Here is a 72089-nt window from a genome sequence, read left to right on the forward strand (position 1 = left end):
TCCAACATTAATGAATATCTCACCTACGATAACGTCAAAAGAACTCCATCATAAACCACTTCATCTCCATGTCTTCCATGTCGTCCGGCAAGCCATCTGCCACCATCGTGGAATTGTCCACATCGATATTCATCTGCATCACGGAATTGTCGCTAACCTTCATAGACGCGAGAGGGTACGCATGTTTCCTTACCTCGTCCAGAGACGGCATGCCGCCGCCGGTGCCAAAGAGGACCGGACAATTACTCCGTCGGCGAACCATTGGAGCCTCCGGGACTTCATCATTCAATTCATCCGCCATTGGTTCACCGGGGATGGAGGCATCACAAACTGCCTAGTGGTACCGTAGATGAGCGGAGGGAGGCGGCTAGGTTTGGGAAGGCGAGGGGTGGGACTCAGGTGCGGTTGTGCGTAGGGTTAATAGTGCGTTCGTGGCAGGTGGGGTTATAGAGTAGGAGTACTTACGGGAGTTGCTTAGTGGGCTGGGCTCTCAATTTTTACTTTTCCATACGTTATATGTAATGAAGGACAACGAATTAGACTGCAACACATATATGCGTATCTATGATAAAATTTTGCAACGAATATTTGAAGGGTTGCCAAGTATGTGTTGTTGTAGAGGGGTTGTTCTTGTAGTGTTATGTCTATGCTTGTGAGTGGTAGGACTAATGTTGATCCTAATAATGTTCCGTTAGCCTCATTGGTTGCCCAAGAAGAACATGTTGATGTGAACTTCATTAAAAATAATAATTTCAACAACAATGCTTATCGGAACAATTCTAGTAACAACTATAGGCCATATCCTTATAATAATGGTAACGGTTATGGTAATTCTTATGGGAATTCTTACAACAATAATAGGAATACACCCCCTGGACTTGAAGCCATGCTTAAGGAATTTATTAGTACACAAACTACTTTTAACAAATCTGCTGAAGAAAAGCTTGGAAAAATTGATATACTTGCTTCTAAAGTTGATAGTCTTGCTGCTGATGTTGATCTTTTAAAATTGAAAGTTATGCCTAATATGGATATTGAAAATAAAATTGTTACTACAGCAAATGCCATTCAAGTTAGAATTAATGAGAATATAAGATTAATGGCTGAATTGCATGCTAGGTGGGAAAAAGAAGAAAATGAAAAATTAGCTAAAGAGAATAATGTAGCTAAAGTTTGGACTATTACCACCACTAGTAATGCTAATGCTCCACATGTTGCTGCACCTCCTACTATTAATGGTAAAATAATTGGTGTTGGCAATGTTTCTACTCCTAATGCAAAGCGAGCAAAACTTTCTGAAATTGCTAAAACTGCTGAAACTGCCTGTGATAAAACTGCTGAAATTTTTTCCAACATTGGGGACAATGATCCCATTGCTTTAGATCCTAATGGTTTAGATTTTGATGATTGCCACATCTCTGAAGTTATAAAGTTCTTACAAAAACTTGCTAAGAGTCCTAATGCTAGTGCTATAAATTTGGCCTTTACAAAACATATTACAAATGCTCTCATAAAAGCTAGAGAAGAGAAACTAAAACTTGAAACTTCTATTCCTAGGAAGTTAGAAGATGGTTGGGAGCCCATCATTAAGATAAGGGTCAATGATTTTAATTGTAATGTTTTGTGTGATCTTGGTGCAAGTATTTCTGTTATGCCTAAGAAAATTTATGATATGCTTGACTTGCCACCATTGAAAAATTGTTATTTGGATGTTAATCTTGCTGATAATGCTATAAAGAAACCTTTGGGGAGGATTGATAATGTTCGTATTATGGTTAACAATAACCTTGTCCCCGTTGATTTTGTTGTCTTGGATATTGAATGCAATGCATCTTGTCCCATTATATTGGGAAGACCTTTTCTTCGAACTGTTGGTGCTACCATTGATATGAAGGAAGGTAATATAAACTATCAATTTCCTCTCAAGAAAGGTATGGAACACTTCCCTAGAGAGAGAATGAAGTTACCTTTTGATTCTATCATTAGAACAAATTATGATGTTGATGCTTCATCTCTTGATAACACTTGATACACACTTTCTGCGCCTAGCTGAAAGGCGTTAAAGAAAAGCGCTTATGGAAGACAACCAATCATTTTACTACAGTATTTTTGTTTTATATTTGAGTCTTGGAAGTTTTTACTACTGTAGCAACCTCTCCTTATCTTAGTTTTATTGCATTGTTGTGCCAAGTAAAGTCTCTAATTGAAGGATGATACTAGATTTGGATTACTGCGCAGAAACAGATTTCTTTGCTGTCACGAATCTGGGTAAAATTCTCTGTAGGTAACTCAGAAAATTATGCCAATTTACGTGCGTGATCCTCAGATATGTACGCAACTTTCATTAGTTTTGAGTTTTCTGATCTGAGCAAGTCTGGTGCCTCTTAAAAATACGTCTTTACGTACTATTCTGTTTTGACAGATTCTGCCTTTTATTTCGCATTGCCTGTTTTGCTATGTTAGATGGATTTCTTTGTTCCATTAACTTTCAGTAGCTTTGTGCAATATCCAGAAGTGTTAAGAATGATTGTGTCACCTCTGAACATGTGAAATTTTTGGTTATGCACTAACCCTCTAATGAGTTTGTTTTAAGTTTGGTGTGGAGGAAATTTTCAAGAGTCAAGAGAGGAGGATGATACAATATGATCAAGGAGATTGAAAGCTCTAAGCTTGGGGATGCCCCGGTGGTTCACCCCTGCATATTTCAAGAAGACTCAAGCGTCTAAGCTTGGGGCTGCCCAAGGCATCCCCTTCTTCATCGACAACATTATCAGGTTCCTCTACTGAAACTATATTTTTATTCCGGCACATCTTATGTACTTTACTTGGAGCGTCTGTTTGTTTTTGTTTCTGTTTTGCTTGAATAAAGTTGGATCCTAGCATTTATTGTGTGGGAGAGAGACACGCTCCGCTGTTGCATATGGACAAATATGTCCTTAGCTTTACTCATAATATTCATGGCGAAGGTTGAACTGCTTCGTTAAATTGTTATATGGTTGGAAACAAAAAATGCTATATGTGGTAATTGGTATAATATCTTGAATAATGTGATACTTGGCAATTGTTGTGCTCATGTTTAAGCTCTTGCATCATATACTTTGCACCTATTAATGAAGAAATAAATAGAGCTTGCTAAAATCTGGTTTGCATGTTTGGTTTCTCTAAGTCTAGATATTTTCTGGTGAGAGTTTGAACAACAAGGAAGACGGTATAGAGTCTTATAATGCTTTCAATATGTCTTTTATGTGAGTTTTGCTGTACCGGTTCATACTTGAGTTTGCTTCAAACAACTTTGCTAGCCTAAACCTTGTATCGAGAGGGAATACTTCTCATGCATCCAAAATCCTTGAGCCAAACACTATGCCATTTGTGTTCACCATACCTACCTACCACATGGTATTTCTCCGCCATTCCAAAGTAAATTGCTTGAGTGCTACCTTTAAAACTTCCATTCTTTATCTTTGCAATATATAGCTCATGGGACAAATAGCCTAAAAACTATTGTGGTATTGAATATGTACTTATGCACTTTATCTCTTATAAGTTGCTTGTTGAGCGATAACCATGTTCCTGGGGACGCCATCAACTATGTCTTTGTTGAATATCATGTGAGTTGCTATGCATGTTCGTCTTGTCTGAAGTAAGGGTGATTTATCATGATCAAATGGTTTGAGTATGCATATTGTTAGAGAAGAACATTGGGCCGCTAACTAAAGCCATGATCCATGGTGGAAGTTTCAGTTTGGACAACAAACCTCAATCTCTTATGAGAATATTATCTGTTGTTGAATGCTTATGCATTAAAGAGAAGTCCATTATCTGTTGTCTATGTTGTCCCGGTATGGATGTCTAAGTTGAGAATAATCAAAAGCGAGAAATCCAATGCGAACTTTCTCCTTAGACCTTTGTACAGGCGGCATAGAGGTACCCCTTTGTGACACTTGGTTGAAACATGTGCTATGCTATGATAATCCATGTAAATCCAAGCTAATTAGGACGAGGTGCGGGCACTATTGGTATACTATGCATGAGGCTTGCAACTTGTAGGATATAATTTACATAACTCATATGCTTTATTACTACCGTTGACAAAATTGTTTCTTGTTTTCAAAATAAAAGCTCTAGCACAAATATAGCAATCAATGCTTCCCTCTGCGAAGGGCCTTTCTTTTACTTTTATTGTTGAGTCAGTTTACCCATTTCTTTCTATCTTAAGAAGCAAACACTTGTGTTAACTGTGCATTGATTCCTACATACTTGCATATTGCACTTGTTATATTACTTTATGTTGACAATATCCATGAGATATACATGTTATAAGTTGAAAGCAACCGCTGAAACTTAATCTTCCTTTGTGTTGCTTCAATGCCTTTACTATGAAACTATTGCTTTATGAGTTAACTCTTACGCAAGACTTATTGATGCTTGTCTTGAAAGTACTATTCATGAAAAGTCTTTTCTATATGATTCATTTGTTTACTCATGTCATTTACCATTGTTTCAAATCGCTGCATTCATTACATGTGCTTACAATAATATTGATCAAGATTATGTTGGTAGCATTGTCACTAAGAAATTATCTTTGTTATCGTTTGCCTACTCGGGACGAGTAGAACTAAGCTTGGGGATGCTTGATACGTCTCAAACGTATCTATAATTTCTTATGTTCCATGCTACTTTTATGATGATACTCACATGTTTTATACACATTATATGTCATATTTATGCATTTTCCGGCACTAACCTATTAACGAGATGCCGAAGAGCCAGTTGCTGTTTTCTGCTGTTTTTGGTTTCAGAAATCCTAGTAAGAAAATATTCTCGGAATTGGACGAAATCAACGCCCAGGGGACTATTTTGCCACGAAGCTTCCAGAAGACCGAAGAGAAGACGAAGTGGGGCCACGGGGCGCCGCCACACTAGGGCGGCGCGGCCCAGGGGGGCCCGCGCGGCCCTAGCGTGTGGGGCCCCCGTGAGCCCCCCGACTCTGCCCTTCCTCCAACTTATAGCCTTCGTCGCGAAACCCCCAGTACCGAGAGTCACGATACGAGAAAACATACTGAGACGCCGCCGCCAATCCCATCCCGGGGGATTCAGGAGATCGCCTCCGGCACCCTGCCGGAGAGGGGAATCATCTCCCGGAGGACTCTACACCGCCATGGTCGCCTCCGGATTGATGTGTGAGTAGTTCACCCCTGGACAATGGGTCCATAGTAGTAGCTAGATGGTCGTCTTCTCCTTATTGTGCTATCATTGTTGGATCTTGTGAGCTGCCTATCATGATCAAGATCATCTATCTGTAAAGCTACATGTGCGTTTTTTGGGATCCGATGGATAATGAATACTATGTTATGTTGATTATCAATTTATCTATGTGTTGTTTATGATCTTGCATGCTCTCCGTTGCTACTAGAGGCTCTGGCCAAGTCATTGCTTGTAACTCCAAGAGGGAGTACTTATGCTCGATAGTGGGTTCATGCCTCCATTAAATCTGGGACAGTGACAGAAAATTCTAAGGTTGTGGATGTGCTGTTGCTACTAGGGATAAAACATCAATTCTATATCTAAGGATGTATTTGTTGATTACATTACACACCATACTTAACGCAATTGTCTGTTGTTTGCAACTTAATACTGGAAGGGGTTCGGATGATAACCTGAAGGTGGACTTTTTAGGCATAGATGCATGCTGGATAGCGGTCTATGTACTTTGTCGTAATGCCCAATTAAATCTCACACTATTCATCATATCATGTATGTGCATTGTTATGCTCTCGTTATTTGTCAATTGCCCAACTGTAATTTGTTTACCCAATATGCTATTTCTTATGGGAGAGACACCTCTAGTGAACTGTGGACCCCGGTCCATTCTTTTACATCGAATACAATCTACTGCAATACTTGTTCTACTGTTTTCTGCAAACAATCATCTTCCACACTATACATCTAATCCTTTGTTACAGCAAGCCGGTGAGATTGACAACCTCACTGTCACGTTGGGGCAAAGTAATTTGGTTGTGTTGTGCAGGTTCCACGTTGGCGCCGGAATCCCTGGTGTTGCGCCGCACTACATCTCGCCGCCATCAACCTTCAACGTGCTTCTTGGCTCCTACTGGTTCGATAAACCTTGGTTTCTTACTGAGGGAAACTTGCTGCTGTATGCATCACACCTTCCACTTGGGGTTCCCAACGGACGCGTGTTGTACGCGTATCAGTTAGGTACAAAATCTATAACAAAATTGTCAACTTGCCTTTCAATGATTTTTGTGCAGCCATTAGAGTGCCGCAATGGGGATCGTGCGAGAAGATGAGGGGATCGCCACAAGAGCTCTTGAATCTCTACAAGATGATTTGTCATGAAAGAAGCTTCTCAGAGGATAGTGGTAAAATTAGTAGCATTCAACTCCCAGCTATACGCTACTTTGCCTACTTCATTACCAAGTGCGTTCTTGCTAGAAAGAATGGAAGTAAGCTATCTATTCAGGATTTAGCCTTTCTAGCTGCTGCATTACAAGGTGATAGGACATATAATTTAGGAGCTTTGATAGCATATAGACTTGCTACTAACCGTGAGAAGGGAGTAATTTGTGGAGGTCTCATCGCCTCCCGTTTATTAGCTATGCATGGAGTAGAACCTCACCATCATGATATTCCGCTCTCCAGAGAGAAACTTGACATAGTCTCCATGATTAAACATGAATTTGTTTCTGATTCATCTAACTTGAGTAACCTTTCTTACAAGATAACATTTTACAAGAAAACTTGGAGAATGACTAAGAAAACTGAAAAACTAGTAGGATTACCTGCACCTGTTCTGTTTAACTTTGATTCCAAGAAGGATTGGTCAGACACAGAAGGTGAACTGAATGCATACTTGGAGAGAGATGGCCAGCATGCAAGAGGCGGCGCGGAGGAGGCCGAGGAACCCCTCGACTCATCCGATGCAGCAAGTTCTTCGCATCAACATTTTGGGCAGGTTGAGCCTTTACCCTCTTCTTCTGCACCGGGATCTTATTATGACTACGCTATGTACGATCCACCGGCGTGGAACCCTGATCCTCGCTGGGGTTGATCTCCACTTAGGCCAAAAGCCTAAGCTTGGGGGGAGGTATACCGGCATCACTCATTCTTTGCATATTATGATTGCTGGATACTTGTATATACTTGTTTTGCTCCTTTGAGTGGTTTTCTAATGAGAGGGAGATGATATTTGGGGAAGTGCTGCCTGAAAACAGATTCTGGACTATCACCATAAAAAATTTCAAAAACAGCCAGAACGTTATTTTGCGAAGCCAATTTTTGTGCATGCTCCCCAGGTTGTTATCTAACTTTCATTAGTTGAACACTTTTCGATTTGATCAGTGGAAGAATTTCTTAAAAATCGATTACTGTACTGCTGTCAAGTTTGACGAATTCCTGCTGCTTTGTGTTTATGTGACTTTTCTAGTGTTCATTTTCTTGTTTTTGTTTTGTTTCTTTCCTAAAACACAAAAATACCAAAAAAAATTCTGTTGTTTCTCTTCACCATTTGCTTATTTTGGTTTCTTGCTTTTATTTTGCTTTATTTGCTATCGTTGGTTTGCTATAAGAAAATCCAAAAAGATTTTGCTTTGTTTGCTTGTTTCCTTTTATTCTTGTTTCCAATTCGAAAACACCAAAAATATTTGCTGTTCTTCTTTGGTTTTGTAAAGTTCATTATGAGTTCAATGGTCTTTGGTGGCTGGAGCGTGGTTTTCATTTCATATTATCCAAGCTACACAAGTGAAAGGCAATAATGACGATCTACGACAATTCGACTGTGGTGAGAGGCTGGTATGAACTCTATTTGTTTTCATTTTTGTACATATACTCATCCATGTGAGCATGCTTAGTTGGTTCATGTGAGGTATATGTCATTTAAAGAAAGTCTAGTAGTTCATGATCTCTCATGATTAGCACCAATTTATTAATATGAGTATCATGTCATAGATGTTTGCTTGCATTGTTTTTTTCATAAATAGATATGACATTGTGGTATCCTCCTCTGAATAATTCATTTGAATCGACTTGGCACATGCTCACGCATGCATATGACTGAACAAAAGTCAACTAAGCCTTGATGACTTAATTTGCTTCAGAGTTCTTGTATCACTTTTATGCCTCAGTTAATTTATTTTGCCGCAAGCATGATTATGACAGTTACTGCTCTCTTGATTGTCGCTCCCCAGTCTATTGCTAGCCTTCACTTGTACTGAGCGGGAACACTGCTCGTGCTTCCAAACCCCTGAAAACCAAGTTGTTCCAAAGTGTCCACCATAAATACCTATGCATGGCATTTCAAACCATTCCAAGTAAATTCTCATGCGCTACCTTTAAAACCTTCAAAATGCTTCTCAATTTGTGTTAATGTTTTATAGCTCATGAGGAAGTATGTGGTGTTATCTTTCAACCTTGTCATTTACTCTTGACGGACTTTCATAATGGACTAGTGGCACATCCGCTTATCCAATAATTTTGCAAAAAGAGCTGGCAACGGGGTTCCCAGCCCCGATTAATCAAACTTTATTAATAATTCTCTTCACATGTTTTGCTCTGATTCATCAGTAAGCAACTTAATTTTGCAAATAGACACTCCTCCATGGTATGAGATTGATGGAAGGCACCCGAGGATTCGGTTAGCCATGGCTTGTGTAAGCAAAGGTTGGGGGGAGTGTCACCCATAATAAAACTAAAATACGTGTGTAAACAAAAGAGAAGAGGGATGATCTACCTTGCTGGTAGAAATAACGTCCTTCATGGGAGCCGCTCTTGAAAGTCTGATTGGCGAGGTAGTTGGTGTACCCATTACCATTCGTTGACAACAACAAACACCTCTCAAAATAATCTTACTCCTGTTTAAAAAATGAAAAGCTCTAGCGCATGTTAATTCCTGCTTCCCTCTGCGAAGGGTCAATCTTTTACTTTTATGTTGTGTCTCCATCCTTTCTTTGAGCACTTTCTTGAGAGCACAACTGTCATTCTTAGTATAATATGCTTGTCTCAAAATATGATTGATTGTGGTATAACTTTGATGCTTTTATCTTTGACAATCTCTATTTCTAGTCTTTCTATGAACTTCAGAGGTGCCTAAGAATTTATGTTTTGCTATTCAAATACAGGCAAGCGAGATACCACTTTATCATACCCTTTTATGAACATTGCAATCCTGCTTATAGACATGATTCATGATGCTTATTATTAATTGTTGGTACTTTTCCATGATTGACATAGCTGTTAGATGATCTTATTTGCATGTATCTTATTATGAACTGCCTAAGTGTTAGCCATATCATGAGAATATATACATCATATGAACAAATGTGTTCGTGAAAGTTCTTTTATCGCATCAGTTGTTAACTGAATTGCTTGAGGACAAGCAATAAGCTAAGCTTGGGGGGAGTTGATACGTCCAAAACGTATCTACTTTCCCGAACACTTTTGCTATTGTTTTGCCTCTAATTTGTGTATTTTGGATGCAACTAACCCGGACTAACGATGTTTTCAGCAGAACTTTTCTGGTGTCTCGTTTTTGTGCAGAAATCCAACTTTCAGGAAAATCCTCGGAATTTATGCGAAAGGTCCTATTTTACCAGAAGACTGACGGAGCCAGAAGGGCAAGTCAGGAGGAGGCCCGAGGGCCCCACACCCTAGGGCGGCGCGGCCCAGGAGGGGGGCACGCGGCCCTAGTGTGTTGCCCCCTCGGTCGGCCTCCGACGCCCTCCTTTGGACTACTTAACGCCTTCGACCTAAAAACGCACGAGGAGAAGTCGAAGTCGCCAGAAACCCTCCAGAATGCCGCCACATCGCGAAACTCCGTCTCGGGGACCAGAAGTCTCTGTTCTGGCACTCCGCCGGGACGGGGAATTGGAGGAGATCATCGCCGCCATCACCACCGACGCCTCTCCATCGACCAGCAATGTTTCCCCCATCCATGTGTGAGTAATTCCCCCGCTGTAGGCTGAAGGGGATGGTAGGGATTGGATGAGATTGGTCATGTAATAGCATAAGATTGTTAGGGCATAGTGCGTAGTGTCCGCAATTGTTACTTTGATGATATTGTTGCAACTTGTTATGCTTAATGCTTGCCACTAGGGCCCGAGTGCCATGATCTCAGATCTGAACATGTTATTATTTCATCATGATATGCATTGTTTTATGATCTTACCTGCAAGTTGTATACACATGTCGCTGTCCGGAACCAAAGGCCCCGAAGTGACAGAAATCGGGACAACCGGAGGGAATGGCGGTGACGTGAGGATCACATGTGTTCACGGAGCGTTAATGCTTTGCTCCGGTACTCTATTAAAAGGAGTACCTTAATATCCAGTAGATTCCCTAGAGGCCCGGCTGCCATCGGCTGGTAGGACAATAGATGTTGTGCAAGTTTCTCATTGCGAGCACGTACGACTAAATATGGAACACATGCCTATGGATTGCTTTGTACTTGGACACCATTTTATTATTATCTGCAAATGCCCTGCTTTGATTGTTACATGAGTTTCTCTCATCCATGCAACGCCCGTCATCCATCCATGTGCCTACAGTATTTTAATCCTGATGTTACTAAAATCACTACTGTTGTCTCTGTTACTCTGTTGCTGTTATTTCACTACTGCTACTGCTATAAACTGTTACTACTGATAAAATCTTGCGAGCAAGTCTGTTTCCAGGTGCAGCTGAATTGACAACTCCGCTGTTAAGGCTTTCAAGTATTCTTTGTCTCCCCTTGTGTCGAATCAATAAATTGAGTTTTACTTCCCGCGAAGACTGTTGCGATCCCCTATACTTGTGGGTCATCAGTCTCCGATAGTGAATCGGAATACCCAAATAACGAATCGGAAATTGGCCTTGCCCACAACCAAATAACTCTGTATACAGAGCTACATCGTCTTGGGCATCACCGAAGCAGAACAATTCACTTTTATGGAAGTTAATTTTCAATCCTGATAATTGCTCAAAAGCTGCTAAAATTAATTTCAGATTTTGAGCTTTTTCAAGATCGTGATCCATAAAAAGGGTTGTGTCATCAGCGTATTGAAGGATAGATAAGCCACCATCAACTAGATGTGGAATCACACCTTCAATTTGACCATCAGACTTGACCCGCTCTATGAGTACCGCCAACATATCCGCTACGATGTTAAACAACATCGGAGATAATGGATCCCCTTGGCGTAACCCTTTTCGCGTTTGGAAGTAGTGTCCGGTGTCATCATTGACCCGGATTGCCACACTACCTCCATACACGAAATCATTAATTAGAGCTCGCCACTCAGGCGAAAAGCCTTTCATCCTGAGTGTCTGTTGAAGGAAAGACCATTTAACTTTATCATACGCCTTCTCAAAATCAAGCTTTAATATAACCCCATTTAATTTCTTAGAATGCATCTCACGTACCGTCTCATGCAAAACCGCCACTCCATCAAGGATATTACGTCCTTGCATAAAGGCTGTTTGCGATGGTAAAACCACATGATCCGCAACCGTATTAAGTCTAATGGTGGCCACTTTCGTGAAAATCTTGAAACTTACATTTAATAGGCAAATGGGTCTATATTGTTGGATCCTTTCTGCCTCATTAATTTTCGGTAACAAGATAACTTCACCAAAATTTAGACGAAATAATTCTAGTTGTCCAACGTGTAAATCACTGAACAAATCTAGAAGGTCCGATTTAATAGTATCCCAGAAGGTTTGATAAAACTCTGCTGGAAAACCATCTGGACCCGGTGCTTTGTTGCATTCCATTTGGAAAGCTGCCTTCTTAACCTCTTCCTCAGTATAAGGTGCGGTTAGCAAGCCGTTTTCTTCCAAAGACACTTGGGGTATATCATCTGTTAAGTCCTCATTAAGAGAGAAAGTATTTTCCTCCGGAGGACCAAACAGACCCTTATAATAATTAGTAATGTAAGACTTGAGTTGCTCATGGCCTTCAATCAACCCTTCATCTTGGATAAGAGAGTGAATACGTTTTTTCCGGTGTCTCCCATTGGCTAAGCCATGGAAATACCGCGTAATTGAGTCTCCTTCCAAGATGAATTGAGCCTTGGATCGTTTTTTCCGGTGTCTCCCATTGGCTAAGCCATGGAAATACCGCGCATTTGAGTCTCCTTCAATCATCTATTTTTTAATGTGTGTTTTGTTATGATAATTTTCTTTAATGGGTTGCAACGGCACGTCCACCTGTAGAGACCACCCTTCCTCATTCTTTGAATTCTTTGAATGATTTTGTCTAGGAAGCTCAATTGGGGCACCAAGGAGCATGGGCACCATGCATTCTGACCAACCGATCGATGTGGTATCTTGATTGGGGCACGGATTTGTTAAATCGGGTTTGACCCGTCAGCGTAGGTATATTTGGTAGTAATATTTTCTTTGATGCTGCATGAGAAAAAGTAAATGATTTTTTTGTTGCCATATTAATTAGTTCAGTTCTAGATAATTTCGTGCATGAATTCCCTAGTGTACTCCGGCCAAGTTTGCTGGGCTTTCCTTGTATGCACATGTATATTTTTGTGATGGTCTGTGTTTCGAGAAAAGAACTGGCAGTAGACGAACGCCGTCGCGCTAGCTAAGGATGTTTTTTTTTTTTTTGAAAGTCGCTAGCTAAGGACGTTGCGCCTTACACGTACAGCCGACGACGGCCGGACGCGCTCCCGCCGTGAGCTACTTGTATTGTACTCCCAACCCGATCCAATCATACCACGCAACACAGAACGGCGGCCCGGAAATAGCAAGTGGGCACTATCAGGATAGCCGAAATGCAACGTGTCCCATAGTCGATCGGCGGCTAGGCGTCTACTGAAAGAAAGATAGGCCACCACGAACAGCGTCGCACACTGCCATGGAAAGCACGGCAGGCGCGAGACCGACCACGACGGTGCAGGACCTCGCAGCAGGCGCACCAGACGTTCCGGCCAGGTTCGTCGCGCGTGAGCACCACAACCACGACCAGCAGACGGCCACGGCGCCGGTCCCTGTCATCCATGTCGGCCGGCTTTTCCAGCAGGACGGTTCTGGCGCCGCTGTCGACGAGGCGGCAAAGCTCCGGTCGGCGCTCGAGTCTTGGGGCCTCTTCCTGGTAACGTTCTCGCCCCGCACTCCAGGCCACCATTTTGGTGCAAGATCGATCAGGCCATGTCGAGCCGTATCATGCCCTGCCCTGCAGGTCAGTAACCATGGCGTAGGTGCCGACGTGATGGACGGCATGATGGCCGCGTCGAGAGACTTCTTCCGGCGACCGGCCGAAGAGAAGCAGATATACACCAACCTGATCGGTGGCGAGCGGTTCCAGCTCCAGGGGTACGGGACCGACCGGGTGAGCTCGCCGGACCAGGTCCTCGACTGGTCCGACCGCCTGTACCTCAAGGTGGAGCCGGAGGACGAGCGGAGCCTCACACTCTGGCCAGCGCATCCCCAAAACTTCAGGTAAGCACATCCACCACACAGCTTGGTTCGTGCATGTGCCTTCCAAAACAACTTATTAGCAACCCCAACTAGAAATCCAAAAAAGAACTTCAGGCAATACAGCAATGACTGAAGTGTTTTTCGATATTGGAATGACTGAAGTTGGTTTTCAATTTTCTCAAACATCTCGGCCACAACTGAAATCACTGGATTTCAGCAAATTCAGGTTGCATTGCGGCGGGACAGCAAACATATATAACTAGACAATACCCCGCGCGTTGTAGCGACATATTTGTTTATCTTTTTTAGGTTGCATGCACAATAAAAGGATTAGAAAAAACATTGAACCAAGTGCAGTATTTACACGTGTTTATCATGAGAACAGTAACACTCTTTGTTCTTATCAATTCTTACTAAACATCAGTTTACAGAAAATGAATCACATTTTCTAATGGCAGAAATAGATAAACAATCACTAGTGGAAAACAGGCCTTTTGATCCGGGTGGTAAGGGCCTTTTGTCGCGGGCGGCCATCCGCGACAAGCAAGGCGCGATAAAAGGTAGGCCTTTTGTCGCGGGTCGCTTACGACCCGCGACATAAGGTCCACCACGTGGCAGCCGCGGGGCGCGCAGGGCACAGGCCCTTTTGTCGCGGGCGGTATTACCACCCGCGACAAAAGGCCCTCTACGTGGCGCGCGCACAACGCTGCTGCTTTAGGGTTTGAGGGGTGCAGCACCCCTCCCCCCGCCACCGACCGCCTGTTATTTCATTTTTTTCGTTCGAAAATAAAAGTTGCATATATTTGTACGCTACTAGAAGTTGTACACGTTCATTCATTATATATATATATATAGATCGATCAAACAAATATTGGAAGCAAAAGTCGATTCCCCTTACACATATTCGTAGATTTCCTACATATATACATGGAGCTCACGATCGACAAGCGGTACTAACGACCGTCTATTTGGAGGTAGAGCATCTATTTGGACTAAACAAGCCTTTGTTGTTTATTACTTCTCTAACTAAAATTCCCGCCAGTTCCTCCGCGATTCCTAGTGCGTGTTCCTTTGGTTGGAGTCTGTCCCGCATGAAGTCGACCTATATACGAAAATGAGATGAGTATGACTATATCAGTCTTGATAACGAAATATTGATGATAATAAATAAAGTTGTGAATGTTATTGCTTACGTCGAATTTATTTTTGTTCTGCTTCTCAGTGGTTAACATGCGAATGGACTCGCAAACGTAGTATCCACATAGATTCGTCCCTTGTGGCTGCTGGGGGCACGGTACAGGAGTAAATGTTAGCTTCTTTGCAAAGGTAATCTCCTTATGATGATTCTTCAAAGCTTGCCAAGCTCTGCCAGGCAAAAGAATGATTGAATGAGTAGATAATTAATTGATATCTCACGAAAGATAAAGCGCGGCGATGAAGGAAATTACACTTGGAGCAACTTCTGCAAGTCCTGGAACCCGTCCACGCCTCTACTCAGTGGGTCTTTACTTCAACTATTCCCTTATCAGGTTGAATGTCTAGTAGAATCCAGTGGAAGCTGCACATGTTATGCATATACGTCAGGAATTACACTTAACATCGAGTAAGAAAAATTGAATGTGCATAAAAGATCATTAAGACTCTCACTCGTAGTTGTAAGGAAACAATATTGAATCACAGAAATATTGCTCCCCCAAAAACCTTAGTAGGTTTCCCCCCGTTTCTTCGCGTTTATGCTTCACCGTTTCAACATGTATTTTATCTGGGTCAATAAACCCAACATTGATAATATTATTACTTTTGCATTCACTGATCTTCAGTCTGCATAAGAGAACCCATAAGATATAATGAGTATATATATGCAATGAAAACGAACATGAACTGAATGAAAATGAACTTATATGTAGTTAACAACTTACAAGCAATAGCAACTCATGAGAGATTTGTCGAGGGCATCTAGATTGAATAACTGCCAGAGTTCATTCATCTCAATATGGATCTCCTCCTTTCGGTAGTAATATTCCCATGGTATACTCGCCACGATGTACATTATGTTCTCCTTGCATGCATCAAGGTACCACTGATGCAAATTCCGCATATGTATTGGCAGTTTATGCAGCTGCTCTCTGCTGACCAAGTCGGCCCCGTAGACAAATTTAGGAGCTATATCAGCAATGGGTAGTGCAGCATCTGCTGCAAATAGCAATTCCTCCACGGTAACTGAACATGAAGCCGCTAGCCTTGCAGCTTCTTCCATATCGATACCACCATGTTCCTGGTACATCTTGGGAACATTAAGCAGGCGGGAATGCGGGAAGAAAATAGGCGGGAACGAAGTGGCGCGCGAAACTTTCATCCCGGGTGGAGGCTCAAACCGCGACAAAAGACTGGGGGAGGCTTATCTAGGAGGGCCTTTTGTCACGGTTGGTGGCTGCAACCGCGACTAAAGCTGTCGGCAGGATAAGGATGTGTCGGTAACCTTTTGTCACGGTTGGTGGCTGCAACCGCGACTAAAGCTGTTGGCAGGATAACGATGTGTCGGTAACCTTTTGTCACGGTTGGTGGCTGCGACCGCGACTAAAGGTGTCGGCAGGATAAGGACGCGTGGGTGGACGCACTGCTCGATGAGATAAAGCATGTAGTGCACGACGGCCTGTCGAAGGAATAAGACAAAGTAGAAGCGGTGCCGTGCCTATAAAAGGAGCATCGATACGCCTTGCCAAGCAGATCAACGAGCCAAGCACAGTTTCATTCCCATGGATGAAGGAAAGGGTTGGGAAATCTCCCGTGGCGCAGCTTCTCGAAGATGTCGTTGGTGCACACGCCCTACGGCATCTTCGGAAGCTGCTCCTCGGAAAAATTTCCATGCAAGCCCGTGAAAGACTCCGTCTCCTCTAACAGTGTTGGGGAAAGGGTTCTCATTATTACATAAATGTAGAGATTGTCTTGGGAACTATATATGAAGAATACATTATTACATCGCCATCTAGTGTTGTGATCTTCTACGCCGTAGCCATGGAGAATCTTCATCATTTAGCAAGATGCTTGGGTCAATTTTCACCGTGAAGGGCGGAATTTCTTTAAACTTATTATAATCTTCTGACATGTTTGTCTTGTCATCCACTCCCACGATGTTTCTTTTCCCCGAAAGAACTATGTGGCGCTTTGGCTCCTCGGTTGATGTATTCTTTTGTTGATTTCTTTTTCTTGATTTGCTAGACATGTCCTTCACGTAGAAAACTTGACCCACCTCGCTGGCTAGGACAAAAGGCTCGTCCAGGTACGCAAGATTGTTGGGATCCACTGTTATCATACCGTACTTATCGTCAATATGTATAGCGCTGAGCTTCACCCATTTGCACCGAAACAAAGGGACCTTAAAAGTGGGACCATAGTCAAGTTCCCATATCTCCTCTATGTATCCATAATATGCGGTGGTCTGCCCATTCTCGTCTTTTGCATCGAAGCGGACACCGCTGTTTTGGTTGGTGCTCTTTTTATCTTGGTCGATCGTGTAAAATGTATTCCCATTTATCTCGTACCCTTGGAATGTACATATGTTTGAAGATGGTAACCTGGCCAACAAGTACAGCTGCTCCACCGCAGATGGGTCATTAATGAGATATCTTTGCAACCAACTGCCGAAGGTATTCATGTGTTGACGTGTAATCAAGGACTCGGGCTGGCCCGGGTTTATTTCTCGTAAAACATTCTTATGTTTCTCGATGTACGGAGCCACCAAGCTGGAATTGTATAGAACTGTGTAGTGTGCTTGATTGAAAGAAATCTTGTCCCTCCACACCGTTGCTTTCCTTCCTAGTGTGCCTTTTCCAGTCAGCCTCCCCTCATACCGAGATTCAGAACACCAATCGGCTTAAGGTCGTGAAGAAAGTCAACACAAAACTCAATGACCTCCTCAGTTCCGTAGCCCTTTGAGATACTTCCTTCCGGCCTAGCTCGGTTATGAACATATTTCTTTAAGACTCCCATGAACCTCTCGAAGGGGAACATATTGTGTAGAAATACAGGACCGAGAATTCTAATCTCTTCAACTAGGTGAACGAGGAGGTGCGTCATAATATTGAAGAAGGATGGTGGGAACAACAACTCGAAGCTGACAAGACATTGGACCACATCTTCCTGTAATCCTGACAAAGTTTCTGGATCCATTACCTTCTGAGAAATTGCGTTCAGGAATGCACATATCTTCACAATGGCTAGTCGAACATTTTCTGGTAGAAGTCCCCTCAATGCAATCGGAAGCAATTGTGTCATAAGCACGTGACAGTCATGGGACTTCAGGTTCTGGAATTTTTTCTCCTTCATATTTACTATCCCCTTTATATTCGACGAGAAACCAGACGGAACCTTGATACTGAATAGGGCTTTAAAAAAGATCTCCTTCTCTTGTTTGGTAAGAGCGTAGCTGGCAGGCCATACAAACTGCCCTGGATGATTGCCGTTTCGTCCTTTATGAAGTTCCTGGTCCTCCCGTGCTTCTGGTGTATCTTTTGTCTTTCCATACACGCCCAGAAAACCTAGAATATTCACACAAAGATTCTTGGTCAGGTGCATCACGTCGATTGCAGAGCGGACTTCCAGGACTTTCCAATATTCTAGCTCCCAGAAAATAGATTTCTTCTTCCACATGGGCGCGTGTCCGTCATCGTCTTTCGGAACAGGTCGACTGCCTGGATCCTTTCCAAAGATAACATTTAAATCCTTGACCATGTCAAATATATCAGCACCACTACGGGGGACAGGCTTCGGACGGCGGTCTGCCTCGCCATCGAAATGCTTGCCTTTTTTCCTTAAGGGATGCTTGCGCGGAAGGAAACGACGATTGAACGGGTACACAACTTTTCTGCTTTTTCCCAAATATTTACTTTCAGTCTCATCTAAACAGTGTGTGCATGCATTGTATCCTTTGTTCGTCTGTCCTGAAATGTTACTGAGAGCAGGCCAATCATTGATGGTTACGAATAGCAACACTCGTAGGTCAAATTCTTGCTCCGTGTGCTCATCCCACACACGTACACCTGGTTTGGCCCACAACTCCAAAAGTTCATCGACTAATGGCCTTAGGTACACATCAATGTCGTTGCCCGGTTGCTTTGGGCCTTGGATCATAATGAACTTCCGTTTCATGCACAACCAAGGAGGAAGGTTGTAGATACATAGAGTCACGGGCCAGGTGCTGTGACTGCAGCTCTGCTCCCCAAAAGGATTCATGCCATCTGTACTTAGACCAAAGTATAAGTTCCTTGCCTCACCTGCAAAATCCGGAAACTCTCTCCCGATGTTTCTCCACTGCCGACCATCAGCGGGGTGCCTCAACATCGCGTCTTTCTTACGTTCTTCCATGTGCCATCGCAACAACTTGGCATGCTCTTTGTTTCTGAACAAACGTTTCAACCGTGGTATTATTGGAGCATACCACATCACCTTCGCAGGAACCCTCTTCCTGGGTGGCTCGCCCTCAACATCACCAGGATCATCTTTTCTGATCTTATACCGCAATGCACCACATATCGGACATTTATTCAAATTCTCGTACTTCTCACCGCGGTAGAGGATACAGTCATTAATGCATGCATGTATCTTCTGCACATCTAATCCTAGAGGGCAGACAAGCTTCTTTGCTTCATATGTACTGACGGGCAATTCATTATTTCTTGGAAACAGCTTCTTTAATATTATCATCAATTTCTCAAATCCCGAGTCAGTCACACCGACCTCTGCCTTCCATTTCAGCAATTCCAATATGCTACCCAGCTTTCTATGCCCATCTTCACAACCTGGGTACAACAATTTGTGGTGGTCCTCTAACATCTTGTCGAACTGCAACCTCTCCTTATCCGTGCCACAGTCTCTTCTTGCATCAGAAATGGCCCGACGAAGATCATCATCAACAGGATCATCTGATGCCTGTTCTTCACCTCCTTCTTCTTCATTGTCGTCCATTGCGGTATCAAAGCATTCAGAGAACATAGATCGGTACTGGTCATCATTATCTTCTTCCTCATCGTCGTCTTCCATCATAGCCCCTTCTTCTCCGTGCTTGGTCCAAACATTATAGCTGGACATGAACCCAAACCGAAGCAGGTGGCTCTTAATATCTCTTGAGCAAGAGTAATCCTTCTCGTTCTTACATTTTAGACATGGACAACACATAAAACCTTGCTTCGACTTGTTGGCCTCGGCCACAAGCAGGAAAGAATTCACGCCCTCTCTGAAAGCGGGAGCACATCGGTTACCGTACATCCATGGATGACTCATCTGCATCGTAAGTACAATTATATATGTATCAGATGCAATCACCTTGCTAAAATTAGTATTGTACGGACTATGCATATATATATAGTCGAGAAAATAGTTGCTAACCTTTTAGGATCAAAAAGAGGAGAAATCTTATCAAATAAAACCAAGTGGCATCCCTCTCACAAGCATTCCATCAAACACCTCTTGTGCACATGTAGAAAAAATGAGCTAGCATACACCTCCACCTTCACCACCAAGGAAAAAATGAGGTGGGGGGTGGCTGGCTGCTTCTATATATATAGGCATGGCCCTTTTGTCGCGGGCCGTATTACGACCCGCGACAAAAGGGGTGCCGACAGGAGGCGCCAGCCCTCAGACCCCTTTTGTCGCGGGTCGTAATACGGCCCGCGACAAACGGGCGCGACAAAAGGCCCTGCGCGCTCCACATGGTTTCGGGGCGACGTGGCCAGGCCATTTGTCGCGGGTGCAGGCGCGCCCGCGACAAAAGGCTCCCACGGAAGCCCTGTTTTCCACTAGTGAATGACTCACTGGTCTGAATAAATTTTCATAAAATAAATTGTAAGTACTTAGATGCCTTTACTCAATACTGTCAGAGTGCAGATCTATGTGGACTCACATAGTACAGTTACCAAATTATTGGAGTGACTTTTTTCTTGCCAATATGGGCACAAAAAATCTACAAATCGATTGGTAAGCTGGGTGTAGAGAGTTAAGGTGCATACATACAACGGAGAGATGTAAACCCACAACTAACTGAAAATAAGTGATGGGATATTGGAAGTTGTAATGTGAACAACAATTTCTGAGATATACTCCATTCTGTCATCTGTAAGGATCTAGCGATGGTACAAAGCTATGTATTGCCGTGAATTGTCCAATATCCAATAGTAAATTAATTCATATCTACACTGGTGGAAAAAGGGCCTTTGGTCGCGGTTCGCAACTGCCATTAGTCGCGGTTGCGCAACCGCGGCCAAAGTAGCGCGACTAAAGGCCCCCCCCCCCTTAGTCGCGGTTCTTCCTTACGAACCGCGACTAAAGGCCCGTCCACGTGGGCCGCAGGCGAGCGCCAGGGCGGAGGACCTTTAGTCGCGGTTCTTCTGGCCAACCGCGACTAAAGGCCTTCGCAGGGTTTAGGGTTTAGCCCCCCTCCCCCTAAATCTGGTTTCTTTTTAATTTGTATTGTTTTATTTCTTTTGGGTTTTAATTTTGAAGGAGTTTCACATATTCTACGGTACTACATACATGCATATGAATGTACAATTTCAAACAAATTTGAAATTAGAACCAAAAAGAATTCAAGAGGAATATACAATATATATTCAATATCGGATGACCATATACAATTTTGAACAAGTTTCCATCCATAATTTAGTGCATATGAAGTTCTACGTCCTCGTAATAGTGTTCTCCTCTAGGATCGATGACTTCCCTCGCCAACCATCCAGCTAGTTCCTCTTGAAGTGGTCGGAAGCGAGCTTCTGGACTAAGCGTCTTCCGGAGGTTATTCCTCATGATGTTGTTCTCACACTGCTGGTCCCGCTCATTGCAGTATCTCCGGATCCTCTCACAAACATAGTATCCACATAGATTGGTCCCCGATGGCTGAATATCCCCAGTCGTCCGCACTGCCATTTTAAAATGTAGCTCTTTTTTGAATTCACCGACCTTTTGATCTACGAACCGTCTCCAAACCCTACGAGGCAAAGAAAATTAAATGAACAAGAGAGTTATTAATTAGTTACTTGATATTAGGAAATGATGAACGAAATAGGCCGATCGATATAGAGCGCAAATGAATGAAAATAATTACTTTTGCATCATTTTTCTCATGTCGGCCCAAAGCGCCGGATCCATATTCAGAGAGTCGTGGACGAGAACTGTGGAGGTGTGAAATTGAATTACCATAAGAATCCAGTGGAACCTGCGGACACGATACATGCACAGTCATGCATAACTCATCGATTAGCCACATACCATGCATGGAGTAAACAAAAGAGAATGTGCTCAAGACAGAAACACTCACCCAAAATGGTAAGGAAATAGAATATCACTTTTGAGTTTCTGTTTTCTAAAAAACCGCCACAGGTCATCCTCCACGTCGGCGGGGTGGTGTTTGATGGCGTGTAACTCACACGTTCGTTGGGAACCCCAAGAGGAAGGTATGATGCGCACAGCAGCAAGTTTTCCCTCAGAAAGAAACCAAGGTTTATCGAACCAGGAGGAGCCAAGAAGCACGTTGAAGGTTGATGGCGGCGGGATGTAGTGCGGCGCAACACCAGGGATTCCGGCGCCAACGTGGAACCTGCACAACACAACCAAAGTACTTTGCCCCAACGAAACAGTGAGGTTGTCAATCTCACCGGCTTGCTGTAACAAAGGATTAACCGTATTGTGTGGAAGATGATTGTTTGCAGAAAACAGTAGAACAAGTATTGCAGTAGATTGTATTTCAGTAAAGAGAATTGGACCGGGGTCCACAGTTCACTAGAGGTGTCTCTCCCATAAGACAAACAGCATGTTGGGTGAACAAATTACAGTTGGGCAATTGACAAATAAAGAGGGCATGACCATGCACATACATATCATGATGAGTATAGTGAGATTTAATTGGGCATTACGACAAAGTACATAGACCGCCATCCAACTGCATCTATGCCTAAAAAGTCCACCTTCAGGTTATCATCCGAACCCCCTCCAGTATTAAGTTGCAAAGCAACAGACAATTGCATTAAGTATGGTGCGTAATGTAATCAACAACTACATCCTTAGACATAGCATCAATGTTTTATCCCTAGTGGCAACAGCACAACACAACCTTAGAACTTTCATCACATCGTCCCGGTGTCAATGCAGGCATGAACCCACTATCGAGCATAAATACTCCCTCTTGGAGTTACAAGCATCTACTTGGCCAGAGCATCTACTAGTAACGGAGAGCATGCAAGATCATAAACAACACGTAGATATAACTTTGATAATCAACATAACAAGTATTCTCTATTCATCGGATCCCAACAAACGCAACATATAGAATTACAGATAGATGATCTTGATCATGTTAGGCAGCTCACAAGATCCGACAATGATAGCACAATGGGGAGAAGACAACCATCTAGCTACTGCTATGGACCCATAGTCCAGGGGTAGACTACTCACACATCACACCGGAGGCGACCATGGCGGCGTAGAGTCCTCCGGGAGATGATTCCCCTCTCCGGCAGGGTGCCGGAGGCGATCTCCTGGATCCCCCGAGATGGGATCGGCGTTGGCGGCGTCTCTGGAAGGTTTTCCGTATCGTGGCTCTCGGTACTGGGGGTTTCGTCACGGAGGCTTTAAGTAGGCGGAAGGGCAAGTCAGGAGGGGGCACAGGGGCCCCAGACCACAGGCCGGCGCGGCCAGGGGGTGGGCCGCGCCGCCCTAGGGTTTGGGCACCCTGTGGCCCCACTTCGTTTCGTCTTCGGACTTCTGGAAGCTTCGTGGAAAAATAGGCCCCTGGGCTTTGATTTCGTCCAATTCCGAGAATATTTCCTTACTAGGATTTCTGAAACCAAAAACAGCAGAAAAACAGAATCGGCACTTCGGCATCTTGTTAATAGGTTAGTTCCAGAAAATGCACGAATATGACATAAAGTGTGCATAAAACATGTAGATAACATCAATAATGTGGCATGGAACATAAGAAATTATCGATACGTCGGAGACGTATCAGCATCCCCAAGCTTAGTTCTGCTCGTCCCGAGTAGGTAAAACGATAACACAGATAATTTCTGGAGTGACATGCCATCATAATCTTGATCATACTATTTGTAAAGCATATGTAGTGAATGCAGCGATCAAAACAATGTATATGACATGAGTAAACAAGTGAATCATAAAGCAAAGACTTTTCATGAATAGCACTTCAAGACAAGCATCAATAAGTCTTGCATAAGAGTTAACTCATAAAGCAATAATTCAAAGTAAAAGCATTGAAGCAACACAAAAGAAGATTAAGTTTCAGCGGTTGCTTTCAACTTGTAACATGTATATCTCATGGATATTGTCAACATAGAGTAATATAATAAGTGCAATAAGCAAGTATGTAGGAATCAATGCATAGTTCACACAAGTGTTTGCTTCTTGAGGTGGAGAGAAATAGGTGAACTGACTCAACATTGAAAGTAAAAGAATGGTCCTCCATAGAGGAAAAGCATCGATTGCTATATTTGTGCTAGAGCTTTGATTTTGAAAACATGAAACAATTTTGTCAACGGTAGTAATAAAGCATATGCATCATGTAAATTATATCTTATAAGTTGCAAGCCTCATGCATAGTGTACTAATAGTGCCCGCACCTTGTCCTAATTAGCTTGGACTACCGGATCATCACAATGCACTGTTTTAACCAAGTATCACAAAGGGGTACCTCTATGCCGCCTGTACAAAGGTCTAAGGAGAAAGCTCGCATTGGATTTCTCGCTATTGATTATTCTTCAACTTAGACATCCATACCGGGACAACATAGACAACAGATAATGGACTCCTCTTTTATGCATAAGCATGTAACAACAATTAATAATTTTCTCATTTGAGATTGAGGATATATGTCCAAAACTGAAACTTCCACCATGGATCATGGCTTTAGTTAGCGGCCCAATGTTCTTCTCTAACATATGCATGCTTAACCATAAGGTGGTAGATCTCTCTTACTTCAGACAAGACGGACATGCATAGCAACTCACATGAAATTCAACAATGAATAGTTGATAGCGTCCCCAGTGAACATGGTTATCGCACAACAAGCAACTTAATAAGAGATAAAGTGCATAATTACATATTCAATACCACAATAGTTTTTAAGCTATTTGTCCCATGAGCTATATATTGCAAAGGTGAATGATGGAATTTTAAAGGTAGCACTCAAGCAATTTACTTTGGAATGGCGGAAAATACCATGTAGTAGGTAGGTATGGTGGACACAAATGGCATGGTGGTTGGCTCAAGTATTTTGGATGCATGAGAAGTATTCCCTCTCGATACAAGGTTTAGGCTAGCAAGGTTATTTGAAACAAACACAAGGATGAACCGGTGCAGCAAAACTCACATAAAAGACATATTGAAAACATTATAAGACTCTACACCGTCTTCCTTGTTGTTCAAACTCAATACTAGAAATTATCTAGACCTTAGAGAAACCAAATATGCAAACCAAATTTTAGCATGCTCTATGTATTTCTTCATTAATGGGTGCAAAGCATATGATGCAAGAGCTTAAACATGAGCACAACAATTGCCAAGTATCACATTACCCAAGACATTTATAGCAATTACTACATGTATCATTTTCCAATTCCAACCATATAACAATTTAACGAAGGAGAAACTTCGCCATGAATACTATGAGTAGAAACCAAGGACATACTTGTCCATATGCTACAGCGGAGCGTGTCTCTCTCCCATAAAGTGAATGCTAGGATCCATTTTATTCAAACAAAACAAAAACAAAAACAAACCGACGCTCCAAGAAAAAGCACATAAGATGTGATGGAATAAAAATATAGTTTCAGGGGAGGAACCTGATAATGTTGTCGATGAAGAAGGGGATGCCTTGGGCATCCCCAAGCTTAGACGCTTGAGTCTTCTTAATATATGCAGGGGTGAACCACCGGGGCATCCCCAAGCTTAGAGCTTTCACTCTCCTTGATCATGTTGCATCATACTCCTCTCTTGATCCTTGAAAACTTCCTCCACACCAAACTCGAAACAACTCATTAGAGGGTTAGTGCACAATATAAATTAACATATTCAGAGGTGACACAATCATTCTTAACACTTCTGGACATTGCATAATGCTACTGGACATTAATGGATCAAAGAAATTCATCCAACATAGCAAAAGAGGCAATGCGAAATAAAAGGCAGAATCTGTCAAAACAGAACAGTTCGTATTGACGAATTTTAAAATGGCACCAGACTTGCTCAAATGAAAATGCTCAAATTGAATGAAAGTTGCGTACATATCTGAGGATCATGCACGTAAATTGGCTTAATTTTCTGAGCTACCTACAGGGAGGTAGACCCAGATTCGTGACAGCAAAGAAATCTGGAACTGTGCAGTAATCCAAATCTAGTACTTACTTTTCTATCAACGGCTTAACTTGGCACAACAAAACACAAAACTAAGATAAGGAGAGGTTGCTACAGTAGTAAACAACTTCCAAGACACAAAATAAAAACAAAGTACTGTAGGTAAAAACATGGGTTGTCTCCCATAAGCGATTTTCTTTAACGCCTTTCAGCTAGGCGCAGAAAGTGTGTATCAAGTATTATCAAGAGACGAAGTGTCAACATCATAATTTGTTCTCATAATGGAATCAAAAGGTACCTTCATTCTCTTTCTAGGGAAGTGTTCCATACCTTTCTTGAGAGGAAATTGATATTTTATATTACCTTCCTTCATATCAATAATAGCACCAACAGTTCGAAGAAAAGGTCTTCCCAATATAATGGGACAAGATGCATTGCATTCAATATCCAAGACAACAAAATCAACGGGGACAAGGTTATTGTTAACGGTAATACGAACATTATCAACTTTACCCAAAGGTTTCTTTGTAGAATGATCAGCAAGATTAACATCCAAATAACAATTTTTCAGCGGTGGCAAGTCAAGCATATTATAAATTTTCTTAGGCATAACAGAAATACTTGCACCAAGATCACATAAAGCATTACAATCAAAATCTTTAACCTTCATCTTAATGATGGGCTCCCAACCATCCTCTAGCTTTTTAGGAATAGAGGCTTCACGCTCTAGTTTCTCTTCTCTAGCTTTTATGAGAGCATTTGTAATATGATGTGTAAAGGCCAAATTTATAGCACTAGCATTAGGACTTTGAGCAAGTTTTTGCAAGAACTTTATAACTTCAGAGATGTGGCAATCATCAAAATTCAAACCATTATAATCTAAAGCAATGGGATCATCATCCCCAATGTTGGAAAAAATTTCAGCAGCTTTATCACAGGCAGTTTCAGCAGTTTTAGCAGTTTCAGGCAGTTTCTCGCGCTTTGCATTAGAAGTGGAAACATTGCTAACACCAATTCTTTTATTAGTATTAGTAGGAGGTGCAGCAACTTGTGTAGCATTAGCATTACTAGTGGTGGTAATAGTCCAAACTTTAGCTACATTCTTCTCTTTAGCTAGTTTTTCATTTTCTTCTCTATCCCACCTAGCACGCAGTTCAGCCATTAATCTTATATTCTCATTAATTCTAACTTGGATGGCATTTTCTGTAGTAACAATTTTATTTTCAATATCCCTATTAGGCATAACTTTCGATTTCAAGAGATCAACATCAGAGGCAAGACTATCGACTTTAGAAGCAAGTATATCAATTTTCCCAAGCTTTTCTTCAACAGATTTGTTAAAAGCAGTTTGTGTACTAATAAATTCTTTAAGCATGGCTTCAAGTCCAGGGGGTGAACTCCTATTATTGTTGTAAGAATTCCCATAAGAATTACCATAGCCGTTGCCATTATTATAAGGATATGGCCTATAGTTGTTACTAGAATTGTTCCGGTAAGCATTGTTGTTGAAATTATTATTTTTAATGAAGTTTACATCAACATGTTCTTCTTGTGCAACCAATGAAGCTAATGGAACATTATTAGGATCAATATTAGTCCTATCATTCACAAGCATAGACATAATAGCATCAATCTTATCACTCAAGGAAGAGGTTTCTTCGACAGAATTTACCTTCTTACCTTGTGGAGCTCTTTCCGTGTGCCATTCAGAGTAGTTGATCATCATATTATCAAGAAGCTTTGTTGCTTCACCAAGGGTGATGGACATAAAGGTACCTCCAGCAGCTGAATCCAATAAATTCCGTGAAGAAAAATTTAGTCCTGCATAGAAGGTTTGGATGATCATCCAAGTAGTCAGTCCATGGGTTGGGCAATTTTTAACCAGAGATTTCATTCTTTCCCAAGCTTGAGCAACATGTTCAGTATCTAATTGTTTAAAATTCATTATGCTAATCCTCAAAGATATAATTTTAGCAGGGGATAATATCTACCAATAAAAGCATCCTTGCATTTAGTCCATGAATCAATACTATTCTTAGGCAGAGATAGCAACCAATCTTTAGCTCTTCCTCTTAATGAGAAAGGGAACAATTTTAGTTTAATAATATCACCATCTACATCTTTATATTTTTGCATTTCACATAGTTCAACAAAATTATTAAGATGGGCAGCAGCATCATCGGAACTAACACCAGAAAATTGCTCTCGCATAACAAGATTCAGTAAAGCAGGTTTAATTTCAAAGAATTCTGCTGTAGTAGCAGGTGGAGCAATAGGTGTGCATAAGAAATCATTATTATTTGTGGTTGTGAAGTCACACAACTTAGTATTTTCAGCGTTGGCCATTTTAGCAACAGTAAATAAAGCAAACTAGATAAAGTAAATGCAAGTAAACTAATTTTTTTGTGTTTTTGATATGGCAAACAAGATAGCAAATAAAGTAAAACTAGCAACTAATTTTTTTGTATTTTGATTTAGTGCAGCAAACAAAGTAGTAAATAAAACTAAGCAAGACAAAAACAAAGTAAAGAGATTGAGAAGTGGAGACTCCCCTTGCAGCGTGTCTTGATCTCCCGGCAACGGCGCCAGAAAAAGAGCTTGATGGCGTGTAACTCACACGTTCGTTGGGAACCCCAAGAGGAAGGTATGATGCGCACAGCAGCAAGTTTTCCCTCAGAAAGAAACCAAGGTTTATCGAACCAGGAGGAGCCAAGAAGCACGTTGAAGGTTGATGGCGGCGGGATGTAGTGCGGCGCAACACCAGGGATTCCGGCGCCAAGGTGGAACCTGCACAACACAACCAAAGTACTTTGCCCCAACGAAACAGTGAGGTTGTCAATCTCACCGGCTTGCTGTAACAAAGGATTAACCGTATTGTGTGGAAGATGATTGTTTGCAGAAAACAGTAGAACAAGTATTGCAGTAGATTGTATTTCAGTAAAGAGAATTGGACCGGGGTCCACAGTTCACTAGAGGTGTCTCTCCCATAAGACAAACAGCATGTTGGGTGAACAAATTACAGTTGGGCAATTGACAAATAAAGAGGGCATGACCATGCACATACATATCATGATGAGTATAGTGAGATTTAATTGGGCATTACGACAAAGTACATAGACCGCCATCCAACTGCATCTATGCCTAAAAAGTCCACCTTCAGGTTATCATCCGAACCCCCTCCAGTATTAAGTTGCAAAGCAACAGACAATTGCATTAAGTATGGTGCGTAATGTAATCAACAACTACATCCTTAGACATAGCATCAATGTTTTATCCCTAGTGGCAATAGCACAACACAACCTTAGAACTTTCTCACATCGTCCTGTGTCAATGCAGGCATGAACCCACTATCGAGCATAAATACTCCCTCTTGGAGTTACAAGCATCTACTTGGCCAGAGCATCTACTAGTAACGGAGAGCATGCAAGATCATAAACAACACGTAGATATAACTTTGATAATCAACATAACAAGTATTCTCTATTCATCGGATCCCAACAAACGCAACATATAGAATTACAGATAGATGATCTTGATCATGTTAGGCAGCTCACAAGATCCGACAATGATAGCACAATGGGGAGAAGACAACCATCTAGCTACTGCTATGGACCCATAGTCCAGGGGTAGACTACTCACACATCACACCGGAGGCGACCATGGCGGCGTAGAGTCCTCCGGGAGATGATTCCCCTCTCCGGCAGGGTGCCGGAGGCGATCTCCTGGATCCCCCGAGATGGGATCGGCGTTGGCGGCGTCTCTGGAAGGTTTTCCGTATCGTGGCTCTCGGTACTGGGGGTTTCGTCACGGAGGCTTTAAGTAGGCGGAAGGGCAAGTCAGGAGGGGGCACAGGGGCCCAAGACCACAGGCCGGCGCGGCCAGGGGGTGGGCCGCGCCGCCCTAGGGTTTGGGCACCCTGTGGCCCCACTTCGTTTCGTCTTCGGACTTCTGGAAGCTTCGTGGAAAAATAGGCCCCTGGGCTTTGATTTCGTCCAATTCCGAGAATATTTGCTTACTGGGATTTCTGAAACCAAAAACAGCAGAAAACAAAGAATCGGCACTTCGGCATCTTGTTAATAGGTTAGTTCCAGAAAATGCACGAATATGACATAAAGTGTGCATAAAACATGTAGATAACATCAATAATGTGGCATGGAACATAAGAAATTATCGATACGTCGGAGACGTATCAGTGTTCTAACACATATGAATTAACGATTTGTGGGTCAATGAACCCAACATCATGGATGTTCCTTATTCGCATTTCCCGCTTCTTCATTCTGCATAATAGCGTACACAACAAGATAGTTAGGACAATATATATATAGTGCAGGCAATGAACGAGATGGGGTAGAAATTAATAAATCACTTACAGAACGTAGCAACTGATGATAGATTTGTCGAGCTCGCGCAGATTGAACAGCTGGAACAATTCACTCCGATGAATTGTTATATAGTAATGTTTGAAGTGATGCTCATATCTAACTTCCGCATAAATATAGTCTTTGGCGTTTTTAAGTTTTATGTAACCCTTGTACCAATTTAGCAGACCTTTCATTTGTCGAGGTAGATCCTCTTCCTGCGCAGGCTCGACGAGAGGGCCATTCTTCACATATGTAAATACTACGTCCTTCATTGGCGCCTCATCAAGGCCTAACAGTGCACGAAGAGTGATACCTAAGTCGGCCGCTTGTTCTCTGGCACTCGTTACAGTCAATCCATGTGCTGCCGCAGCTGCTATGATACCGGGGGCATCCGGACCGGCGGCTTGCACTATGAGCGGGGCGATCGATTGTTTACTTTGTTCCCCGAGCTGGGCAACTTCTTTCCCCCTTTCTAATTTTTTCTCGGCCTCCTCCAAGGCTTTCTTCTCCGCCAACTCTTGGTTCCTCTTGAACGCGAGTGCTTGCCTACGAAGTTCACATAAATAGTCGTCAGGCAGATTCTTCGCGGCTTGGGACGGTGTGTTCAAAAATGACTTAGCCCAGCTCTTTTCCTTGTCAGAAAATACTTGCTTGGGCTCGGGCTCTCTTTTCTTCTTGCAGTCCGCCTTCCATTTCTCATAATCAGCAGCCACGTGTGCGTCGACTTCCTCGGCACTACGTTCCCAAGGCCTTGTGGGGAGAGGCTTCAGTGATGGCTCTGGTATCTTTGTTGTTCTAGGTACATAAGGGTCCGGGTTAATAACCCAGGACTGCTTCTGCTTCTTCGCCGGAGGTGGATTGGGGGGCGGTGTCTGATCACCCGCCGGACGAGGACTGGGGCGGCGTGCGCTACCCACCGGAGGTGAATTGGGGGGCGGCGTCGGCTGACGTGAAGGAGGTGTAGGTGAAGCACCACCACCACCACCGCCACCGCCACCGTCACCGCCACCGCCACCGCCACCACCACCACCGTAGGGGGGTGGACTTGTTGGCGCCTCGCCTGGAAACTTGATAAACTTCTTCTGCCATAGAATGAACTGGCGCTTGACATCTCCAAGTCTTTTCGCCCCTTCAGGTGTAGCAATGTCAATGTCCAGGTCCTCAAACCCTTGGACTATCTCCTCCACCGTGACACGAGCATAGCCATCTTGAATGGGGTTGTTGTGGTGGAGTGCTCCAGGTGGTAAAGCACTGCCGATGGCTACCTTCATGGACATGTTCCCGATAGGATAATACAGATGACATGCTTTCATCTCCTTTATATCGTCCACGGGGTAGCGAGGAGGCTCCGGTGCAGTAATTTCGACCACCAGAGGCTCCGGTGCAGTAATTTCGATCGTCGGTGCACCAGCCGGTGAGGCCTCCGTGGAAGCCACGCTGCTTCTTCTCCGCTGCTGGCTTCCGAGATCCATTGGATGATCTTCATGCTGCGCCCGAGCTGCATCTCTTTCGGCTACTAGTACACTCACGGTTTTCTTCATCACATCCATTTCCGATACCAACTGCGCCACAACATCTGCATCCCGATCCATCTTTCTCTTACGGCTTCTGTAACCGTACGGGTCATCGTTCTGGGGGAACCCTAGTTTCCACGGAATGGGCCCCATGCCTCGTACACGTCCTCCGTGTTCAGGATTCCCGAGGGCTTTTGTCAGGGCGTCGTTCTCTCTGTTGAACTTGATCCTCCCCTCTTGAGCATCCCTCATTGCCTCAATAAGCTTTTGGGTGGGTTTAATTATTTTGCCCTAATAAACACACTCCCCTGTCTCCGGGTTCAGCGGTCCCCCATGCCCGTACCACCAGCTTTTGGCCCTTGGGTCCCATCCCTCCGTACCTGGACGGATTCCTCGCGCCCTCAGCTCGTTCTCCATCTTCTCCCACCTAGGCTGCCAAAAGCGATACCCTCCTGGCCCCATAATATGATTGTACTCCTTCTTGGCCGCATTATCCTTATTTTTTTTCGATATTTCAAGGAACTGCTCCGATTTCTTTTGCTTCACAAATTCTGGCCAATCATGTTGCAGTTTCTCATATTGTCCTTTGAAATCCGGAGTCTTGCCCTGCTTGACAAAGTCATGGGCTAGATTTTGCTTGTATTTCCGGAATGCGTTGGACATCTTAGAAAGAGCGAACTGTTTGACTAGCTTGCACCTCTCCTTGTTTTCCTGAATCTTGTTACCCTTCTCATCGTATTTGCGGTATTCCGGAGGTAGAACGAAATGTTCCATAAGCTTGTTGAAGCAATCTTTTTTTGTTCTCTTATCGACAAAAGTGAAACCAAGACGTGCCTTCTTTGGCTCATTCCACTCCTGGACGGTGATCGAGACGTTGTCTCTAACAACGGCTCCGCATTGGCTGATAAACTTGGTGGCGTTCTTGCTGGGCTCCAGCGGCCTGCCGGTTGCTTCCTCGACAACCTCGATGGTGCATGTTTCGTTTGGTTTCATCGTCTTGGTTGCGCCACGCTTTGACGACGTACTCGATTTTTTCGACGATCCGGCCGAGGGCTAAAATAAGAAAGAGAGTCGCGCGCGTTAGTACACACATATTTATTCAAATCAGTTAGTTTGTATCACCAGAGGCTCAATGTATATATATACCTCGGCGCCGGAGGTGGTTGCTACTTCCAATTGAAGATCGTCGTTTATCGACGTTTCTTCGGCATCATCTTGCTGACGGCGCCCTTCATCTTCACCCTCAAGGTTCAGATAAGAAGAGATATCATCTTCTTCTTGTCCGGTCGGCACATATAGAATATCGCCTTTTATGATGCCGAACATATGGTCTTCAAGGTCCGGATCATAGTTGTCCAGAATCGGGTCAGCTCTATCGTCCGCCATATGTCAGTCCTGAAAACATGTAGTCAAAACAAATTAATTAAGTGAAGAAGGGGCCGGTGGCGGTGGCGAAAGGGCGGTGGCAAAAGGAGGGGGGCGAGGAAGGGGTGGGAGAGGGTGTCGCGGTAGAGCGCGAGACAGGGCGGCGATTAAAGACGTGGTGTCGGTGACAGTGGCGGTGGCGAAAGGGCAGTGGCGGTGCCGAGGACAACACACATAACCCTCGCCGCCCCATCTCGATCCAAAAAAAACACCGCGCGTATACGGAGGGGCGACGAGGGGCTCGCTGCCCCCTCCGTATACGCGCGGTGGTAAAGTCAAATTTTAGTTCTGCGCTCTCTCCCTCTCCTCTCTCTCACTGCATGCGAGCGGGGCGCCGGCGATGACGATGGGGACGTACGGGCGCGTCGACACACACGGTGTGGGTGGGGCGGCGACGACGGGCCGACGTACGGGACGGGGGCGACGAGAGGGCGGCGACGATGGAGAGAAGGCGCTGACGGCGAGGTCGAGTACGTGCGGCGACGGTGAGTTAATTAAATTTACACTTTAATTAGTTAAATTTTTAAGTCAATTTTTTTAACTTATTTAAAAACAATTTAATTAAGTTTTTAGTTTTGTTTTTTGAATTTGTAACTAATTAAGTTTGTTTAGTGTACATATACACGTACGTACGTTTACAATTTAAATTAAGTTACAAATTAAGTTTGTTTAGTTTCTTCACATATACACGTCGTTTACAATTTAAATTAAGTTACAATTTTAATTAAAAAAACTTAGTCACGATTTTAAAAAAAACAAAAAAAAACCGGCCAGGGGCCGGGGTGCCCCTGGCACTTTCTCCTCTCTCTCTCTCGATCTCTGCCTGCAGGGGGCGACGGCGGGCGTTGGCCGGCCGGCGGCGGGCGTCGGGCGGCGAGCGAGGGAGGTGGGCGGCGACGACGCGTCGATCGGGCGGCGAGGGCGGCGGCGGCGGCCGGCGAGGGAGGCGGCGGCGCGCGCGACAGCGCGCGACAGTAACCGGCGAGGGAGGGCGGCGGCGGCGCGTCGATCGACACTTACGGCGGGCGACGGCGGGCGCGGAGGACGACGTTGGCGGCGGGCGACGGCGAGCGTTAGCGGCGAGGGCGGCAACGGTCGGCGGCGGGCGAGGGCGGCGACGTGCAGAGGGCGGGCAGCCTGACGGCGTCGGCGATCGAGCAGGGCGAGCAGGGGCGCGAGCGGAGAAGACGATAATGAACCGCCGCCTGCGGCGCGCGGTATTTATACCGTCGGGGCTTTAGTCGCGGTTGGGGTCACCAACCGCGACTAAAGGGTGCCCTTTAGTCGCGGTTGGTGACCCCAACCGCGACTAAAGCCTTTTTTTCGCCCCATTTGCGGTTCCCGCGGAAAAAGGCTTTAGTCGCGGTTGGCCACCTTTTTCAAAATTATTTCATTTTCTAAATGTGAAAAATAACACTAATTCATGCCTAAATGTGAAAAATACAAATAATATATCAAAAAATTCAGAAAAATAAAACTAATTCAATTCAAAATATTAAAAATACAAAATATATATCAAAAAAATCAAAAAAATAAAACTAATTCATTTCAATATGTTAAAAATACAAATAATATATCAAAAAATTAAGAAAAATAAAACTAATTCAATTCAAAATGTTTAAAATACATATAATATATCAAAAAATTCATAAAAATAAAACTAATTCAATTCAATATGTTAAAAATACAAATAATATATCAAAAAATTAAGAAAAATAAAACTAATTCAATTCAAAATGTTTAAAATACATATAATATATCAAAAAATTCATAAAAATAAAACTAATTCAATTCAAAATCTTAAAAATACAAATAAATATATCAAAAAATTCAGAAAAATAAAACTAATTCAATTCAAAATTTTAAAAATACAAATTATCAAAAATTCATAAAAATAAAACTAATTCAATTAGAAAGTTCGTTGGCCCCCTCTTCCCGCCTCTTTCCGCCGACCCCCTCTTCCCTCCTCGTCTTCCCGCCATTTCTTCCCTGTCTTCCCGCCTCTTTCTTCCCGCCAATTGTTTCCCGCCAATTTCTTCCGGCCTCTTTCTTCCCGCCAATTTTTTCCCGCCAATTTCTTTCCGCCACTTTCTCCCCGCCTCTTTCTTCCCGCCTCCTGTCTTCCCGCTCCCATTTTTCCCGCCATTTGTCACTACATATAGGTAGCCCGGCTTGGCCAGCATTATCACATCTCTACAATCTCTCATCACTCTCTCATGGCTTCCACCGCACCCACTCTAACCTACCAGCAGGTGGAGGAGCTTTGCGCCTCGAACTACCCTTGCCCTCCGGGCTACCGCGTCCCCGCCGGCTGGAGCCTAAGCGCCGGCGGCGTGCCGGTCCCTCCCGTCCCTCAGGGTACTGCGCGCCGGGCGGCCATCACGAACCACTACTACCTCGACCTCACGCCGGAGCAGCGGATGAATCCCCGCTGGCATCCCGATAACCAGCATACTTGGGACGCCTTCTTCATCAATCGGCGTGAGAGGGCGCTCGCCAGGTATGAGGAGGACGGTCTGCCTCCTGGAAACTTCCACGAGGCCGGCCGTCGGCTATGGTGGTACGGCCGGACTCTGCAGAGCGTCATGGACTACATCACGGCCGGCGATATCCCCCGCCTGCGCTACCCTCAGTTCGAGCCACGAGCGCCGCCCGGACGACGGCAGCAAGACGGCGGCAACGACGCCGGCAACTTAGAAGGCGACGACTACCAGTACAACGGCGGCGGCTATGAAGACTACGAGTATGCATATTATACGCCTAGGCAGGAGTATGACTAAATCACTCCAAATTTCATGTATGCAGGAGTATGACTTAGTCACTCCAAATTTCCTGTATGCAGGAGTATGACTTAGTCACTCCAAATTTCATGTATGCAGGAGTATGACTTAGTCACTCCAAATTTCCTGTATGCAGGAGTATGACTGAATCACTCCAAATTTCATGTATCATCAGTGCTATCTCGAGTCAATTGAATCATTCGAAAATGGACACCAAACACATCACGGGTAATATAATTCACATGATTCATTCAACAAAGTTTGGTACAATAAATTATTACACATCATTTCTTCCCTTGTGTCCCTGCTTGCTTACGATTGTGCCGTATCCATGGAGCATCCTCATCATTTAACTTAATGCTTGGGTCGGTGTTCACTTTGAAGGGCGGAATTTCAGCAAACATATTATAATCTTCTGACATGTCTGTCTTGTCCTCCACTCCCACGATGTTTCTTTTCCCTGAAAGAACAATGTGGCGCTTTGGATCATCGCATGATGTACTGATCGTTTTCTTATCTTTCCGTTTCCTCGGTTTGCTACTCATGTCCTTCACATAGAAAACCTGAGCGACATCTTTCGCTAGGACGAATGGTTCGTCAAGGTAACCAAGATTGTTGAAATCCACCATTGTCATTCCGTATTGCTGGTCCACCTTTACCCCACCTCCTGTTAGCTTGAACCATTTGCACGGAACAAAGGGACCCTAAAGGAGGGTCCATAGTCAAGTTCCCATATCTCCTCTATGTAACCATAATATGTGACCTTTTGCCCATTCTCGGTTGCTGCATCAAAGCGGACACCACTGTTTTGGTTGGTGCTCTTTTTATCTTGGGTGATCGTGTAAAATGTATTCCCATTTATCTCGTACCCTTGGAAAGTCGTTATAGTCGAAGATGGTGTCTTGGCCAACATGTACAGCTGATCTACAACATGATCGTCACTCATTAAATGTTTTCTCAACCAACTGCCGAAAGTCTCCATGTGGGCCTTCCTAATCCAGGATTCAGGCTTCTCAGGGTTGTCCGAGCGTAAAATATTCTTGTGTTTCTCAAAGTACGGAGCCACCAAGCTGGAATTGGTCAGAACTGTGTGGTGTGCTTCAGTCAGAGAATGGCCATCCATACATATCGTTGATTTCCTTCCGATCGTGCCTTTTCCACTTAGTCTCCCCTCGTGCCGCGATTGAGGAAGACCAATCGGCTTAAGGTCAGGAACAAAGTCAATGATACGTCTCCGACGTATCGATAATTTCTTATGTTCCATGCCACATTATTGATGTTATCTACATGTTTTATGCACACTTTATGTCATATTCGTGCATTTTCTGGAACTAACCTATTAACAAGATGCCGAAGTGCCGATTCTTTGTTTCTGCTGTTTTTGGTTTCAGAAATCCTAGTAACGAAATATTCTCGGAATTAGACGAAATCAACGCCCAGGGTCCTATTTTGCCACGAAGCTTCCAGAAGTCCGAAGACGAGACGAAGTTGGGCCACGAGGCAGCCAGAGCATAGGGCGGCGCGGCCCCTGCCCTGGCCGCGCGGCCCTATGGTGTGGGCCCCCCGTGCCGCCTCTTGACCTGCCCTTCCGCCTACAAATAGCCTCCGTGACGAAAACCCCAGTACCGAGAGCCACGATACGGAAAACCTTCCAGAGACGCCGCCGCCACCGATCCCATCTCGGGGGATCCAGGAGATCGCCTCCGGCACCCTGCCGGAGAGGGGAATCATCTCCCGGAGGACTTTACGCCGCCATGGTCGCCTCCGGTGTGATGTGTGAGTAGTCTACCCCTGGACTATGGGTCCATAGCAGTAGCTAGATGGTTGTCTTCTCCCCATTGTGCTATCATTGTCGGATCTTGTGAGCTGCCTAACATGATCAAGATCATCTATCTGTAATTCTATATGTTGCGTTTGTTGGGATCCGATGAATAGAGAATACTTGTTATGTTGATTATCAAAGTTATATCTATGTGTTGTTTATGATCTTGCATGCTCTCCGTTACTAGTAGATGCTCTGGCCAAGTAGATGCTTGTAACTCCAAGACGGAGCATGACTGCTCGATAGTGGGTTCATGCTGCATTGACACACAGGACGGTGACAGAAAGTTCTAAGGTTGTGTTGTGCTCTTGCAACTAGGGATAAAACATTGATTCTATGTCTAAGGATGTAGTTGTTGATTACATTATGCACCATACTTAATGCAATTGTCCTGTTGCTTTGCAACTTAATACCGGAGGGGTTCGGATGATAACCTGAAAGTGGACTTTTTAGGCATAGATGCAGTTGGATGGCGGTCTATGTACTTTGTCGTAATGCCCAATTAAATCTCACTATACTCATCATGATATGTATGTGCATGGTCATGCCCTCTTTATTTGTCAATTGCCCAACTGTAATTTGTTCACCCAACATGTTGTTTGTCTTATGGGAGAGACACCTCTAGTGAACTGTGGACCCCGGTCCAATTCTCTTTACTGAAATACAATCTACTGCAATATTGTTCTACTGTTTTCTGCAAACAATCATCTTCCACACAATACGGTTAATCCTTTGTTACAGCAAGCCGGTGAGATTGACAACCTCACTGTTTCGTTGGGGCAAAGTACTTTGGTTGTGTTGTGCAGGTTCCACGTTGGCGCCGGAATCCCTGGTGTTGCGCCGCATTACATCCCGCCGCCATCAACCTTCAACGTGCTTCTTGGCTCCTCCTGGTTCGATAAACCTTGGTTTCTTTCTGAGGGAAAACTTGCTGCTGTGCGCATCATACCTTCCTCTTGGGGTTCCCAACGAACGTGTGAGTTACACGCCATCAAGCTCTTTTTCTGGCGCCGTTGCCTGGGAGATCAAGACACGCTGCAAGGGGAGTCTCCACTTCTCAATCTCTTTACTTTGTTTTTATCTTGCTTAGTTTTATTTACTACTTTGTTTGCTGCACTAAATCAAAATACAAAAAAATTAGTTGCTAGTTTTACTTTATTTGCTATCTTGTTTGCTATATCAAAAACACAAAAAAATTAGTTACTTGCATTTACTTTATCTAGTTTGCTTTATTTACTGTTGCTAAAATGGCCAACCCTGAAAATACTAAGTTGTGTGACTTCACAACCACAAATAATAATGATTTCTTATGCACACCTATTGCTCCACCTGCTACTACAGCAGAATTCTTTGAAATTAAACCTGCTTTACTGAATCTTGTTATGCGAGAGCAATTTTCTGGTGTTAGTTCTGATGATGCTGCTGCCCATCTCAATAATTTTGTTGAATTATGTGAAATGCAAAAGTATAAGGATGTAGATGGTGATATTATAAAATTAAAATTGTTCCCTTTCTCATTAAGAGGAAGAGCTAAAGATTGGTTGCTATCTCTGCCTAAGAATAGTATTGATTCATGGACTAAATGTAAGGACGCTTTTATTGGTAGATATTATCCCCCTGCTAAAATTATATCTTTGAGGAGTAGCATAATGAATTTTAAACAATTAGATACTGAACATGTTGCTCAAGCTTGGGAAAGAATGAAATCTCTGGTTAAAAATTGCCCAACCCATGGACTGACTACTTGGATGATCATCCAAACCTTTTATGCAGGACTGAATTTTTCTTCGCGGAATTTATTGGATTCAGCTGCTAGAGGTACCTTTATGTCCATCACTCTTGGTGAAGCAACAAAGCTTCTTGATAATATGATGATCAACTACTCTGAATGGCACACGGAAAGAGCTCCACAAGGTAAGAAGGTAAATTCTGTCGAAGAAACCTCTTCCTTGAGTGATAAGATTGATGCTATTATGTCTATGCTTGTGAATGATAGGACTAATATTGATCCTAATAATGTTCCATTAGCTTCATTGGTTGCACAAGAAGAACATGTTGATGTGAACTTCATTAAAAATAATAATTTCAACAACAATGCTTACCGGAACAATTCTAGTAACAACTATAGGCCATATCCTTATAATAATGGCAACGGCTATGGTAATTCTTATGGGAATTCTTACAACAATAATAGGAATTCACCCCCTGGACTTGAAGCCATGCTTAAAGAATTTATTAGTACACAAACTGCTTTTAACAAATCTGTTGAAGAAAAGCTTGGGAAAATTGATATACTTGCTTCTAAAGTCGATAGTCTTGCTGCTGATGTTGATCTTTTGAAATCGAAAGTTATGCCTAATGAGAATCATCATAACAAAATTGTTACTACAGCAAATGCCATCCAAGTTAGAATTAATGAGAATATAAGATTAATGGCTAAACTGCGTGCTAGGTGGGATAGAGAAGAAAATGAAAAACTAGCTAAAGAGAAGAATGTAGCTAAAGTTTGGACCATTACCACCACTAGTAATGCTAATTCTACACATGTTGCTGCACCTCCTACTAATAATAATAAAAGAATTGGTGTTAGCAATGTTTCCACTTCTAATGCAAAGCGCGAGAAACTGCACAAATAGCTAAAATCATTGAAACTGCCTGTGATAAAGCTGCTGAAATTTTTTCCAACATTGGGGATGATGATCCCATTGCTTTAGATTATAATGGTTTGAATTTTGATGATTGCCACATCTCTGAAGTTATAAAGTTCTTGAAAAAACTTGCTAAAAGTCCTAATGCTAGTGCTATAAATTTGGCTTTCACGCAACATATTACAAATGCTCTCATAAAAGCTAGAGAAGAGAAACTAGAGCGCGAAGCCTCTATTCCTAAAAAGCTAGAGGATGGTTGGGAGCCCATCATTAAGATGAAGGTTAAAGATTTTGATTGTAATGCTTTACGTGATCTTGGTGCAAGTATTTCTGTTATGCCTAAGAAAATTTATAATATGCTTGACTTGCCACCGCTGAAAAATTGTTATTTGGATGTTAATCTTGCTGATCATTCTACAAAGAAACCTTTGGGGAAAGTTGATAATGTTCGCATTACCGTTAACAATAACCTTGTCCCCGTTGATTTTGTTGTCTTGGATATTGAATGCAATGCATCTTGTCCCATTATATTGGGAAGACCTTTTCTTCGAACTGTTGGTGCTATCATTGATATGAAGGAAGGTAATATTAAATATCAATTTCCTCTCAAGAAAGGTATGGAACACTTCCCTAGAAAGAGAATGAAGTTACCTTTTGATTCTATTATTAGAACAAATTATGATGTTGACACTTCGTCTCTTGATAATACTTGATACACACTTTCTGCGCCTAGCTGAAAGGCGTTAAAGAAAAGCGCTTATGGGAGACAACCCATGTTTTTACCTACAGTACCTTGTTTTTATTTTGTGTCTTGGAAGTTGTTTACTACTGTAGCAACCTCTCCTTATCTTAGTTTAGTGTTTTATTGTGCCAAGTAAAGTCTTTGATAGAAAAGTAAGTACTAGATTTGGATTACTGCGCAGTTCCAGATTCCTTTGCTGTCACGAATCTGGGTCCACCTCCCTGTAGGTAGCTCAGAAAATTAAGCCAATTTACGTGCATGATCCTCAGATATGTACGCAACTTTCATTCAATTTAGGCATTTTCATTTGAGCAAATCTGGTGCCATTTTAAAATTCGTCTTTACAGACTGTTCTGTTTTGACAGATTCTGCCTTTTATTTCGCATTGCCTCTTTTGCTATGTTGGATGAATTTCTTTGATCCATTAATGTCCAGTAGCTTTATGCAATGTCCAGAAGTGTTAAGAATGATTGTGTCACCTCTGAATATGTTAATTTTTATTGTGCACTAACCCTCTAATGAGTTGTTTCGAGTTTGGTGTGGAGGAAGTTTTCAAGGATCAAGAGAGGAGTATGATGCAACATGATCAAGGAGAGTGAAAGCTCTAAGCTTGGGGATGCCCCGGTGGTTCATCCCTGCATATTCTAAGAAGACTCAAGCGTCTAAGCTTGGGGATGCCCAAGGCATCCCCTTCTTCATCGACAACATTATCAGGTTCCTCCCCTGAAACTATATTTTTATTCCATCACATCTTATGTGCTTTGCTTGGAGCGTCGGTTTGTTTTTTGTTTTTGTTTTGTTTGAATAAAATGGATCCTAGCATTCACTTTATGGGAGAGAGACACGCTCCGCTGTAGCATATGGACAAGTATGTCCTTGGTTTCTACTCATAGTATTCATGGCGAAGTTTCTCCTTCGTTAAATTGTTATATGGTTGGAATTGGAAAATGATACATGTAGTAATTGCTATTAATGTCTTGGGTAATGTGATACTTGGCAATTGTTGTGCTCATGATTAAGCTCTTGCATCATATGCTTTGCACCCATTAATGAAGAAATACATAGAGCATGCTAAAATTTGGTTTGCATATTTGGTTTCTCTAAGGTCTAGATAATTTCTAGTATTGAGTTTGAACAACAAGGAAGATGGTGTAGAGTCTTATAATGTTTTCAATATGTCTTTTATGTGAGTTTTGCTGCACCGGTTCATCCTTGTGTTTGTTTCAAATAAGCCTTGCTAGCCTAAACCTTGTATCGAGAGGGAATACTTCTCATGCATCCAAAATACTTGAGCCAACCACTATGCCATTTGTGTCCACCATACCTACCTACTACATGGTATTTTCCGCCATTCCAAAGTAAATTTCTTGAGTGCTACCTTTAAAATTCCATCATTCACCGTTGCAATATATAGCTCATGGGACAAATAGCTTAAAAACTATTGTGGTATTGAATATGTAATTATGCACTTTATCTCTTATTAAGTTGCTTGTTGTGCGATAACCATGTTCACTGGGGACGCCATCAACTACTCTTTGTTGAATTTCATGTGAGTTGCTATGCATGTCCGTCTTGTCTGAAGTAAAGGAGATCTACCACCTTATGGTTAAGCATGCATATTGTTAGAGAAGAACATTGGGCCGCTAACTAAAGCCATGATCCATGGTGGAAGTTTCAGTTTTGGACATATATCCTCAATCTCAAATGAGAAAATTATTAATTGTTGTTACATGCTTATGCATAAAAGAGGAGTCCATTATCTGTTGTCTATGTTGTCCCGGTATGGATGTCTAAGTTGAAGAATAATCAATAGCGAGAAATCCAATGCGAGCTTTCTCCTTAGACCTTTGTACAGGCGGCATAGAGGTACCCCTTTGTGACACTTGGTAAAAACATGTGCATTGTGATGATCCGGTAGTCCAAGCTAATTAGGACAAGGTGCGGGCACTATTAGTATACTATGCATGAGGCTTGCAACTTATAAGATATAATTTACATGATACATATGCTTTATTACTACCGTTGACAAAATTGTTTCATGTTTTCAAAATCAAAGCTCTAGCACAAATATAGCAATCGATGCTTTTCCTCTATGGAGGACCATTCTTTTACTTTCAATGTTGAGTCAGTTCACCTATTTCTCTCCACCTCAAGAAGCAAACACTTGTGTGAACTGTGCATTGATTCCTACATACTTGCTTATTGCACTTATTATATTACTCTATGTTGACAATATCCATGAGATATACATGTTATAAGTTGAAAGCAACCGCTGAAACTTAATCTTCCTTTGTGTTGCTTCAATGCCTTTACTTTGAATTATTGCTTTATGAGTTAACTCTTATGCAAGACTTATTGATGCTTGTCTTGAAGTGCTATTCATGAAAAGTCTTTGCTTTATGATTCACTTGTTTACTCATGTCATATACATTGTTTTGATCGCTGCATTCACTACATATGTTTTACAAATAGTATGATCAAGATTATGATGGCATGTCACTCCAGAAATTATCTGTGTTATCGTTTTACCTGCTCGGGACGAGCAGAACTAAGCTTGGGGATGCTGATACGTCTCCGATGTATCGATAATTTCTTATGTTCCATGCCACATTATTGATGTTATCTACATGTTTTATGCACACTTTATGTCATATTCGTGCATTTTCTGGAACTAACCTATTAACAAGATGCCGAAGTGCCAGTTGCTGTTTTCTGCTATTTTTGGTTTCAGAAATCCTAGTAACGAAATATTCTCGGAATTGGACGAAATCAACGCCCAGGGTCCTATTTTGCCACGAAGCTTCCAGAAGTCCGAAGACGAGACGAAGTTGGGCCACGAGGCAGCCAGAGCATAGGGCGGCGCGGCCCCTGCCCTGGCCGCACGGCCCTATGGTGTGGGCCCCCCGTGCCGCCTCTTGACCTGCCCTTCCGCCTACAAATAGCCTCCGTGACGAAAACCCCAGTACCGAGAGCCACGATACGGAAAACCTTCCAGAGACGCCGCCGCCGCCGATCCCATCTCGGGGGATCTAGGAGATCGCCTCCGGCACCCTGCCGGAGAGGGGAATCATCTCCCGGAGGACTTTACGCCGCCATGGTCGCCTCCGGTGTGATGTGTGAGTAGTCTACCCCTGGACTATGGGTCCATAGCAGTAGCTAGATGGTTGTCTTCTCCCCATTGTGCTATCATTGTCGGATCTTGTGAGCTGCCTAACATGATCAAGATCATCTATCTGTAATTCTATATGTTGCGTTTGTTGGGATCCGATGAATAGAGAATACTTGTTATGTTGATTATCAAAGTTATATCTATGTGTTGTTTATGATCTTGCATGCTCTCCGTTACTAGTAGATGCTCTGGCCAAGTAGATGCTTGTAACTCCAAGAGGGAGTATTTATGCTCGATAGTGGGTTCATGCCTGCATTGACACCGGGACAAAGGATGTGAAAGTTCTAAGGTTGTGTTGTGCTGTTGCCACTAGGGATAAAACATTGATGCTATGTCTAAGGATGTAGTTGTTGATTACATTACGCACCATACTTAATGCAATTGTCTGTTGCTTTGCAACTTAATACTGGAGGGGGTTCGGATGATAACCTGAAGGTGGACTTTTTAGGCATAGATGCAGTTGGATGGCGGTCTATGTACTTTGTCGTAATGCCCAATTAAATCTTACTATACTCATCATGATATGTATGTGCATGGTCATGCCCTCTTTATTTGTCAATTGCCCAACTGTAATTTGTTCACCCAACATGCTGTTTGTCTTATGGGAGAGACACCTCTAGTGAACTGTGGACCCCGGTCCAATTCTCTTTACTGAAATACAATCTACTGCAATACTATTCTACTGTTTTCTGCAAACAATCATCTTCCACACAATACGGTTAATCCTTTGTTACAGCAAGCCGGTGAGATTGACAACCTCACTGTTTCGTTGGGGCAAAGTACTTTGGTTGTGTTGTGCAGGTTCCACGTTGGCGCCGGAATCCCTGGTGTTGCGCCGCATTACATCCCGCCGCCATCAACCTTCAACGTGCTTCTTGGCTCCTCCTGGTTCGATAAACCTTGGTTTCTTTCTGAGGGAAAACTTGCTGCTGTGCGCATCATACCTTCCTCTTGGGGTTCCCAACGAACGTGTGAGTTACACGCCATCAGTCAACACAAAACTCAATTACCTCCTCATTTCCATAGCCCTTGGCGATGCTTCCTTCTGGCCTAGCACGGTTACGAACATATTTCTTTAATATTCCCATGAACCTCTCGAAGGGGAACATATTGTGTAGAAATACAGGACCGAGAATGGAAATCTCATCGACTAGGTGAACCAGGAGGTGCGTCATAATATTGAAGAAGGATGGCGGGAACACCAACTCGAAACTGACAAGACATTGGATCACATCGTTCTGTAACCGTGGTAGAACTTCTGGATTGATTACCTTCTGAGAGATTGCATTGAGGAATGCACATAGCTTCACAATGGCTACTCGAACATTTTCCAGCAGGAGCCCCCTCAAAGCAATCGGAAGCAATTGCGTCATAATCACGTGGCAGTCGTGAGACTTCAGGTTTTGGAACTTTTTCTCCGCCATGTTTATTATTCCCTTTATATTGGACGAGAATCCTGACGGGACCTTCATACTGCTCAGGCATTCAAAAAAGATGACCTTCTCTTCTTTGGTCGTAGCGTAGGCGGCACGACCTTGAAACCGTTCCGGATGCCGGTCATCAGGGTCTTTCAAACTTTGCTGGTCCTGCCGTGCTTCCTTTGTATCATTTGACTTCCCATACACGCCCAAGAAGCTTAGGATGTTCACGCAAATATTCTTCGTAACGTGCATCACGTCGATTGCAGAGCGGACTTCTAGGACTTTCCAATATTCTAGCTCCCAGAATATAGATTTCTTCTTCCACATGGCTACGTGCCCGTCAGCTCCCTTCGGAACTGATTGTCCGCCAGGACCCTTTCCAAAGATGACTTTCAAATCCTTGACCATATCAAATACCTCAGCACCAGTGTGTTCCGCAGGCTTCGGCTGGTGATCTTCCTTGCCGTTGTAATGCTTGCCTTTCTTTCTTACTGGATGACCTTTCGGAAGAAATCGACGATGCCCAAGGTACACGTTCTTCTTACAATTTGGCAAATGTACACTTTCAGTCTCATGTAAGCAGTGCGTGCATGCATTGTATCCCTTATTTGACAGTCCCGAAAGGTTACTAAGAGCAGGCCAATCGTTGATGGTTACGAAAAGCAACGCTCGTAGGTCAAATTCCTCTTCTTTGTGCTCATCCCACACACGGACACCAGGTCTGCCCCACAGCTGTAAAAGTTCATCAACTAATGGCCTTAGGTACACATCGATGTCGTTGCCGGGTTGCTTCGGACCTTGGATGAGCACTGGCATCATAATGAACTTCCCCTTCATGCACAACCAAGGAGGAAGGTTGTAGATGCATAGAGTCACGGGCCAGGTACTATGGCTGGAGCTCTGCTCGCCAAAAGGATTCATGCCATCCGTACTTAGACCAAATCTTATGTTCCTTGCGTCAGCTGCAAAATCTTTGAACTCTCTGTCGATCTTTCTCCATTGCGTTCCATCTGCGGGGTGTCTCAACTCCCCGTCCGACTTACGGTCCTCTTTGTGCCATCGCAACAACTTGGCATGCTCTTTGTTCCTGAACAGACGTTTCAACCGTGGTATTATAGGAGCATACCACATCACCTTGGCGGGAACCCTCTTCCTGGGTTTTTGGCCCTCAACATCGTCACCAGGGTCATCGCCTCGATCTTATAACGCAATGCGGTGCATACCGGGCATTCATTCAAATTCTCGTATTCACCGCGGTAGAGGATGCAGTCGTTGATGCATGCATGTATCTTCAGAACCTCTAAACCTAGAGGGCAGACAACCTTCTTTGCTTCGTACGTACTGGCGGGCAACTCGTTATTCTTTGGAAACATATTCTTCAACATTTTCAGCAAGTTTTCAAATGTCGAGTCAGCTACACCTGCCTGTGCCTTCCATTTCAGCAAATCCAGTGTGCAGCCCAGCTTTTTCAGACCATCATCGCATCCGGGGTACAGCGCCTTCCTGTGATCCTCTAACATGCGATCCAAATTCTCCCTCTCTTTTTCAGTTTCGCAGCGTCTCCGTGCATCAGCAATGGTCCGACCAAGATCATCAACGGGATCATCACGTGCCTCTTCTTCACCTTCCCCTTCACATTCCCCTTCACCTTCAGCATCCTCCATGAAAGTATCACCGAAATGAGCAAGATAGCTTTCATCGATGAAATCATCCCCTTCTTCATCTTCTTCCATTATAACCCCTCTTTCTCCATGCTTGGTCCAACAATTATAGCTTGGCATGAAACCGTGCCTAAGCAGGTGCATGTGAACATCTCTTGAGGAAGAGTAACCCTTCTGATTCTTACAGTTAACACATGGACAGATAACAAAACCCCCCTGCTTGTTCGCATTAGCCACTACGAGGAAATCTTTCAAACCCGTACTGAACTCGCCGGAGAGTCGGTTACCGTACATCCATTGTCGATTCATCTGCATTATTATAATATAAAATATATAATTAACCATCATGCATTTGTTAAACTAACTAGCTACAAACAATATAAATTAAACAATGAACTACACACACATACATATTTTATCAACGACACATCAAAGGTTCAAGTTGCTAACCGCGATCGAGGAGGAAAAAATAAATGAGAAAGCTCAAGTGTGGCTCCAACACTTCATATCATGTTTGTTTCATGCTCTTGGGGCATTTCATCAAACACCTTATGTGCATAAGAGGAACCAAAAGCAAACCTAACATCCACTTGTGAAGTTTGTGAAGAGAATGGCTCCAAATGGCTAAGTGTTGGCTGCTGGATGGGTATATATAGGGGAGGGGCTTTAGTCCCGGTTGGCCTGGCCAACCGCGACTAAATGCCTTCGGGCACCTTTAGTCGCGGTTGGCCAGACCCCCACGTGCACCGGCTGGCCACCGAGCGCCCTGGGCCCAGGCCTTTGGTCGCGGTTCGCCTCCCGAACCGCGACTAAAGGTCCCATTAGTCGCGGTTCCTATAGCTTCGCGACTTATGGGGCTCACCGGAAGCCTGTTTTTCTACCAGTGCTAGCACATGTTTCCAAAGATTATACAGTATCCAATAGTAAATGAATTGATCTCTAGCACATATATATTTCCAAAGAATTAATCGTATAATGATGCCGTTCTGTCTCGTGCCTAAAAAACATTTACAGAAGAGATAGGCTTAGTAGAAGCATCCCCTAATACAGAAAAAGAACATTTGCTCTCTGGAAACACCTTAAACAATGATTGTAAGTATGCAATATTTTAGTGTGCTCAGTAAAAAAAAGCACTATTCCAACGCCAACAAAGCAGAGATGTACTTGCCTTGCTAGTCCATACCCCAAGTTCCAAGAATCTGGAAAGAGTTCAGCTGCATCCGTACAGTACATTAAACTGAAAATCCAGATAGAAACTTCTTTTTAGAATATATTCAGAGAGGAACCGATATGGTATCAACTTGCTACCTGTGCCGGAGCCGTTGATTGAGGAGGCTCGAGCGGAGCTTGTCCGGATCAGGTATGGCGAAGGCTGGATGGAAAGGGGAATCAGTCAAAAGCATGGCCTTTCCTTAGCCCCAAAGTTTAGGCAAAATGTGCGGCAGCCAAAACTGCTGGACGGCCAGGAATAGTGGCGGAGCTGGATGAATCAGTGTCCTTGGATGAATGGGCGGAAGCACATAATGGGGGTCTTGAATTTATAGGGTTGAAGCACGGAGTAGATGAAGAGATGTCGCACGAACGTTTCTTGGAGGCGCTGATCAAAAGTTTTTTCGTATTTCCGTTTTGAAGAAGCATTGAAAGAGCATACCTCCATATAGGAACAACTTCTCGTATACCTCCATTGATTTCCGATGCAGTCGTTTCTAAAGGAAATCTGGGAGAGGGACAGATAGGGGAACACGTCGGTGGCTATTCGTTTTTTGCGGCAAAAGGCACTGGAAAAGAAAAGTGGTAATGGGCCGGTTCCTTCATCAGATGGCCATAAAAGGGGCTCCAGTAATGGGTTGCATGTTTCGCTCAGAAGGTAAATGTTGGAACGGACAGAATAGGGATTTCTGAAAGAGAAGAAACTGAAAAATGATGAAGATGGCTGAGGTGTATAGTTGTGTGACACTGTGGGGTCGCTGAGGTGGCATGCTTGCATGTTGAGAGAATTGGGATCACCTATTAAGAATAGAAAGATTTACTTGAAATTAATTATTGTCCAACCGAGTAGTGGGGAATTTTTTCCATAAGATTGAAATTTATTTGAATCTGCTTGTAGTACCAAAATGGCCAAAATATCTTAACTGAAAAGCAAATACACTTCCCCATGTGGTGAAACCACTAGAATTCGTAAATTTGCACAGAAAGTGAGAGCCAATCTGCGAGCGAGGATTCTTTCAAGGATCATCGACGTTAACGTGATGATCAAAGTGGTTTTGAATTTTGGCGTCGGAAATATCTCACCACGTCTGAAATAATTGGGTTTTAGTAATATTCATTTGACTATGACTTAAGTCCAAACAAAGCTTGAAGAATTTGAATTCATGTGTTCTACTGAAATATCTCAACCGAAAATCAAATATTTCCATATCTACTGAAATCACTGACATTTACAAATATTTTATTAAACTTAACTGGAAGTTATAGTCATTCTGCATACCTTGCGCAAGGATTGTTTGAAGGATAACAACCCATATATTGTTCGAGTTTTTGCAGGGACCTTCTCCACGAGTTCACCACCAAATGCAGGGGAGTGAAGTACAGTCTGCTACGGGCAATGGCTAAGCTGCTGGAGCTTGACGACGACTACTTCATCGACCAGCTTGGAGAGAAAGCTGACACCCACGCTAGATTCAGCTACTACCCGGAGTGCCCAAAGCCCGATCTCGTGTTCGGCCTCAAGCCCCACTCTGACGGAACCGTTCTTTCTATTCTCATGGTCGATCAAAGCATCGGTGGGCTACAAGTCCTGAAAGATGGCACCTGGTTCGATGTACCGATCGTACCTCGCACCCTACTGGTCAACATAGGAGATCAAACTGAGGTAAAGTGTCACATGCTTTTAATATGAAAAGGTCGCATACGTTAACTTCCAAACATAAAAGGTGTTATAGACTTTTTGTTACCACGTCCCAAGCTCTTGGTTGATCTTATTGAAATGTTTGTTGCACAGATAATAAGCAATGGAATCTTTAGGAGCCCTGTGCATAGGGTCATAACAAATGCTGATAGAGAGAGGCTATCAGTGGCCCTATTCTACTCCGTTGATCCCGAGAGAGAAATCGAGCCAGCAGCTCAGCTGGTAGATGAGAAAAAACCAGCATTGTATAAAAAGGTCAAGGTCAGGGATTACCTTGCTGGGTTCTACGGTCGCTTTTCTCAAGGAGCAATGGTTATCGACACAGTGAAGATATAACTCAATGTACGAGGTGGTTTTATGCATAAATTCTGGTAATTGTGTACCACTAGCGAGTAGTGAATTTTATGGAGTTTGTTTCATATGTTGCCAAAAGTTGGTTGAGGAGATAGTCTTGATCCGAACCGTTTGAAATCTTTAATCTTGTTCCATAAGAATTATTAAATTGTTGTGGACAAATGTTTTGACTCACTTGATCTCTTCTACTACTATATTCATAGCCTCATAGGCTCTTTTGTGCAAGAAATGCCCTAAGACTATTATCTGAAACCCGCCCTTTGAAGAACACTGTTGCAAGAAACATAAATGAAACACATGTCCTTTAAAAGTTCAGCAACATCTTTGTTTTGGACTCCTCGACAGCGCGTTGTGAGAAAAGTTCGATGCCGGCGCTAGGTCTCCTGCCTAGCAAAGCTCGTGCCGGAGAAAACCTTGAAAAAACCCAGCCGCTTGTAGAAGCAACGGTCGGGAGGTTGTCGACGTAAATAAGAAGATGATGGAGACCACTATCTCGAGAGATCGATGTCCTAGATAAGCGAGTACGAAGAAATACTTAGAAATAATCCAAGCTTCGGCCAGACTGAGATGGAAGACAACAAACTCGCAAGTTCCTTGACAAAGCCATACCTGGCTAAGCTTTGTCAGGCGGAGGCGGAACTTGAGGACTCAAATACGCAGCGACATCACTAGACGCTTATTACGACAGATCTAATACCCCAACGATCAACTCCAAACTCTAGCGCGTCGACGCTCATCTGAGAAAGAACACATATCCTAGACGAACCGAGGGACCTTAATTGTCGTCGCCCCCGGTGCCACTACACGGAAGGCGAAGAACTCAAAGACCATACAACAACCTCTCATCCGATCCGAGGTTCCCTCACCCTCTAACCATCATAGCGGCCTGCAGAGGGCACGGGAACCAGCAGTGGTAGCGTAGTGACCGTGGCCGAGGGTAAGAGCTGATCTCCTTAGACCGTCCATCGTACAAGAGCCCTAAGAAGTTTTGTTGTAGGCATATTTACAGGCTCTTAATTGTACTTCACATCGTAATCTTGCATCACAATCCGTGTATCTCGGCACCCGCGTCGCTCCGCTCTGGGGCGACTCGAGCGGCGACGAAACCCTAGCCGCCGAGCCCCTCCTCCCCCGCCTTCCTCCCCCTTGCCGCAGCCGGAGGAGACCGCCGGAAAGCCGGCGCGAGCTGCCAAGGACGGTGGCGGCAAGGATCTCGCGGCTCTGCTTCTCTGGCGGAGCGCTTCGGCACCCGGGGCGGCGGCCTCGTCGGGTGAGGGCGGTGCGGATCCTGGTGGTGGGAGGCGCTCGCCGGTGCTGGTGACCATCCTCCTTGGTCGCGCGGGCGGCGAGGGGATGGTGGACGGCGGTTGCAGCGCGGGGGTCACCCCAGTTTGACCTCAGCCAGATCTGAAGACGACGCCTCCGCAACACGTGGATCCCACTCCATGGGCTTCGGTTCTTCCGGATCTGGAGCTCTCTCGGGGTGGTGGGGCGGGGCTCTGTCTGGGAGAAATCCCCAGCCGGCGGCGGTGGCCCGGCGGCGGCGACGTCTTTGATGCCGCTTACCTCCTTGGGGGCTACGTCGAGGTACATCCCTTTCCCATCTTTCCCTTACCCGGGTGAAAACCCCAAGTCCTTCGGACTGGGCGGTGATGTCTACGCACGCTTCTATTCCTGTAGACAGTGTTGGGCCTCCAAGAGCAAAGGTTTGTAGAACAGCAGCAAGTTTCCCTTAAGTGAATCAACCAAGGTTTATCGAACTCAGGGAGGTAGAGGTCAAAGATATCCCTCTCAAGCAACCCTGCAATTACGATACAAGAAGTCTCTTGTGTCCCCAACACACCTAATACACTTGTCAGATGTATAGGTGCACTAGTTCGGCGAAGAGATAGTGAAATACAATTAATATGGATGAATATGAGTGGCAATAACAATCTGAAATAAATATGGCAGCGAGTAAACATGCGGTAAAACAGTAAATAAACGGAGATTCGATGCTTAGAAATAAGGCCTAGGGATCCTACTTTCACTAGTGGACACTCTCAACAATGATCACATAATAAAACTACTCTACACTCTTTTGTTGGATAACAAACACCATTCATTGTGTAGGGCTACAAGAGCTCCCTCAAGCCGGAGTTAACAAGCTCCACAACATTCGGAGTTCATATTTAAGTAACCTTAGAGTGCATAATAGACCGTTGCAATTTAGACCGAGTACTAATATAGCATGCACACTGTCAACTTCAGCTATGAAAGGGGGAATAGATCGCATCAATACTATAATAGTAATAGTTAACTTCATAATCTACAAGAGATTACAATCATAGCTTATACCAAGTGCTACATGATGCACACACTGTCAACATTACATCATGGAGGAGGAATATACTACTTTAATAACATCACTAGAGTAGCACATAGATTAATAGTGATACAAAGCTCATCATATGGATCTCAATCATGTAAGGCAGCTCATGAGATCATTGTATTGAAGTACATGGGAGAGAGATGAACCACATAGCTACCGGTAGAGCCCTCAGCCTCGGGGGAGAACTACTCCCTCCTCATCATGGGAGACAGCAACGGCGATGAAGATGGCGGTGGTGTCGATGGAGATGCCTTCCTGGGGCACTTCCCCGTCCCGGCGGCATGCCGGAACAGAGACTTCTGTCCCCCGAATCTTGGCGTCGCGATGACGGCGGCTCTGGAAGGTTTTCCGTGTCGTGGCTTATCGTCATAGGGTTTTCGCGACGGATGCTTTAAGTAGGCGGAAGGGCAGCCTCGGAGGAGTCCTGGGGGGCCCACACAATAGGGGGGCGCCCCCCCCCTCTGGCCGCGCCGCCATGTTGTGTGGAGGCCCTGGGCCTCCCCTCTGGCCCCTCTTCGGTGCTCTGGAAGCTTCCGGGAAAAATAAGATAATGGGCGTTGATTTCGTCCAATTCCGAGAATATTTCCTTTGTAGGATTTCTGAAACCAAAAACAGCAGAAAATAGGAACTGGCACTTCGGCATCTTGTTAATAGGTTAGTTCCGGAAAACGCATAAAAACATTATAAAGTGCGAGCAAAACATGTAGGTATTGTCATAAAACAAGCATGGAACATCAGAAATTATAGATACGTTGGAGACGTATCAGCATCCCCAAGCTTAGTTCCTACTCGCCCTCGAGTAGGTAAACAATAACAAGGATAATTTCTAAAGTGACATGCTATCATAATCTTGATCAATACTATTGTAAAGCATATGAGATGAATGAAGTGATTCAAAGCAATGGTAAAGACAATGATTAAACAACTGAATCATATAGCAAAGACTTTTCATGAATAGTACTTTCAAGACAAGCATCAATAAGTCGTGCATAGGAGTTAACTCATAAAGCAATAGATTCTTAGTAGAAAGTTTTGAAGCAACACAAAGGAAGATATAAGTTTCAGCAGTTGCTTTCAACTTTCAACATGCATATCTCATGGATAATTGTCAACACAAAGTAATATGATGAATGCAAATAAGAAAGTATGTAGGAATCAATGCACAGTTGACACGAGTGTTTGCTTCTAAGATGGAAGGAAGTAGGTAAACTGACTCAACATAAAAGTAAAAGAATGACCCTTCGCAGAGGGAAGCAGGGATAAAATCATGTGCTAGAGCTTTTCAAGTTTTGAAATCATATAGAGAGCATAAAAGTAAATTTTTGAGAGGTGTTTGTTTTTGTCAACGAATGGTAGTGGGCACTCTAACCCCCTTGCCAGACAGACTTTCAAAGAGAGGCTCCCATGAGATTTTTATTTTTGGGTGACACTCCTTCCAACCTTTGCTTTCACAAGCCATGGCTAACCGAATCCTCGGGTGCCTTCCAACAATCACATACCATGAAGGAGTGTCTATTTACTTTAGTTTTATTTAGAGATGACACTCCTCCCCACCTTTTTCTTTCTCAAGCCATGGCTAACGGAATCCTCGGGTGCCTTCCAACATTTCTCATACCATGGAGGAGTATCTATTTGCAAAATTATGAAGGTTAATTAATTGGGGCTGGGAACCCCATTGCCAGCTCTTTTTGCAAAATTATTGGATAAGAGGATGAAGCCACTAGTCCATTGGTGAAAGTTGCCCAACAAGATTGAAAGATAAAACACCACATACTTCCTCATGAGCTATAAAACATTGACACAAATAAGAGATAGTAATTTTTGAATTGTTTAAAGGTAGCACACGAACTATTTACTTGAAATGGCAGAAAATACCATGTAGTAGGTAGGTATGGTGGACACAAATGGCATAGTTTTTGGCTCAAGGATTTGGATGCACGAGAAGTATTCCCTCTCAATACAAGGCTTTGGCTAGCAAGGTTGTTTGAAGCAAACACAAGTATGAACCGGTACAGCAAAACTTACATAAGAACATATTGCAAGCATTATAAGACTCTACACTATCTTCCTTGTTGTTCAAACCCTCAACAGAAAATATCTAGACTTTAGAGAGACCAATCATGCAGACCAAATGTCAACAAGCTCTACAGCATTTCTTCATTAATAGGTGCAAAGTACATGATGCAAGAGCTTAAACATGATCTACTTGAGCACAACAATTTCCAAGTATCAAATTATTCAAGACATTATACCAATTACCACATGCAGCATTTTCTGTTTCCAACCATATAACAATGAACGAAGCAGTTTTCAACCTTCGCCATGAACATTAAGAGTAAAGCTAAGAACACCAGTGTTCATATGAACGAGCGGGCCATGTCTCTCTCCCACACAAGCATGAATTTATTCAGAGAACTAAGATAACAAAACGAAAATAAAAGCACACAGACGCTCCAAGTAAAGTACGTAAGATGTGACAGAATAAAAATATAGTTTCACTAGAGGTGACCTGATAAGTTGTCGATGAAGAAGGGGATGCCTTGGGCATCCCCAAGCTTAGATGTTTGAGTCTTCTTGAAATATGCAGGGATGAACCACGGGTGCATCCCCAAGCTTAGACTTTTCATTCTTCTTGATCATATTGTATCATCCTCCTCTCTTGATCCTTGAAAACTTCCTCCACACCAAACTCAAAACAAACTCATTAGAGGGTTAGTGCATAATCAAAAATTCACATGTTCAGGGGTGACACAATCATTCTTAACACTTCTGGACATTGCCCAAAGCTACTGAAAGTTAATGGAACAAAGAATCCATCAAACATAGCAAAATAGGCAATGCGAAATAAAAGGCAGAATCTGTCAAAACAGAACAGTCTGTAAAGACGAATTTTTTGGAGGCACTGGACTTGCTCAGATGAAAATGCTCAAATTGAATGAAAGTTGCGTACATATCTGAGGATCACGCACGAATTGGAAGATTTTTATGAGTTACCTACAGAGAATCCTACTCAAATTCGTGACAGCAAGAAATCTGTTTCTGCGCAGTAATCCAAATCTAGTATCAACCTTACTATCAAAGACTTTACTTGGCACAACAATGCAATAAAATAAAGATAAGGAGAGGTTGGTACAGTAGTAACAACTTCCAAGACACAACAAAACAGTAGCAAAATAAAAACATGGGTTATCTCCCAAGAAGTGCTTTCTTTATAGCCATTAAGATGGGCTCAGCAATTTTAATGATGCACTCGCATATGAAATAAGAGTTGAAGCAAAAGATAGCATCAAAAGATAAATTCAAAACAAATTTAAGCCTAACCCACTTCCTATGAAAAGGAATCTTGTAAATAAACAAGTCAATGAAGAACAAAGTGACAAGCATAGGAAGATAAAACACGAGTAACTTCAAAATTTTCAGCATGTAGAGAGGTGTTTTAGTAACATGAAAATTTCTACCATCATATTTTCCTCCCTCATAATAATTTCCAGTAGCATCATGAACAAACTCAACAATATAACTATCACATAAAGCATTCTTATTCACATGCATAAAAGTATCATTACTCTCCACATAAGCATAATCAATTTTACTAGTAGTGGGAGCAAATTCAACAAAGTAGCTATCATTATCACCATAATCATCAAATATAGGAGGCATAGTATAATCATAATTAATTTTCTCCTCAATAGTAGGTGGATGATAGTCATCATTGTAATCATCTTATATAGGAGGTAAAGTATCATCAAAGTAAATTTTCTCCTCCATGCTTGGGGGACTAAAAATATCATGCTCATCAAAACCAGCTTCCCCGAGCTTAAATTCTTCCATAGCATTATCAACAATGGTGTTCATACTAATAACATTGCTACTAGCATGCAAATAAGGTTCCATAGGTTTTTTAATTTTCGCATCACACAATTTATGTCTTAACTCAGGAAATAGATTAAAAAGCTCACTGTTATTTTCCATTATGCCTAACTAGTGAACAAGAAACAAAAAGATGCAATTGCAGGATCTAAAGGAAATAGCTTCGAGCACTCACACACCGGAAACAGTGCTAGGAAATAGCTTAGTAGTCGGAGGATGTGAATACCTTTTACCTTACCTCCCCGGCAACGGCGCCAGAAAATAGTTTGATGTCTACGCACGCTTCTATTCCTGTAGACAGTGTTGCGCCTCCAAGAGCAGAGGTTTGTAGAATAGCAGCAAGTTTCCCTTAAGTGAATCACCCAAGGTTTATCGAACTCAGGGAGGTAGAGGTCAAAGATATCCCTCTCAAGCAACCCTGCAATTACGATACAAGAAGTCTCTTGTGTCCCCAACACACCTAATACACTTGTCAGATGTATAGGTGCACTAGTTCGGCGAAGAGATAGTGAAGTACAAGTAATATGGATGAATATGAGTGGCAATAACAATCTGAAATAAATATGGCAGAGAGTAAACATGCGGTAAAAGAGTAAATAAACGGAGATTCGATGCTTAGAAATAAGGCCTAGGGATCCTACTTTCACTAGTGGACACTCTCAACAATGATCACATAATAAAACTACTCTACACTCTTTTGTTGGATAACAAACACCATTCATTGTGTAGGGCTACAAGAGCTCCCTCAAGCCGGAGTTAACAAGCTCCACAACATTCGGAGTTCATATTTAAGTAACCTTAGAGTGCATAATAGACCGTTGCAATTTAGACCGAGTACTAACATAGCATGCACACTGTCAACTTCAGCTATGAAAGGGGGAATAGATCACATCAATACTATAATAGTAATAGTTAACTTCATAATCTACAAGAGATTACAATCATAGCTTATACCAAGTGCTACATGATGCACACACTGTCAACATTACATCATGGAGGAGGAATAGACTACTTTAATAACAGCACTAGAGTAGCACATAGATTAATAGTGATACAAAGCTCATCATATGGATCTCAATCATGTAAGGCAGCTCATGAGATCATTGTATTGAAGTACATGGGAGAGAGATGAACCACATAGCTACCGGTAGAGCCCTCAGCCTCGGGGGAGAACTACTCCCTCCTCATCATGGGAGACAGCAACGGCGATGAAGATGGCGGTGGTGTCGACGGAGATGCCTTCCGGGGGCACTTCCCCGTCCCGACGGCATGCCGGAACAGAGACTTCTGTCCCCCGAATCTTGGCTTCACGATGGCGGCAGCTCTGGAAGGTTTTCCGTGTCGTGGCTTATCGTCATAGGGTTTTCGCGATGGAGGCTTTAAGTAGGCGGAAGGGCAGCCTCGGAGGAGTCCTGGGGGGCCCACACAGTAGGGGGGTGCCCCCCCTCTGGCTGTGCCGCCATGTTGTGTGGAGGCCCTGGGCCTCCCCTCTGGCCCCTCTTCGGTGCTCTGGAAGCTTCCGGGAAAAATAAGATACTGGGCGTTGATTTCGTCCAGTTCCGAGAATATTTCCTTTGTAGGATTTCTGAAACCAAAAACAGTAGAAAATAGGAACTGGCACTTCGGCATCTTGTTAATAGGTTAGTTCCGGAAAACGCATAAAAACATTATAAAGTGCGAGCAAAACTTGTAGGTATTGTCATAAAACAAGCATGGAACATCAGAAATTATAGATACATTGGAGACGTATCAGGCGGCGGCGACGCTATGGCGTCGTTCTCCTCCTTGGAGACGCCGCTTTGGGTCTATGGAAGGTGGTCGGTGCCAGTGTGTGGTTTGGTCTGCCTGTGGGGGAAACTACAGAGGACCTACAGTGGCGTGGATCTTCTTGCCGTGTCTTCGGTGGTTACCTGGTCCAAAGCTTGTGTCTTGCCGTATGTTTGGTGTGGTGGCCGACGAAGCTGTTGGTGGAAGCTCGCGTGCAGAGATGGTCGTGCTCAAGGCTTTCTTCCCCGGCTATTGGGCCTATGGTTGTGCATCCGTGCTCTCTGGTGAGCTACTCTACCTCTCGACGGTACGGCGCCCTACGAGCCATGGCGAGAAGGTAGGGGCCTTCTTCGGATGTGGAAACAGATTCCACATCGGCGTTGTCGCGTTGGAAGGTGACGAAGGCAAAATCTTCTTCCGACGGTGTGCTCGTCTTCACAACTTAGTCTCCACCCTCTGTTCATGTCGGCGGTCAATGGCCTTGAAGTCCAATCTATTTATTTCTTTGATTGCTTGTGGCTTTGAAACCTATAAACTGTTTGTTCAGCACCATGTACTTGCCATTGTGGCGTTATTAATTTAACGCAGGGCTTCGGCCTAATGTTTAAAACAATACGCGTATAAAAAATGATATCAAACCAAGGTACATGTATGTATGTTTATTGGAGCTCCTTGCTTGGTACATCCTCTCGTAACACGGAAGTCAGAACCCTGAAGATGATATATCTCAACTGGGAAATTCAAAACGAAACCCAGGTCCAAATGATCTCTATATCTGTACCATTCATTTTTATCAGGATCTGTGCGCCAGACAGTATGAGATGCAGTATTACACATCATATATCTATTATTGAACAGTAGCCAGCCCACGTTGACAAGGGATTAACTTATCAATGCCTACAGATTGTAGATTAGGGTTTTAGTCGGAAGTAGAGGGCAAGTAGATCTCGAAGGTTCAGTCGAAAAGTGCTCGACGATGTAAAAATTAGGGTTTCGTGAGACAATTAATCGATGCTCTCTTTGTCCCTCGACTCCCCCTTATATAGGAGGTGGAGTCGAGGGATTCCTAGTACACAAGTTACAGAGTTCGGGAGGGTTTCTAACTCATCCCGTAAGATTACAAGTATGTATTTCCTAATACAACTCTAGCTTTCCTTAGTACTAACTTGGGCTTCCGAATCTTCATATTCATCGAGTCGTGGGCCTTCAGTAAACCCCGGGTACCATCTTTGGCAGGTCCATTGGGGATGCCTATGTCAGTAGCCCCCGAGATTTTGCTTGAATCGAAGAATCAGGGAAAATCTCGAACTTTATAGTCATTCAATAACTTTGTCGAATTTATCACATATCTTTGGATATGCAATTATATATTGTACAGGGATAATGGTAGTTGGGGCTAGTTCATCTGACAGATCGGGTACTAGTTAAATGCTCTAGTGGCAATCCGCAAAAACCTACTTCAAGATCACGTCCCTGGACATGATCTCGGGATACTGGTGTTAACTTCGACAGGTGCCGCTTAAGGTCTTACCATCTGTCGAGTCCCAGTCATATTTTATCGGGTACCTAACACGTCCGTTAGGATTTTTCTTCGTATCTGTTGATACGGAAAAAAGTAGCAAACCGACGTCAGAGACGGTGCCACGCCGCTCAGAACGGATCTGGGGTCTTACCTTCGCAGAATTTTGCGGCATTCAGAGATTATTCGCAACTTTGGCGCTCTGAGAATATATTGTCGAGTGCTTTTTCGGCTGTTGGAATAGCACATTTTATTGAGTCAACGGATGACTTATCTTGCCTTCCCGATGGGAGTATATGCAGAGTTATTTGTATAACTCGAAATATGCTCTCTTCTTCTTTTTTTTATAATTTCATCGGGCACGCGAACAGCGTTCCCGATGGGAGTAGCCCCCGAGGCTACAGCCAAGGACTAGTGCTTGGTTGTAGGCTCAACACTTTAACGCCTTATGTCGCTATATTGTCATTCTTTCTCGAACTTTTCATATCTATCGGGTGCGCGACCAGCGGTCCCGATGGGAGTAGCCCCCGACGCTATGAACAAATGCTTGTATTTGGTCATAGGCTCTCGCTATTTATATTTTGTCATACTCGAATTTTTTCTTTTTTCCAAAGTAGCCCCCGAGCATTTGAGCAAAAACTTGTATTTGATCAAAGGCTTCTCGAAATAATCAATAGTCTTTGTCTGCCGCCAATTTCATTAATCTTCATAGCCGAGATTTTTCTTTAGAAAGGTGACATCATTACTGATGATAGCCACGATCCTTATATTAGGAAGACGCGAGAGCTGTCCATTCACTGACCTGCGGGCGCAAAACCTGCGACCTGTCGACACGTTACGCAAGTGGGGGACACACGTCCTCCTCTTTTTCTGATCTGCGCGCTGTAGCGCCTGTCCAGTTCCATCATGGTAAAAGTACCATTGTACCCTTTGATCCACGTGTAAAGCATCAAGTCTATTTGGAGAACATCCAACGGTGCGGCGTTCTGACTAATCCTGTTATAAATACTCTCCTTCTTCCTCGCTTATTCCCCTTCGCCGCACCATTGCTCATACCTCCTCTGCTCCAATCTCCATTGCAAACATCCAAGTTCTAGCGCATGCGTACTGCTCCACTTTCTCCACACCGTTGTTGATGCCGCCGCGGCCAAGACTTTCAAGGCACAGCACCCCCGAAGCAAAGATGGCGACAGCGGATCTGGGGAGCACTGAGTGGGAGAGATCCAAGATCTCCGCCCAAAATATCAACTTACTGAAGAAGCTTGGGATCAGCAAGAAGAAAGATTCGTTGCGCTTCCCCAGCGAGGAGAGCTATCCATCCCCTCCTATCGAGTATCGGGTCGGTTTCGTTGACCACCTCATCTGTGGCCTTTCTTCCCCCATTCACGATTTTCTGCGTGGGTTGCTTTTTGTGTACGGATTGCAACTTCACCATCTTACTCCCAACTCCATCCTCCACATCTCGATCTTCATCACTCTTTGCGAATCTTTCCTTGGAGTCCAGCCTAACTGGGCTTTATGGAAGCGCATTTTGCTCCTTCGCCGTAATGGCTCTCCCAACGTTGCCTATAACATAGGCGGCGTTGTTATCTACGTCCGCCCTGATGTCGAGTACTTTGACGTTAAATTCCCTGACTCAGTTCAAGGGTGGCGCAAAAAATGGTTGTATATCCACGAGGAAAGCCACGACTCGGCGGAACACAACATTCCCCCTTTCGATGGCAACGAAAAAATCTGTCGCCACCGGTCCTGGGATGCAGAGGCTAGCGACGAAGAAAAAGCGGCGACAGAGGCGCTGATGACACGCATCCACGAGCTTCAAAATACCCGTGGACAAGAATTGTCGGGTATCCAAATCACGGCATATTTCCTTAGGATTAGGGTGCAGCCTTTGCAAGCTCGCAAAAACCCCCTTTGGATGTATGCTGGCGACAAGGATGTGGATCGCCTGTCGATAGATTTACCGTTCAAGGACTTAGAAAAACTTGTCCGAAAAATCTCGTCGCTTAGCAAGAAAGACACCGTCCCGTCATCTTGCCGTGTGACACCATATAGCGCCACCAACGCGCTCCCGCAGGTAATATATTTTTATCGTCTGCTTGTTCGTTCACTCTCTTCTTTTCTCTTTTTTTACTGCTATTTCTTCGACTGCTGTTATTGATACAAATTCCTATCGATACTTTTTCTATCTTGTCCAGAACCACAAAACTGCGTCGCCTCTTCCTCCCCTTCCCGAAGGTGGAGAGGTCGAAGATCGCGCAATCATTACTGAAGACACCCAGGTTCCTCCTCATCCTGAGAGCGAAGTTGCGGTTTCTCACAAACCCGCGGCTTCTTCTGAAAAGGAATTTGAATCCGAGGCTACCGCATCGACACACTCCCTCCCCTCCGCTATTTCTCCAAAGAACAAGAGAAAAAGGGACGAAGTTGCCGATTCCGGCACCTCCAAAGCCGGCGCACCTCCTGCCGAAGAAGTTGTTCCTACTGAAGGAAGGCCAACTTTCAATCCCTACGAAGATGCCCTTGTCAGCTCGTAAGTTCTTGCTGCTCTTTGTTGTTTGCTCTCGATATTTTGTATACATTGTTTCTTATATTGTCGACTATTTTTTGTAGTGGTGATGAGGATGAAAATCCACCTATTGACGCGACTGCTCAAACGAGTACGTCGCGTACTTTAGTTGTCTCCGAAGCTCAACCTGATGGAGATGAAACTTCGCCTCCTCAGCAAGACATTGAGCACCCAACTCTAGTTGCGAGCCCCCGTGCCTCTTCTCCAAAGAGAGCTAGGGTCGAGCCAACCAAGGAACCTACCCTGTTAATTGGTAGTTCCACAACTCCTTCAATGGATGATGTAAGTTTTCTCTTCTTCTTTTATGTTCCGAATATCTCAATTCGTTCGACTCTCTTTTATTTTTTGCTTCTCCTTTGCTTGTTGTTGTCGAACTTTCGCTTCCTGTATTGATTTCTCCTTCTCTGTTTTTCATTTCAGCCTTTGATGAAGGAGTTTATCCGTCTCGGTACCCAATTCATCGGGTACCGTGACCATGCCAAGAAACTTGAAGGTACTATTTTTTCTGCATCTTCTGCTAAATAAATTCCTTCACTATTTTGTCATGACACTTACCGTCGTTTGTTTTGTCAGACACTCTTGCGGAAGCTAACAAACGTGCTGATGCTCTTGCTCTTAAATTGGAGCAAAGCGAAAAAGCTCGCAAGAAAGCTGAATCCAATGCCGCCGTTGTCGAAGATCTTCAAAAAAGACTTCACGAGGCGGAAACTTCTTTGAGTGAAAACATAAGTCAGCAGTCTGCTCGGGAACAAGAAATCCTCAGTCGCTTGGAGTTGCAGAGCCGACGTTTTGTTAGTAAGTACTCAAATCATTGTTATTTCTTTGGGTCATCACATGTTTCCTGGCGCGCTTTTTTGACAAACGTCATTTTGCTTGTTTAGGGAAAACGCATCAGGATTTTGATCTAGAAAATCCTGAAGGCGATGTTCTTCTCGACGCGCTCTCCCTCCTTGAGATTCATGGAGATGAAGCACGCCAAGGCCTTGCTGACGCTAAAGTAGGTCTGTTGAAGCTTTTCCCCTACTTCTTCGCGAAGAAAAAAGAGCCCGAAACTTTTACTGCTCTCGCCAAGTGCTTCAATTCTAAAGAAGATCTTGGGCTCAATCTGCGACAAGAAGGCCTGAAGATTGGTGTTGAAGGCACCATTGCCTTGGTTGCTGACAGCCAACAAGATGTCGACTAGGCTAAAGTTGGCGATATAAAGGAGATGGAGACGAAGAAGTGGCAGTCTTTGATTAAGGCTGTCAAGCCACACTCGAAGAAAATCCTTGCCTTCCTTGGGTGCAAGCCAACTCCAGCTCCTAGTTCATCGAAGCCGGAGGTCAAGTAGACCACCTTACCTCTTTTTTCTTTTTTTTTTGATGTTGTCGCCACAATAGTTTTGGCGACAACTGCCCCACTAGTCTAGTAGGAGCCCTCCTTTGTAATAGCTTTGTAAATATCTGACCTTATTAATGAAAAAGCTATGCTGCCGATTTATTGATATCGAAGTAATTTCTCTCCAGTTGATTTTTGACAACTATACTGTGGTGCCTTCATCGGCTGCTCTGCCTGCTACGTCTTGCTCGAGAAAGTCCTCCGCTAACGAGTTTATTGGAGGTTCATCGAATATTGCACAGAATGAAGACTTAGACAAACTTCGTCAACAACTGCAGTCGATGAAAAAACAAGCTCTCGTGATAATGGAACAGTCTCGAAGATCATCTGAAAATGAAAGACTGGCTGTTCAGCGAGCTCAGGAAGTCATAGCGTTGAAGGAGACTGCGGTTGCTGAAGCTGCTGAAGCTACTTCTCGAGAAATTTTTATGCTTCAACTGATGAACGATGCTAGCTTGGATATGACGGGTACGCTCCGCAAACGTGGTCGTACTATATTTTGTTCTTACTGTCTTTTATTTCTCATTGATGCTTCCGCTAAAACAGGCTCTTTTTTGGATACTGCTGCCGAAGATCAACGTGTTGAAGCTCGAACCAATGTGCTTCTCAGGCTTGCTCGTCAGGATGGTTCCAATTTCTGGGTCACTCCTGAGCGTACTCGCCAAATAATCAGATTTCAAGATCGCGCGAGTCAGGTCCACGACTTTCTCGACTTCTGCACGAGAACTTTGTCTTTAGTCTATAGTACCATGTTTCCACGCAACAAAATTCCAGAAACCCTTCCTGCTTTGATGGAGAAATTTCGAGATGCCCCTCGTATTCATGAATTTGTGCGGGCTCAACTATCTTCTGGGGCAAGATTCGCCATGATTATGATACAGATCTGCTACCCGAAGTTAGATCTAACTCGCATTGTCACCAAGTGTCTGGCCAAGCAAGCGAAGCGGAAGAGGAACATCGACAAAATCAACGACACTGTGACCCCTGTAGCCGAAGAGATGATTGATGAGCTTCTTCGGATGGATGTTGAATTCTTCGTGAAGGGTAGCTATGCTGAACATAGAACTGGTGCTGCAAACAACGACAGGATAAACATAGATGATATACAAGGTAGCAACTGAATTTTACTATATTGCGGGAGTTCCTGTATATTTTTCCATGTCGAATTTTTCTGGAAGATAAGGTTGTGTGTATTGTAAAATATAATCTATATTGCAAAGCCCCCGAGCCTTTGGTCGGTGCTCGAGCTATTTTTATGCCACGATGTTTTATTATTTTGTGAGAATGTATATATATTTTGTTACCACGGGTTATGAGCCCCCGAGCCTGTCGATGAAAAAAGATGTATATCACCAATATCTTTTACTATATTGCACCACCGCGAGCCCGCCTCATTAAAAACCTTTCAACCCCACTCGGTGCCCTGAAAGGAAAATAGTGCGTCTGAAAACTCGCGGGCGTTTCAGTACATTGTATGTTTACAAGGAGGACTATATTTCGGCTTCAAGCGTAAAAACGCCTTAGCTGCGCCACGTTCCAGGGATTTTGCTCGGCAACCCCTGTCTTCTTGTCTTTTATCCTGTATGCTCCTCCTTCAAGTACTTCTGTGATGATGTAAGGGCCAAGCCACGGCGACTCGAGTTTTTCATGGCTTTTTGTGTGAGCCGAAGAACTAAGTCGCCTACCTGAAAGGATCTTGGTCGCAAACATCGAAGGTGGTAGTTTTTTTAGGTCTTGCTGGTACTTAGTGACCCATGATAACACTTCGTCTCGAGCTTCGTCAAGTGCATCGACATCATCCTCTAATGCTTTCCTTGAAGCTTCTTCGTTATATTCCGTGACTCTTGGAGAATCATGCTCTATTTCTATCGGCAGTACTGCCTCAGCTCCATGGACCAGGAAAAACGGAGTTTCCTGTGTCGCTGTATTTGGTGTTGTTCGAATACTCCATAACACACTGGGCAACTCCTCTGGCCAAGTATGTCGCGCTTTTTCCAATGGTGCTAACAAGCACTTCTTGATACCATTGCAGATGATACCATTGGCTTTCTCGACTTGACCATTGGTTTGCGGGTGCGCAACTGATGCAAAGTGTAGTTTGATGCCTACCTCTGCACAATATGCCTTGAATTCCTTGGATGTGAAATTACTGCCATTATCCGTGACTATGCTATGAGGTACTCCAAACCGAAAGACGATACTTTTCACGAACTTGATTGCAGACGCTCCATCTGGTGAATTTATCATCTTTGCTTCTATCCACTTGGTGAATTTGTCGACAGCGATGAGCATATACTCGTATCCTCCTGGCGAGGCCTTGTGTTATTTTCCCACCATGTCGAGACCCCACTGAGCAAAGGGCCAAGACAACGGTATTGGCATCAACTCTGCTTCCGGAGAATGAGGTTTTGCGGCAAATCTCTGGCACGTGTCGCAAGTTCGGACTATTTCTTTCGCATCCTCGATTGCTGTCAACCAATAAAATCCTGCTCTGAAAACCTTGGCTGCTATAGCTCGGCTGCTTGCATGATGACCGCATATTCCTTCGTGTACATCCTTCAGAATTATCCTTCCTTCTTCGGGTGTGACGCACCTTTGTAACACTCCCGAAATACTCCGCTTGTATAACTCCCCTTTGACCACAGTAAAGGCTTTAGAACGTCTAATAACTCGCCTTGCTTCAACTGGATCGTCGGGTATTTCTTTCCTTAGGATGTATGATATGTATGCTTGCATCCACGGAATTTGCACCATCATTACTAAGTCATGTTCCTCTTCTTTTTCCAGTGCTGCTTTTGTAGCCCCCGAGGGTTTCTCATCCTTCTCCTTCTTCTTTGGTTTCTTCAGCTTTGTAGATCTCTCAGCTATTTCCTCCCAAAACACGCCTGGTGGAATCATGAGACATTGTGACCCGATATTTGCAAGAACATCGGCTTCATCATTGCTCAACCTGCTGATGTGATTTACCTCTTATCCATCAAACAGCTTCTCTAGCTCGTTGTACACTTCCTTGTATGCTATCATACTATCATTGACTGCATCGCATTGATTCATGACTTGCTGAGCCACCAATTGTGAGTCACCGAAGATTTTTAATCGAGTTGCGCCACAAGCCTTCGCCATCTTCATCCCGTGTATGAGAGCTTCGTATTCTGCCTCATTATTAGATGCGTTTGGGAACGTCATCCGTAATACATACTTTAATTTGTCGCCTTCGGGTGATATTAGTATCACGCCTGCTCCAGCTCCCTCTAATCTCTTGGGCCCATCGAAGTTCATGGTCCAGGTTCTCGATAAATCCGGGGGTCCCGTACTTTGTAGCTCCATCCACTCTGCGATGAAGTCTGGTAGAATTTGCGACTTTATTGCTTTTCTTTTTTCGTACGTGATGTCCCGAGGGGAAAGCTCTATTCCCCACAGGAAGACACAACCCGTAGCTTCTGGATTGTTTAGTATATTGGATAAAGGCGCCTCATTGACCACTTTTATCGGATGCGCCGAAAAATAGTGCCGCAGTTTTCTTTCGGTTGTAAACACTCCATATGTTAGCTTCTGGTACTGCGGGTACCGCTGTTTTGAAGGTGATAATACTTCACTGATGAAATATACTGGCCTCTGTACTCCATGGAGTTTTCCTTCTTCCTCCCTTTCGACTACGAGTGCTGTGCTGACCACCTGAGGCGTGGCTGCAATGTATAGCAAGAGGGGTTCCTTCTCCTTAGGCGCCACCAGGATTGGTGGTGTCGATATTGTGCGTTTGAGATCCTCGAAAGCTCTGTCCGCCTCTTCATTCCATTAAAACTTCTCTCCTTGCTTAATCAAAGCATAGAACGGTAACGCCTTTTCTCCCAGCCTGGCGACGAATCTGCTTAAAGCTGCGACTCGCCCAGTTAATTGTTGTATTTATTTTAACTTTGTTGGCTTCCTAATTGTTACAATAGCTTGAATTTTTCCTGGATTGGCCTCGATTCCTCTTGCTGAGACTAGGAACCCGAGAAGTTCTCCTGTAGGGACGCCGAAAGAACACTTCGTCGGGTTCAGCTTGAGACAGAACTTGTCAAGGTTGTCGAAAGTTTCCTTTAAGTCCTCGATCAATGTTGTCCCCTTTTTTGATGTTATGACGACATCGTCAATGTACACTTGTACGTTTTTTCCAATCTGTGTTGCCAAGCACTTCTGCATCATCCGCTGGTATGTTGCTCCCGCGTTTTTCAGACCAAAAGGCATTGTTCTGTAGCAAAACACGCCATAAGATGTTATGAACGCTGTCTTGACCTCATCATCTTCTTTTAATCTGATTTGGTTATAACCAGAATATGCGTCCAGAAAGGAAAGACGTTCATATCCTGCCGTGGAGTCGATAATTTGATCGATCCTTGCGAGGGGAAAGTGATCCTTTGGACAGTGTTTATTGAGACACGTAAAGTCGACACACATGCGAAGGACTTTCGTGTTTTTCTTCGGGACCAAAACTGGGTTAGCTACCCATGTGGCCTCTGTATGCAACTCTTTGATAAAACCAGCCTCTCTGAGTCGATCAATCTATGATAGCATGGCTTTGCGGTTTGGTTCCGAAAAACGCCGCAAAGGTTGTTTAATTGGTCTCGCTATTGGATCCAAGTTTAGGTGGTGCTCGGCAAGTTCCCTGGGTACTCCTAGCATGTTAGCTGGACACCATGCGAAGATTTTCCAGTGCTCACGGAGGAACTCGATGAGCGCGCTTTCTTATGCGAGGTCCATGTCTGTTGCGATGGACGTTGTTTTCTTTGGATCTGTCGGGTGAATCTGCACCTCCTTGGAATCTTTCGTAGTGTTAAAGGTTGGCTCCCTGAGAGGCCTTCCTACATCTGGCAACACATCATAATCAGTTGTGAGCCTTGACGCCATATATTCTGCTTGCATCCCGAAAGTTTCTGACAGTCGATGAAAATCCTTGTCGCATTTATCAGCTAACGCGAAACTTCCTTTGACTGTAATTGGTCCCTTAGGTCCAGGTAGCCTCCACAACAGGTACGTGTAGTGTGGTACCGCCATAAACCTGGCATATGTTGGTCGTCCCAACAAGGCGTGATATTGCGACGGGAAATCCACGACTTCAAACTCCAGCCTTTCTATCCTGTAATTTTCTCGGGTCCCAAACTGAACGTCGAGATTGATCTTCCCCAACGGATAACTTGGCTTCTCTGGCGTGATACCATGGAAACGTGTATCAGTTGGTTTCAGATTTGCTAGGGATATGTTCATCTTCCTTAGTGTATCTGCGTACATAAGGTTTAGACTGCTGCCTCCATCTATGAATACTCGAGATACGTCAAATCCTGCGATCACTGCTGGTAAGATAAGTGCTGACTGCCCTGGTCGAGAAACTTGCTGCGGGTGATCTGCTATTGTGAAGTCAATGTCCTGTCCCGACCAATTTAGGTACTCGATCATTGGTGGAGGCATCTTCTCTGCCATGAACACTTGTCGCGAGATTACTTTCTGAGCCCTGTTAGACGGCCTAGCTTTCTGAATCATCGAGACCCCGCCGTTGGAATTGGGGTCGATATATGGAGGTGGGTGTGGTGCTGCCGATATTCTGAGCTGGTGCCGATTTTCGTCCGTAATTGCAGGAGGAGGTGTGTTGACGCGTAAAGCACACGCCCATTGGGAACCCCAAGAGGAAGGTGTGATGCGTACAGCAGCAAGTTTTCCCTCAGTAAGAAACCAAGGTTTATCGAACCAGTAGGAGTCAAGGAACACGTGAAGGTTGTTGGTGACGGGGTGTAGTGCGGCGCAACACCAGGGATTCCGGCGCCAACGTGGAACCTGCACAACACAATCCAAATACTTTGCCCCAACTTAACAGTGAGGTTGTCAATCTCACCGGCTTGCTGTAAACAAAGGATTAAATGTATGGTGTGGAAAATGATGTTTGTTTGCAAAGAACAGTAAAGAACAATGTTTGCAGTAGATTGTATTCCGATGTAAAAGAATGGACCAGGGTCCACAGTTCACTAGTGGTGTCTCTCCAATAAGAAATAGCATGTTGGGTGAACAAATTACAGTTGGGCAATTGACAAATAGAGAGGGCATAACAATGCACATACATATCACGATGACTACTATGAGATTTAATCGGGCATTACGACAAAGTACATAGACCGCTATCCAGCATGCATCTATGCCTAAAAAGTCCACCTTCGGGTTAGCATCCGCACCCCTTCCAGTATTAAGTTGCAAACAACAGACAATTGCATTATGTATGGTGCGTAATGTAATCAACACAAATATCCTTAGACAAAGCATTGATGTTTTATCCCTAGTGGCAACAGCACATCCACAACCTTAGAACTTTCTGTCACTGTCCCAGATTTAATGGAGGCATGAATCCACTATCGAGCATAAATACTCCCTCTTGGAGTTACAAGTATTGATGACCCACAAGTATAGGGGATCGCAGCAGTCTTCGCGGGAAGTAAATCGCAATTTATTGATTCGACACAAGGGGAGACAAAGAATACTTGAAAGCCTTAACAGCGGAGTTGTCAATTCAGCTGCACCTGGAAACAAACTTGCTCGCAAGAGTTTATCAGTAGTAACAGTTTTATAGCAGTAGCAGTAGTGAAATAACCGCAGCAGAGTAACAGAAACAGCAGTAGTAATTATAGTAAACAGCAGGATTAAAATACTGTAGGCACGGGGACGGATAAGGGGCGTTGCATGGATGAGAGAAACTCATGTAACAATCATTAGCAGGGCATTTGCAGATAATAATAAAACGGTGTCCAAGTACAAAGCAATCAATAGGCATGTGTTCCATATATAGTCGTACGTGCTAGCAATGAGAAACTTGCACAACATCTTTTGTCCTACCAGCCGGTGGCAGCCGGGCCTCAAGGGAATCTACTGGATATTAAGGTACTCCTTTTAATAGAGTACCGGAGCAAAGCATTAACACTCCGTGAACACATGTGATCCTCACATTTCTGTCACTTCGGGGCCATTGGTTCCGGACAGCGACATGTGTATACAACTTGCAGGTAAGATAATAAACAGTGAATATCATGATGAAACAATAACATGTTCAGATCTGAGATCATGGCACTCGGGCCCTAGTGACAAGCATTAAGCATAACAAGTTGCAACAATATCATCAAAGTACCAATTACGGACACTAGGCACTATGCCCTAACAATCTTATGCTATTACATGACCAATCTCATCCAATCCCTACCATCCCCTTCGGCCTACAGCGGGGGAATTACTCACACATGGATGGGGGAAACATGGCTGGTCGATGGAGAGGCGTCGGTGGTGATGATGGCGATGATCTCCTCCAATCCCCCGTCCCGGCGGAGTGCCAGAACGGAGACTTCTGGCCCCCGAGATGGAGTTTCGCGATGTGGCGGCGTTCTGGAGGGTTTCTGGCGACTTCGACTTCTTGGTCACGATTTTTAGATCGAACCCCTTAAGTAGTTCAGAGGAGGGTGTCGGAGGCCGGCCGAGGGGGCCACACGCTAGGGCCGCGCGCCCCCCTCCTGGGCCGCGCCGCCCTATGGTGTGGGGCCCTCGGGCCTCCACCTGGCTTGCCCTTCTGGCTCCGTGAGTCTTCTGGAAAAATAGGACCTTTCGCATAAATTCCGAGGATTTTCCTGAAAGTTGGATTTCTGCACAAAAACGAGACACCAGAACAGTTCTGCTGAAAACAACGTTAGTCCGTGTTAGTTGCATCCAAAATACACAAATTAGAGGCAAAACAATAGCAAAAGTGTTTGGGAAAGTAGATACGTTTTGGACGTATCAACTCCCCCCAAACTTAGCTTATTGCTTGTCCTCAAGTAATTCAGTTAACAACTGATGCGATAAAAGAACTTTCACGAACACATTTGCTCATATGATGTAAATATTCTCATGATATGGCTAATACTTAGGCAGTTCATATAGGATACATGCAAATAAGATCATCTAATAGCTATGTCAATCATGAAAAGGTACCAACAATTAATAATAAGCATCATGAATCATGTCTATAAGCAGGATTGCAATGCTC

The 72089-nt window shown here is 43.7% G+C and overlaps 1 protein-coding gene across 1 annotated transcript; it reads left to right on the forward strand.

The window, feature by feature from the left end:
- The first annotated feature begins 12713 nt into the window (after positions 1–12713).
- Positions 12714–50758, forward strand: LOC127317996 (protein LATERAL BRANCHING OXIDOREDUCTASE 1). The gene is made up of 4 exons (XM_051348605.2): positions 12714–13099; positions 13187–13446; positions 49867–50194; positions 50324–50758. Exons 1-4 carry the CDS (start codon positions 12863–12865, stop codon positions 50564–50566), a joined length of 1068 nt encoding a protein of 355 aa, XP_051204565.1. The 5' UTR covers positions 12714–12862; the 3' UTR covers positions 50567–50758.
- The last annotated feature ends 21331 nt before the right edge of the window (positions 50759–72089 follow it).

The sequence above is a fragment of the Lolium perenne genome, chromosome 7 (assembly GCF_019359855.2).
Source record: "Lolium perenne isolate Kyuss_39 chromosome 7, Kyuss_2.0, whole genome shotgun sequence".
NCBI classification, from domain to species: domain Eukaryota; kingdom Viridiplantae; phylum Streptophyta; class Magnoliopsida; order Poales; family Poaceae; genus Lolium; species Lolium perenne.

Bases quoted from the DNA above. Each gene is read 5' to 3' on its own strand.
- LOC127317996 (XM_051348605.2), top strand. From the start codon at position 12,863: ATGGAAAGCACGGCAGGCGCGAGACCGACCACGACGGTGCAGGACCTC. The intron at 13,447-49,866 runs GTAAGCACATCC...GAGTTTTTGCAG, and splicing joins GCGCATCCCCAAAACTTCAG to GGACCTTCTCCACGAGTTCA. The intron at 50,195-50,323 runs GTAAAGTGTCAC...TTTGTTGCACAG, and splicing joins ACATAGGAGATCAAACTGAG to ATAATAAGCAATGGAATCTT.